At 38.1% G+C, this 72,089-nt stretch overlaps 2 protein-coding genes across 3 annotated transcripts in view; both read left to right on the top strand.

The window, feature by feature from the left end:
* Window positions 1-3,108, top strand: part of LOC140786629 (NADH dehydrogenase [ubiquinone] iron-sulfur protein 4, mitochondrial) — a 12,552-nt gene extending 9,444 nt beyond the window's left edge. Inside the window, exon 5 of the mRNA XM_073135209.1 lies at window positions 2,795-3,108. Coding sequence (XP_072991310.1) covers window positions 2,795-2,851 — 57 coding nt within the window. The 3' untranslated portion in view covers window positions 2,852-3,108. The remainder of the gene's footprint in view (window positions 1-2,794) is intronic.
* Window positions 3,109-16,597: 13,489 nt separating this feature from the next.
* Window positions 16,598-64,771, top strand: LOC140786262 (probable amino-acid acetyltransferase NAGS2, chloroplastic). Of its 2 annotated transcripts, XR_012108588.1 has the most exons (11): window positions 16,608-17,047; window positions 17,651-17,738; window positions 21,053-21,261; window positions 36,836-36,987; window positions 42,288-42,711; window positions 43,300-43,397; window positions 47,850-47,961; window positions 48,080-48,239; window positions 63,400-63,472; window positions 64,019-64,077; window positions 64,409-64,550. XR_012108588.1 is itself a non-coding variant. In XM_073134559.1 (10 exons), exons 1-10 carry the CDS (start codon window positions 16,733-16,735, stop codon window positions 64,560-64,562), a joined length of 1,785 nt encoding a protein of 594 aa, XP_072990660.1. In that variant the 5' UTR covers window positions 16,598-16,732; the 3' UTR covers window positions 64,563-64,771. The 2 variants fall into 2 exon arrangements, 1 of the variants encoding a protein (XP_072990660.1); XM_073134559.1 differs by lacking the exon at window positions 64,019-64,077 and having other exon boundaries at window positions 16,598-17,047; window positions 64,409-64,771.
* The last annotated feature ends 7,318 nt before the right edge of the window (window positions 64,772-72,089 follow it).

Raw genomic sequence — 72,089 nt, 5'->3', positions numbered from 1 at the left:
GTGACAGAAAGTGAATATATTTTTCTTGTGTTTTAAGGTGTCAAAGTTGTGGAAATGTAGAAATCCACTTTTGGTCTTCACTTCGTAGGCACTAGCAGATTGTAACCTGAGATAAGAGCTTTATTTTGTTGGCAAAGCAATTGAAACCAATGGTGAATCACTGCTTTACTTTTACGTGAATTACAGAAGAAATTAACATTTTTTGACCTCCATGATAAAAATTATATATGGAAGTTTCTAATAATTTGCTTATTGGCTGAGATTGCCAAACTATGATAAGCTATCTTAGATTGGAATGCCAACTCCAAAGAGGAAGCTGACTTATAGAATTGGACAAGAAAATTGAGCATAAATATCCTTTGTCTCACTTTATACATGATGACTGATATTGTTGTGAAAGTTCTTTTATGTAAATTATTTAGAAAAAAGGGTTGTTCTGTTTCGCTGTGTTCAAGACACTTTGTGGAAGTTGGATGGCTTCAAGATGAGTGTTTTAATCCAACTCTTTCAGTGATAGTTGTGTGCATGTTTAACTAACAAGGGTACATTAAATTTATCATCTTCGGATTCATCTTGGCTGCATTAAATTTGAATGGAAAATGATTTAATTGCATTTACCAATATGGCAGCTTAGCTCTTCTTTGTCTGGCTAAAGATTTAGTGTTAATTTCTATATCGTTGGAATTGCAGAAGAGGCCTAGTTACCAAATTTGATGAATAAATACTGTTACACCAGAATGAAGGTCCTCAATTAGTCTTTGATGACAAACTATGACTCACAAAGCCATCATTCTTTTTAAAAAATATAGTTCCACTAGGTTGGAGTGTTTTTTCAGTCTTTGTAACATAACAAGACTATGTATGTAATATTAGAGTATAAAGCTGGCAAGGGCTGCAATTTGGCATTTGCCTGATGACTGACATGAAGTTAGTATCTTTAGAATTGTTGGACAATAACTCATTCAGATTCAGTAGACGGAGGCCAACTTTTATAATCTTATTCTCTTTTGTTTCTTGAGCTGGATAATTTCAACTGCAAGCTACAGTCATCATTGGAAACTACATGTGCTCTCTTAATACAAGATAAGAATTTGAGATTGTTTCTATGTCAACAAATTATGTGAAATTGTGAAGGAAAGTGGTTTCTATTTGTACATCTTTTTGGCAGAGTCCAATCTAAATAAGGACCTTGTTGTTCTGCTAATATTATGGGGATGGTAGACTAGGATGGAATATCTCCCACATTCTATGAATAAATAGGGCTCTAGGCCATCAAATGCTGTATGGAGAAATGAGATAGTAGATATTCTTAAGCCACCATTCTGTAAATTAGGTGATCATGTCATCTGCTTCACTTGCATTTTTTTCTAAGTCGCTTATGACAAGCAGTCTAGCATTGCTTATGTACATATGAAGTTGTTAATTTGGGAGTTGCTAGATCAGTGCTGAGGTGACACATAGCAGTTCTATATTGTGGAACTCCCATTTGGTACAAGCACTGGCTGCCAGAACAAGATGGGACTGAGAATTGTGCAAACCAATGAGGTCATAGCGAACTAGTACTTCATCTTCTCCTTGGGGAGTTCTCAGGTCTAGAAGAAGACATTACTTTGATTGGAGCTCACGAACCTATTTAAGTTTGTTATCTTGTATCAGTTTGGATGCAGATAGAGTGTCTTTGTGCTCAAACCTAACATTGTTGGGAGTTGGCAATACACTCAGGAAGTAGCGAATCATGACAGTAATGTTTGACGTCACCTGCATTAAATATGTATATGTACTTGATGTTATTTCATAAGCTACTATAGCTTCAATTTTCAACAGTAAGATGAAGTAAAGAAGTCTGTTTGCTGGCTTTCTTAGTTATTTTCTTCTGGCTCTCAGCTTTCTTCTAATTTATACATTGTATTTGGCTCTGTTCACCTGAACCATTATGTGCCAGATTGCATTTTTCATATTTCTTGTACTTGGCCAACTGATCTCTTTTTCCTCCCTTGAAGCTGGCTCATTTTGTAAAATCTGGTTAACAATTTGGTTAACAGAAGTAATCACAGTTCCCTTCTCTCTGCTGTGCAATTAATTCTTTATTGGGCATCATATCGAGTCCTTCCGTCACTCCTTGTTACCCTGGCTGAGACAAGTCTATATTGCTTAAAGATTATATTGTTAGTTTGTACATCTTGACAAATTGGCTATCAAATCCAGGCTGATATGTTACAGTGGTAACGGCTTCGATTATGTAGATATCACTTTTACTTTCTTGGATGTTTTAAATTTGTGGCCACAAAATAATAGGCAAGATGTTTGTTAAGGTATTTTACCATTTCAAGAAGAAGATATTAGGATATTTCTTTATATGTCTCAAAATCCTGTTGAGGTGGTCTTTGGATCATGTATGAATAGGCTCAGATTGAGAACAGTCTCCGAGAATCTCAAGGCTAATCAGTTGTGATGGTTCACAAAAAGCCCAAGATTTACACTCATTATCTTGAATTGTAAACTTTTGAGCTCAATCCTGGATGGTGGAAAACTTTTTGCCTTCAATTTGTAAATTTCTGCCAAATTCAATTGCTTTTTATCATTAGTTATGTTTATTTCTAAATACATATTTAGACATTGTGTCAGAATATGCAGTGACTTAACCGCAGCTATATGGTGGTAGTTAGTATGTTTATCATGCACTAATTATAACTTTTGGTGCCAGTACTGGGTATCTTCTTTTTCTGTTCTACTGCTGTTATATACATTTTAGTCTCTCCCGTCCTTTTAACTTTTATAATACAAACTTTTGCAGGTCAAGTCGTATTCTGACAATTTCAAGTGGAAGGGATTTCCAAAGAATGAAGATTGAGCCATCTTCCCTTTTAACTTAATGTTGTGAAGAGATATAACAAGGGATCTGGTTGTGTTTTTTCTCCAATTTGTTATCATCTGATTTCCCTATTTGTCAAACTAAACACGTACAGGATAGACGCACATTTCTGTGGAATATGTAATAAGATATAATTGAACACTCTTTTCATTCAAAATTCGGCTCAGGCAGCTGAAGTCCTTTCTATCTTCAAAGAAAGACTTTGCTTTTGGAAAGAAATGTCGTACATTTTCACATTTTGTGATGTTAGAGATGCCAGTGTTTTGACTTTTTTTTTTCCTTCATGTAGGTGCTCCATCAATTGAACAGCTCCTTTTATTGTTTAGAGTGGGGATATCCCAGTTGAATTATCATTTGATCTATCTAAATAACAAGTTTTGCTATATTTTTGGTTAAGAAGATAAGCCAAATGGCTAGGAATACAGTGGGAACTGAATCAAAAGGTACATCACGAATCAACTATCACTGAACAAAATGTACTCCATCTCTTTTGCAGAACTATGAGCATGATCATTTCATCCCCTCCAAATAAATGCAAATGTCCTACGGTGCTCAGTAGAAGACTTTTTCACGGGATTTATTTTTTCACTAACTAATTCATGTCTCTTTGGCCAAACCAATCTCCTATTCAACATATCCATCACATTCTTTGCATTTAATTATATGGTAGAAGAACGTAAATTCAAATGTCTCACAGTACTCAGTTGAAAACTTTTTCACTAGATTTAATTTTCCACTAACTAATCCAAGTCTATGTGGCCAAATCAATCTCCTATTCAACGTATCCATCACATTCTTTGCATTTGATTATATGGTAGAAAAACGTAAATCTAAATGTCTGACACTGCTCAGTTGAAGACTTTTCCACCAGATTTATTTCTTCACTAACTAATCCAAGTCTTTATGGCCAAACCAATCTCCCATCCAACATATCCATCACATTCTTTGCATTTAATTATGTGGTAGAAGAACGTAAATCCAAATGTTTCACAGTGCTCAGTTGAAGACTTTTCCAACAAATTTATTTCTCCACTAACTAATCCAAGTCTCTATGGCCAAACCAATCTCCTATTCAACATATCCATCACATTCTTTGCATTTGATTATATGGTAGAAGAACGTAAAGATTAGAATTGGCCACCACTCCATCTAGACGAAACGACTTTAGTTCCCCTGAACATGAGAATGCCAAAAAACCAATTCGGCTAATCCTGTCCTAATGCATATATGGGGCATCCACCTGTATGTTAATGTGCTCATCCTCCACACTTCTTTTCCTTAGCGCGTCAGCTCTATCGTGTATCTCGGTATCCCATATGAAACTAAGCTCTTGACCTGCCAATTAATTAACTTGGCCAGCTCCATTGCTGCTAAAGGCCGCTCCCACTGGACAGTGAAGTTGTAGTTTCTCCTTTGCCTAGCAAATATTTGGAAAGAAGACAAAGAGAGAAAATTCCATTGTTTAGATGTAACACTCACCTCCAAATATATGTTCACTTTATATTGGTGAAATCCATGTAGTTCACATGACCCGTCGATAAATATTTCCACATAGTACCCAAAATATGTCTAAATATAATAAAACAATCCAAGCAAACAAATCCAAAAAATATTACCACAGGCTGCATCAAGCCTCCTGAGATACATATTCATATATAATAGTCAAAACATAAAACCCACGTAAGGCTATAATATGACTAGACAATAAAATAAATAAAACTACATCATGATACAATCAACTACTCCTAAGATTTCCATATCATCCTTCTCTAAATTTGAAACATTTTCACCAAAAGATGTGATACAACTAGAGTTGGATTAAGTTGTATCAAGAAAAATAAATTTGTTTTGGAAGAAAATAAAGCTTTTTGTCGAGGGACGTTCGAATGCAAAGGGCCACGTTCTAACGCACTATGCAAATGCTGCGCAGACGTTCACAAATACAGAGAATGAGATTTGTGCATTCGAACGGCCTCGAGCCCATTCGAACGCGTCCATTCAAACGGCCTCGAGCAAGTTCAAATGCGTCCATTCGAACGCCTACATGCATTTGCAAAGATAGAGAATAGGAAATTCATGTTTGAATGACCTCGAGTGCGTTCAAACGCACCATAGTGAGAACACTTTATTTTTAGGGTTTTATTTCTATTATTTGAGTCCAAAGAGTAGCCTCTAAGTATTGTAGAATGCACCCTAGTTGAGTTATGTTATGAAATCATATTTTCTTCTCCTATATCTCTCTCTCTTTCTCTTATTCTTTCTTCTTGCCCTAACTTCTCATCGTCCCCTAACCTTCATTGGTTAGATATTCCTCCTTATCTGTTGCGGTCCTACTTCTTCTAGAAGCGACCTCTTCTTTCTCCTCATCCTATTCTCTTCTCTAATCATAAAAACCCCTTCCATCACTATCAAGAACTCCCTTCAATCCAAATACCCATCCTATCCCTCATCAGTCCAGTTAGTAATAAGATGTTAAGCACACAGCCCAATAAGTATAGTCCAAGATAATCCAATAATAATAATAATAATAATAATAATAATACATGACGAATAATTATAATGTATGCTCACAAATAGTACCATAAAATAAAATATCAGTGATATGATATTTAGTAAATTCTTACTTAGTTCTAGGATCAATAAAATTCATATGTTAAGCTCACCAAGAGTTACAAGGGCATATCACTTTATTCTCACTCAAAGTCGTGAATTTTATAGGCTCTCATGGAATCTTATATATCAAGGAGAGATAGACATCTAGCGGTAACATCGTCCATAAATGTCTGACAATACTGCATATAACTGATTGTTTGTGACTATCAGACTAAGGATTCTAATCGTAAGCCCATATCCCATCTTCATCATCATCAATTAAGTAAATCATGGAACAAAATAAGATTACCACACAGAACAGAATTATCAAACACAGAATATAGCTCAATGGACGTCTTAACCTTGCATCATTAGATACCTCTAGAGTTATGGACCTACCTCGCAATCATTTTTTGTTATCACTAAGTGTTTAGTCTTTATACAAAGCAATGTGATCGCTTAAATATCACATAAGCTAAATCAACCTCAGAGATAGATCACAAATAATATAAGTATTATATAATTTGCTATACCATTAACCTTGGGCTGAATAAAGAGCATTGCCTAGACATCACTCGACAACTTAATGATACATGCAAGTGGTAGAATGTATTCTATCATATTATATAGTGTGATCATCAAAATTCATAAACTATAATTATACATATGATTTCTAACTGGAATTTAAAATGATAAACAATAAATATCCAGCAATAAAGTAAATAATGTACATGCATGCAAATAAGACATAACAATCATCATCAAGCATTTATACTACTAAAAGAGCAACGTAGGAACTAAACTCGTCTAAAATGTATATGTAAATACGCTACCTCTCCTCAACTATCAAGTTTCTCCTATGTCTTAATATTCTCCTCGCATAGAAACAGGTCGAACAATTTATGAAAGTAAATAGTACACAGTAAGATGACTTTTATAAAACTAACTCATAAGCCATGTTTTGTCACTCTAGGTCAGGATGGGTTCAACTTGGGTCTTACATTTTTCAAGCAACTATGTATTAATTTATATTGATCTAATGAGTTATCAAGAGTAAAATTCTAATCATACCTTGTTATAATTTGTCAATGTCATTAATATCAAATTACATAAATTAACATGATTTATAATTTTAATAGTTATATTTTGTATTGTCCAATATTCAACACTAATAAAATAATAGGATAAAAAACAAAATAATAAATAAAAGATAAAATCTACTTTTTTGGCCAACTTATGGCCTAAGGGTCTAGGCTAGATTGTTACCTAGATGCAAATAGCAGGCTAAAAATGTGGACTAAGCTCAAGGGCCCAGTCTGCAACTGATTAAGGAAGTGGGCTGTAGGCCTACTCGCAACCCACTAAACTAAAGAGGTGGATTGAGCTCAAAGGCTTAGTCCATAGACCGCAACCCAAAAAAGTTAGGCTAGAGTGGGCTGCGGTCCAACCCACACGAAATGAGCTATAGAGAAGAAGTAAAGGAAAATTGATATGAACCATGAGTCTGCTACCCGATCAAGGTCGAATGTAGGAAAGCAGCCTACGCAGCTGGAGGAAAATAATCACCAAATATTCTACCATAGGCAAAAAATTATGAAACCATGGTTGGTCAATCCGTAGCTTCCTGATTGGTATTTATGCCATTTGCAGATTCTGACTGAAACTGGGACAAAAATATGTAAAAGTGGGGGTGAGGGTGAGGGTGACGGATGATGGTGATGATAGGGAGAGCGATGATAATGATGATGGATGGATGGATTGTGGTGTGAAGGGGATAAGGATGAGGGGGAAGGGAGGACTCGGCACACAAGGAAGATTAGAGGATCACTGGCGTCGAGATGGCGTACGGCTAGGGCTTGAATGAAGAGGAAGGAAGATTAGAGTAGAGAGGAAGGGAAGGGATAGAAATCAATATTCATTCATAATAATCCTTTTGGTTGTTATCCACACCTTAAGAGGCTAACCAAAAAAAGATAAAAATAACAAATAATAACCCTAGAAATAATGAATTCTCACCGATCGCATTCGAATAGAATTCACATTCTCTGCCTATGCGAACATATGTAGGCATTCGCACGCGAGCGTTTGAACGGGGTCAAGTGCGTTCGAACGCACAAATTGCGTTCTTTATCTATACGAACCCCTATAGGCGTTCGCAAGGGGCGTTTGACTCTCCCGCGTTCGAATGCGGCATACAGAATCCTTATTTTTTTTTGAAGAAAATAACTAAAATAATAATAAGAGTAGACTATCATAGGGTGTATCCATGCTCGAGACGACTCAGTGAGTCCGAATCATATAATTCTACTATGCTTCCGCTCGCTTTGTCCTCAAAGTGCAAATTCAGGATGTCACTCCATCAAGATTGCCTCGGGTTCCCATGTGGCTTGCTCCTATATCTGTCCGATCTAGCTAACCAACACCTTTGTGACTAGTCGTCCTTCACGTCTGACCCTCCTTTGTGCTATGACCTTCTCTAGAGCGGGCTCAATTGCCTCTAATTTGAGCTCAGGTAGTCGTGCTGCAACTTGCTCAACTGGACCAACTTGGGCTCTCAAGTTGGATACATGGAAAACTGGGTGAACTCGGGATGACTCGGGTAGGTCTAGCCTATATGCAACCGCTCCCATCTTCTCTAGGATCTAGAATGGACCAAAGAAGCAATGTGTCAGCTTTTAGTTCTGAATAGTTTGTACCGAGATTTGTCAGTAAGGTTGGAGTCGAACAAAGACCCAGTCACCAACTTCATAGCTTCTTTCCTAGTGTTTGCGATCATACACTTGCTTCATTCGGTTTTGTGCCGCTGCTAGATGAAGGCATGAGACGTTTCAGTACTTCATTCTATTCCAGTAGCACCTCATCTATGTCGGTACAGTCAGGTGCGCTTGGCTGGTCATATGATCATAATATTGGGGGCATGCGCGCATAGACAGCCTCAAAGGGGGTCATCCCGATAGTGGTGTGATGAGCTGTGTTGTATGAGTGCTCCGCCTAGGGTAGGTAGCTAGCCATCTCTTCGGTCGCTCCCCGGCAAAGCATTACAAATATTGTTTGAGGCAGCGATTAATGACTTCAAATTGTCCATCGATTTGTGGATGATACGTCGAGCTCATTTTTAGTTCAGTACCTTGCTGTTTGAAGTACTCTTGCCAAAAGTGACTCATAAAGATCAAATCACCGTCTAAAACTATTGACCTTGGCATTCCATACGACCAGGCTGTTTGAAGTACTCTTGCCAAAAGTGCACACTCTTCGTCAACTAGTTGACCATTACCATTACCACCATAGGTCCTCTGACTTGGGGTGGTCCTTCAATGAAGTCCATTGTCGCATCTTTCTAAATTTGCTCCAGAACAACTCTTCAAAGGCCTTCGTTGTTGCCTCAGTGCAATAAAACTCTCCCTTCTTCAGTAGTGATGTCAAGGGGCGGCGATCTTGCCGTAGTTGGCAAGAAATCGATGGTAGTAGCGCTTCAATCCAAGGAAGCTCCGTAATTATTTCAGTGTCTTTGGGATCTGCCATTGGATCATGTTTTGCACCTTGGCGGGATCGGTTTCCACTCCTGCCGTTGAAATAATATGGCCGAGATACTCCACTCTCAGCTGACCCTATAAACATTTGGACTCCTTCACCTTTAGCTCATTGTCCTTCAAAATCTACAATACTTTACGAAGGTGAACAAGATGCTCCCTCCACGAGCGATTGTACACAAGGATGTCATCAAAGAAGACAAGCACAAACTGCCTCAATAACACCCTAAAGACATCATTCAACCCTAGAAGGTGGAGGGGGCATCAGTGAGTCCAAAAGACATGACCTTAAACTCACAATGCCTATCATGTGTGCGAAATGCAGTCTTATGCACATCCTCGGGGCTCACACGGATTTGGTGGTAGCCGGCTCGCAAGTCTAACTTGCTGAAGTAAGCCTCGAGAGCTCATCCAAGAGTTCTTCAATGATAGATATGGGATACCTATCCTAAACTGTAATGGCATTGAGTGCATGGTAATCCACGTAAAATCGCCATATTCCGTCCTTCTTCCGCACTAGGAGCACCGGTGATGAGTACAAGCCTCGTTTCGATTGGATGATTACATTGTTCAGCATCGCCTTGACAAGTCTTATGATCTCCTCCTTTTGCACAAATGGGTACCGATAGGGCCGCACATTAGCTGGTTTCGTTTCAGGAGTAATCTCAATGCGGTGGTCTTGGGGTCGAGTTGGCAGCATGCCGCGCGACTTCTCAAACACCTCGATGAATTCCTTTAGTAAGGGAGACAAATAAGCGGGTATTTCTTCTTCCTTTGCATGGTCTACTTGACTCTGGATTAATTGCATTAAATGTCTATGGCATCTGGCCTTTGGCAGTCCCACCATTAGTTGAAGTTGGGCTCCAAGCCACGGTCGAATTTTGTCTAACCGCACTCTTTTGCCACTTCGTTTAAAATCCATCCATATTTTTGAGTCCCCAATATAATGTCAGCCTCTCATAAGGCCAATGGGTGAAGATCCAAGGTGAAGGAATTGCTCTGAATCTTCAAACGAACCCCTTAATAAATGTCGCTCGCCTGGAGCGTCATGCCATCTCCCAAAGCTACATCGAATCCCGAAGTAGCATCTATAGCGATCCCTATTTTCTTGACCACACGCTCATTCATGAAGTTTTGAGTGCTCTCGATGTCGATGAGGATCCTCGCTATTGATTCTTTACTGTACTATTAACCCGCAACGTCCTAGGTGCATTAGCGCCGGTGTAGGCATACATGAATATCTCGGCATGAACCTTCTCGCTGCTCTCCAATGCTTCTTAGTCTTCCGCTAAATCCTCTAGTTCTTTTCCCACCATTTCCTCTTCCTTCACATCCTCTGCTTCATCTAACACCATTATCGTGGCCACCAGTCGGGCACATTTGTGCCTACGGGTGAATCGCTCATCACAATTAAAACATAGCCCTTTAGCTTTTCTTTCTTTAACTTGGGCCGGGGTAAGTCTCCTCATGGTAGTTCGGAGAGGTCCCCTCACCTCTAGTTGTGGCCATGGAGGCAATCTTGCACCTGTTGTCCTCGATGGAGGTGCTGACATATGATGTGTGGCTGTGGTTTGTCGAGGCACTCCTCTAAATTCTGCGGTACTCTAGCCCCCTTTTCCCGCTATTCGAAGCTTTCGAAGCTTCTCTTCCATCAATTGAGCTATTGCAAAAGCCTCCAGCAATATTGTTGGTCGAGCAGCCTTTACTTTAGCTTGAATGTCCCGCCTAAGACCACTAATGAATGTGCTCTTGAGTTGGAAATCTGGCCAGCCCTATACTCGATTGCTAACATGCTCGAACTCCGCTTGATATTCTCTCACCGTAGTCCTTTGGGTTAACTTGGTAAGAGCAGCCTGAAAATCTTCATAACTGCTGGGTCCAAATCGGACGCAAATAGCATCCACAAACTCCTCTCATGTTCGATAGGGCTGAGCTCGATTCGTAACCTAGTACCGTTGGATGGAGATGTCTTTGAGTTGTGCATTAGGTGTTTTTGGTATTCGAAGAATTGGTCCACTCGATAAACCCAATCGAGTGGGTCTCTTCCATTGAAGGGTGGGAAGTTGAGGCGAATAGTCCCTGCACGGACGCCTCGTTCTTCTTCTTCATATCGGTTAGGCCTTCTTTCCCTTGGGTTGAATCCAGCATCCCTATGATGGTGTCGTGGGGTCGCTGGTTCTTCATAATCCGCCCACTTGTCATCGTCATCGTGGAGTGGTGAATCCGGTGATCGGTCGCGGTGAATTACTAGCGGTGAAAGACCGGTGGTGGTATGTTGCGCCTTTCGGCTGGCATGGGCAGCAAGGGCCTCCTAGCGTGACCACTTATGGGGTCTTCATGATCTTCCTTCCGCCTGGTATGGAATGGTGGAGGCAGTGTCCCGTAGCGAAAATGTGGTTCCATTGGTGGTGCAGGCCGGGCTTGAGTAGGGAACTCGATTACCGTAATACCCCTTTGTGTGCCTAAAAGGTCTTGAGTCATGGATTCCATTGATGCTTGCATGACTCATTTTGCCTCCACCATATCTACAAACATCTTGATCAGATCTGAGTTGACCGTAGAAGTTATTGGAGACGTTCCGATCAATGAGTTAGGGTTGGCCTCCGATTTGATAATCTCTATGGCCACTCCTTCAGCGGACATTGGGTCTCGATGCCATAGATCTGGTGCTCGCATGGCGGCTAAAGAACGATGGGTCTGATACCACTTGATATGAACTGTGTGTCCGCTACCCGACCAAGGTCGAATGCAGGAAAGCTGCCTGCACAGTTGGAGAAAAATAATCACCAAATATTCTATCATAGACAAAAAATTACAAAACAAGAGATGCTCGATCCATAACTTCCTGATCTATGATTTTGGTATTTATTCCCTTTATAGATTGTGATTGAAACGAGGACAAAGATACGCAAAAATGGTGGGTGATGGTGAGGGTGACGGGTGGTAGTGATGATGGAGAGATGGATGATAACGGTGATGAGATGGATGAATTGTGATGTTAAGGGGATGAGAATGAGGGGGGAGAAGCGGCCAAGATCCCAAGAAGGAGGGAGGACTCGACAGATAAGGGAGATTAGAGGATCACCAGCGTCGAGATGGCGCACGACTAGGGCTTAAATGAAGAGGAAGGAAGATTATGGTAGAGAAGAAGGGAAATGATAGAAATCAATATTCATTCATAATAATCCTTTTGGTTGCCATCCACGTAATAAGAGGCTAACCAAAAAAGTCAAAAATGACAAATAATAACAGTAGAAATAATGAATTCTTGCTGATCGCGTTGGAACGGGGTTGAACACGAAATTCGCGTTCTCTGCCGATGCGAACGTATGCAGGCATTTGCACGCGAACGTTCTAACGGGGTCAAGTACGTTCGAACGCACAAATTGCTTTTTTTTGTCGATGCGAACGGCTGTAGGCATTCACAAGGGGCGTTCGAATGTGACACTTTTGCGTTCGAACGCGGCATACATAATTTTTATTTTTTGAAGGAAATAACTAAAACAACAATAAGAGTTGACTCCCATTAGGTGTATCTATGTTCGAGATGACTCGGTGGGGTCTGAATCACATCAAAAATGAGAGCTCTTTCGCCTCTCATGAGCTGGGAAGAAAACACTCAACAAAGGTAGAATGGACCCAATATGCCAAGGGAGTCGAGGGAGTAATTCAATATGGGTCTTGACAACGTAAAAACCTTCCTCACGAAGAGGCAAAAGTGTTGAGATAAGAGGACGTGGCAAATCAGCAGTGAAGGCCTCACATGAGTCGACAAATCGATAGTCAGAGGTGACATGGCACAGCCTCTCACGCACACCATGGGTACCTAAACATGGTACCTACAATAAGAGGGTTATGAGGCAAAGATTCCTGAACTAGTGGGGGGTCGACTTGAGGTCGTTGGCTGATGAATTTCTTTGATGAAGTTGAAAAGTAAACCAAAGATAACCTCATCGGCTAAAGGCAAAAATAGAGAGAGAGACGTGAAGAAGGAGAAGAGAAGAGAGTGGCAGCAGGTCGAGTTTTTAAGCCGAGTTTTCAAGTCAGGCTGGGCGAGCAAAAGCCTAGCCCATGTTATGCATTACCATCTTGGGCTTAAGTTGGGCCATTTTTTGCCTGATTAAAATTGCGCAGGTTTGAGCTAGGCCTAGGCGGATGGGACCCAACGATCATCGCTAAGAGAACTTAGGTTTTCAAAGTGTAGGGCGATGACATGGGGATGGCGGGGTCCTCAATCTTCTCTAGTGAAGGCAAGTAATAAACCCGCTTCTCATAATCGATTACGAGAGATGGGGGAAAGGGTAACGCAAGCACATTTTGAATGCACTTGGTTGGCTGGCTACAACTAATTGTGGCCAATCAATCATATGTTATTATTATTATTATTATTATTATAGTATTATAGTATCTATGTTTGAATAGAATCCCAACGGGTAACCCAATTTATGAATTTTCTCTCAAATATTACTAAGAAATAAACTCCCAAACAATAAGTGCTCTAGTATCATCATATGAGTAGAATACCACACGCTACTACATCTTGATCAATCACCATCGTATATTATCTTTGCATCTTGAAGTACCACATCAATCATCACTTTCCCATGGCGTGGTTTTTAGAGGAAATGGTTAATTTTAGGCCACAAGGTGCTCGACAAATGGTTTAAGTTTTAAGCTAGCTATTGTGATATTAGTTCTTATTTATGCAAAAGCCACATAAAAGTAGACATGGAAGTTGGGTACCCTGACATTCAAAAAATTTAGTTCTCATTCCCATTACTGTGAGTTACTTCTACCTACATTATTTGTTGTACTAAATTATTATGACACAATTTCCTCGATTCATTCTTCTTCTACGTGCCATTCTCCTGCATACAATCATGCGCTCATAGCATCTCCATTTGCGACAATGCAATAATATAACTATGTAACTTATTAGAAGAAATGTACATAGCTCCTATCTTTTTCTTTACTATAGTTCATCTCATAACTCCAAACAACCATACATATCCTTTGCTATATCTTAGAGCTCCCCCGACGTGCTTATCTAATTAATCGAAAAGATTCCCTCTCTCTCAGAATTTTAATCCAAATAGTATCATTTTCTAATTAGTTCAAAAACTCTCTTATTCAGTTTGTGAAACCTTGGTCCATGCTAATCTTTTATAGGCATATCTTCTCACTTGACCGTGGATACCCCTCCTTCCAAAAGAATTTTCTTATAATTTGCTTCACTTAATTAATTCAATATTAACCCTATAGAAGATGTACCGAGTCCATTTAGAAGTGTCGAGTATCAACCGGAACAAACAAATTACCTAACCCTAGCCATAAAATTCACCTTACTCGGTAAGTATAAAGAAGCCATAAAATTTTATGATTTTTATAAAAAAAAAGAAAAATCTGACATATACCTACTAATTTCTACTAGGATCATGATAAGATTGAAAGATAGTCTGAGCTGAATAAATTCTGAGGTAATCTAAACCTCTCCATAATAATAAAAATATAGCCATTGGAGATAAAATAGTTCCATTTGATAAGAAGAGAATCTTTCCACTAGCTCTCAATTATTGTACAGTTTGACAAATATAGTTACTTACTTTAGTCCCTTAGTTTGGTTTGTGGGCTCCAATCTATCCAACCATAATGGTTGGTGGACCTTTCGGTCGATAATGTCACACATCGGGAGTACAACTCTACCCTACGCAAGCTCACACACATATATATCGTTGATCGCAAATAGAATAAACGGTTTAGGGAGGAGAGGTGGTCTAATCTATGTACGTTAAAAAAAATTTTATTAGGTATATTATAAATAACCGATCTTTGGTTCTGCTCAAAATTTATATTGTCTTTTTTTTTATGTCACTTAATCTCTCTCGTTTAAGAAAGAATATGCATAAAATTTGCAAAACAGTACTCTTCGTGGAGTGATCCTACCCACCAGTATATCTCTAAATATCTCTAAAAATAATATTTGCTTATTATTTTTCAGCTTTCAAACTAGTGATCAACTGCTGTCATTTCTCTTTTAGTACTCAAATCTTATTTTAATATCTCTCTATTGCTATGCACCTCCCTTAAAATGTATGGCATCTATCACAAATTTTGGGTGGAAGATTTATAGTCCTATGGAATAATTAATCACAAGGGTAGTACAGTAATTTGATAGCTCTATTAATAGAGGCTTTTTTTACCAAACTACCCCTTTTTTAATATTTTTTTTAATCCAAATAGATTATACATCAAACTTAATACAAAAATAGGTCTGTACGCTAATATAGCACTAAATAAAAGTTTAGCATTTTACTTTTAGATTGAAATGCCGAAAAGTTTATTCTAATGAAATACTTAACTGTTTAGCATTTTATATTTAAAAAAATAAAATAAATAAAAATAAATTTGAAGTAGCTACAATCTTTTTTTTTTCTTTTTAACAATTATGGTGCAATTGGTTGCATGAAATTATTAAGTCATTCCAACTAATAAGTATTTTCCATATCTTTGTAACGATATATTTTATGACTAAAATAGGTAACACAAATTTATGATGCTATACATTTTTTCTTTATATTTTTATTTATATTTCTCTCATTTGAGGTTTGATGAAGCTTCAATAAGAATAATTACATTTATTTTACTTTTATCTTGGTAATATCATATTATGTCTAAAATTTACTATTAGTTAGAAAAGTTATAATCGATCCTCAACGAAAAAAGTATGTCAGCATCTTAATAAGTGGTTGAATAGTTTAATATTTTTAACAATAAATTATTTACTATTCAATATTTTATGTGTATTATTTTATAATAAAGTGTCAAGTTTTTAACTCTTTTTTCTTTCAATACAAACACCGATCATATTAGCATTTTACTTGAAAAATGCTGATCATATCAAGGTTCTACTTTTAACTGGGTAAATCGCTTAATAATTCTAGTGTTTTATGTAGAGCTACCGCAAAATAAATTTATTTTAGTATTAAATTTAAGAAATAATATATTTTGATAAATAAAATTTAAAAATAGGTATAGTTTGATTTTGGCCAAACAACAAATCGGTTATACTATAATTTACCCTATTTTATATGATATGTGATAATATATATATATATATATATATATATATATATATATATATAAGATACTACAAAATGAGAGTATTATGATAAAAATATGCATGTTTAGAAACTTATTTATTGTAATGTTGTATCTTCCAAACATAATATATGAATGACTATAATTAAAACAATGCTAAAAATGTTTTCTAAGCTGTTGAACATATCAATATTTTATATCAAGGTGCTGTAAATTTTAAGGTGATTTTTTGAGCTCTTGTTTATGTCAACAATAAACAATAGAGATAGAATTACCAATCTTTGATTTCCTTTTTATTTTATTTTTTTTTCTAAAAATAAAGAATGAAAAAAAAATTTGGGACGAGAATAGTATAAGACTCGAGAATTTCAGCTACTGTTACGATAGTAACGAGCAAGTGGCATTTTGATATTAAAAAATAACGTCCTTTCAGAATTTTTCCTCGTACGCTGTGCTTGTTCGAAAGCCAAATGTCATGTGTCTTTTCCGCGCGTCACTTCTCCTTGCGCGCCAAATAGTCCTCCCTCTCCTCTCCGTCTTTATCTCGCCTCGCCGCGTCACTCCCATCTCTTCTTCGTCTTCTCTGCTTCCTCCCCTTCGTCTCTAGGGGCTCTTCTTTCTCCACATTTACCTACGCTCCATGGCCGCTTCGTGCACGAAGCCTTCTATGATCTCGAATCCGGGGAGAGTCCCTCGTGTTCCGGCGATGTGGCGGCGGTATTTGAGGCCGGGATGGGGTTCTCTTCACCTTAGGGGTGTTTCCCTTAGTTGTAGTTCCGATGGACACGCTAATGGCCGCGCCGGTGGGATCTCCGGCGGCGGCGGGGAGGACGAGCGGTTTGTCAGGTGGTTTCGGGAGGCGTGGCCGTATATAAGGGGGCACAGGGGAAGCACGTTCGTGTTGGTGATCACTGCCGAGATCGTCTCCAGCCCTTATTTGAATACCATTCTCCAGGTATTTTGTCTTTTGTTCTGTTTCCTTTGTTGTTTTCGAGAATTTGGTTCATTTGATGGTGCTATGGATGGTGTAGGTAGGACTGTACCTGAATATTTTTATCCCAGTAAAAGAGAGTATTTTTGAGTTGGTTGAGAGGAATTGTTTAGGCAAGATGGCTTTCTTTTATATGTATATGGGCTTTTGTTTATATCAAGGTGATCCGGCACTGAACCCTGCTTGATGTCAGAGATGCTTTTTGATCTAAAAGTTGGACCACTTACTGTTGAATATGTTCTGTGCGGCTTGCCGATTGCTTGCTTACAAGCAAAACCTTCCTGCTTGACTCACACCCTTCCTGCCTTACAGCTCCCACTTGCTGGTCAATCCAAAGACCGAAATCAACTCGATCAATGAGGAAACAAAATGGCCAAGTTCAATGGTACAAAAAGATCTATAGTGGTCACCTTGAAAGTTGGAAGTTGGAAATAGAATGGATTATATCATAAACTATTTTCACTAGACCATTCTATGCTGCCATTGTGAGCAAAGAGTAATACAATGAGATGTATCTGTTCTGGTTTTTCATTTCTTAATTAACATTGTGTATGTATTTACTTGCAGGATATTTCACTCCTCCATGGTCTGGGGATTAGATTCGTCCTTGTTCCTGGAACCCACGTCCAAATTGATAGACTCTTGGAAGAGAAAGGTGAGTGGAGCTATCATGTTTTATTTATTGTAAATCCCAAATTTGCAATTTCATGCTTCTGTGATGGTTCATGAGTTTGAGCTTGTTGTATTATCCTTTCTTATTGGTAGCAAATTTTACTTACCAGTGTCGTCTACAGACCCCTTAGAAGACTCAACCTTATATGTTATCTGCAAAGATACTAAAAATCGTTTCCTTTTGTAATAAGAATTGGAAATGAACATTCTAGTGAGATTATCTTTTATGTATCATAGTTGCCTTTGTTCAGATAATTGAGGAGTATACAGATAGTGGAAAATCTCTTTTCCTTTTTGTTATCTTTTAGTTCTTAAATCTGTTCCTTTTTCATGCAGCTAATCTGTGTCTCATCTGCTTCTGCAGAATGCTTCTGTCAATTGAATTCTCCATTGCTATAGTAGGCATGCATACTTAGATTGAATCCAATTCTTTGCCCTTTAGATCATGATGAGAAAAAATCAGACTGCCCTAGAAGTCAGAACCTTAACTGTGGCTTTAGAGATGTAGAAAATTTAAGTCAGTGCTTTGGTTAGCATAAGCTTTCGCATTCATCGTTTAGCTCATGTCTGTGCAGATGAATAAAATTGCAAGCTCCCAGATAAGTTGTTAGATTCCAAATGGCTTTAGAAGAATGTGAAAAACCCCTAGACACAAGTATGTATCTAAATACTAGGCAATGATATTACTCGTTCACTTAAGTAAAAGTCCGAATATATATTAAGAACGAAAGCATAGATGAACGCCAAGATTTTAACGTGGAAAAATCTAAACGGAAAAAAACCACGGATCCAAATTCGGATCAAAATCAATCACTATGATAGTAGCAGTTACAAGACTGACTCACAAAACAACCTGTCGATCCAAATGACTTTGTTCCTCTCAGTCTTGCTCGCTAGAACCCACGATTCATTGCTTCTCGTGATTGAAGTCCAACCTCAGTAGCCCTCGAGATTGATCTTTCGTCTAGATAGCCCTTAAGACGAAAGATTAAGTTTTGTAGATGAGTAGAACCTTGTTAGTTGAAGAACCTCAGTAGCCCTCTCTCTTTAGCTGCTACTGTCAGCAGCAGCTGATAGCTGCAGCTGCAGGCACCTGTATGTTTTGGCCCGGATCGGGATCGGCCGAAACTGGAAACTATGAATCAAATTACTTTGGATTCAGCGATCAAGGCAAGTTCCCACTCATATTTTTTAAAATTTTTATTATATAAAAATAGAATTGATGAATTATAAATATCTCTTTATGTTTATTCTTATCATGTTTAATTTTATAAGATAAGAAACTTTACAATATGATGATGTCAATTATGCGAGAAGTTAAGAAAATCGTTATTTTAAGGATTTTCAATAAAGAATTAGAAATATTAAGATTTTGTATTTTATAGAAAATTCATATTTGTCATTCTTGAAAAAAAGGGATTTTATTGTTTATTATTTTTCAGATTTCAAAGTATTTATTTTTATTTCTAGAAAATAAGATATAAGTTGGAATTACTTTAATTTAAAGGAATTTCGGATTTGTAAAAAAAAATTATTATATTTTATTTTCAGAAAATAATAGAGGAAATCTTTATGCTAATATATTTTATTTTCTATAAATAAAATATAAGAGATCTTTATTTTTAGAATATGATCAAAAATAAAACATTATTTTTGAGATGTGAAATTTTGCAAGATTAAATATTAGATTATTATTTATTTGTGTTTTCTAACTTATTAAGAATGATTTATATTATATATATATTGGAGAAAATAATAGTATTTGAATTCATGGATTATTCGTTTATATATTGTATTTGAAAAATTGAGAATTTTGGTGATTGAGGAATTTGATACTTGAGATTTAGAATGAATCAGTATAGTTGAATACTAATAAAAGTGAGATTTGGAACCCAATTTGTTTTTAAAAAGATAAGTCCTAGAAAAAGATTCTTGGAATGTAATGTTGCGACGTGCTATCAAGTGACTCTAGCGGGATTAGGGAAAAGATTCTTGGATTTTTGTCCTGGTGACTCTAATCTTACTCAACGGCTAGTGGAAAAGCTAGTAGGGCACTACAGAGTATTTACTGTGAACCTAGACGGATCGACTATCTAAAAAAGTCCCGGGCGCCATCTCGATGGTGACTAGGTAGTGCGATGTGGTCATAGGTCAGAGTATCCATTAATGAGACAATATGATATTTTATCAGTTTTGGCGGGTTTTCATGATAGTACACTTTTGGCAGAGATCGATTGCTTTTATATTGATTTATTCAAATTGAGATATTATGAATGATTTATGATTCGATTTCCATGATAGTACATTTTCAGTAGAGATTGATTTGTTTTATATTTTTATTTAAATTAAGATATTATAAGTGATTTATAATTCGATTTCCATGATAATACACTTTAGTGGAGATTCATTTTATGCTGATTTATTCAGATTGTGTTAATATAAGTGATTTATAATTCGATTTCCATGAAAATACACTTTTAGTGGAGATTAATTCATTTTATATTGATTTATTCAAAATGAGTTAATATGAATAATTTATTCTAATTTAGTATATATGGATGTAAAAATTCAATATAAGAGACAAGAAAATTATTTATTTTTCAAGACGACTTATATATTATTATTATGATTTTTTTTCTGCTACTATATGTATCACATGTTGATTTTTGTCGTTAGACATATTATTAGTAGAGTGGGTTACTTGCTGGGCATCTAGCTCATCAGGACTTATTATTTTGCAAGAATTTAAGAAGCCGCTTAGTGAGGACTTTGAAGGCTGAGTACCGTTTTCGCTGTGTCAATCTATTTTAGGATTTGATTACTATTTGGGCTTTCGTGTTTTCTCCGGGTTTTATCCTAGAGATTCACGACCATTATGTTCCCGGATCGGGGCGTGACAGTTTGGCTTAAGCTAGGTTACATCCTGAAGATTGTTTGCATCCTGATCACCTGCATATACTATCAAATAAGGAAGTATAACTAAAAGGAGAGAAGGGCCTATGCGGCCGATGATAACTAATTGGAACATAGGGCTGTTCTTTTTTTTTTATTCTTCTGTTGGAACATAGTTTTATGGCAGCCATTAAATGTAGTGATTTATGTTTTACTTGTGTATTTTTCAACTTTTGGTCTTTTAATTTTCCTTCCGAGAAATCCACATTGAAACCTTTTTTCTTGATATTTAATTTTCCGCATTGTGGAACATTTGTTGATTTCTAAAGTATTATATGGTGGATATTTTTTAATGCTTTATCCTTCTTTGGCCATGCGAGTCTTCATAATGGACTTGTCCCACAGGAAGGAAGGGCCAGTATGTTGGTCGGTATCGAATCACTGATGATGAATCCTTAGAGGCCGCAATGGAAGCAGCTGGGATGATACGGCTTACAATAGAAGCAAAGCTTTCTCCTGGACCCCCTATATTAAATCTTCGTCGACATGGTGATAACAGTCGCTGGCATGAGCTTGGCGTCAATGTTTCAAGTGGCAACTTCCTTGCTGCTAAGGTGAACTTACACATTACTTGAATTGTCCTATTTACGTTGCTACTGAAGTAGCAAATATTATCTTTTTGAAAGCATGAAGCTGATTCTTTTAGTATCTAAAATGAGAAGGATATTTTCCAATACAGAGTTGTAAATTCAAAAGAGATCAGTTGTGTGATGTCACATGAAAAACAAGCAAATGAAACATACAGATAGAGATTTTCTGTGTAGCCTTTCTTATGGTGTCCAGCACCATCACAATTTCCAACTCCTTGGATTAGGAAATTACATGCCTTTCTAGTGTGGTCAATGTATTATATATTCTCTTTGGTAATTGTTAGAATTGGAAGATTCAATCTTATTTCTCTCACTAGGAGATGAATATATACATCTTACATGATATGTTGTACCTTAGACATGATATAAGATACATGGACACATATATACATTAACACCCCTCTCAAACTCAAGATGGATCAAACACCAAGAATTTGTCGACAAGATTGCTTGTAGGTAGTATTGGCACACCCATGTCATCCAATAGACATTTAAGGTGAGTAATCTCTTTGGTGGTTGTGGACATGACCCTACAGTTTGCTTCAGTGCTAGAGAGAGACAATATTTTGCTTCCCGCTGCATTAAGAGATAAGAGACTCTTTAAGAAACAAACAGAACCCAATGGTAGAGCAGCAAGTGGTAGGATCTCTAGCCAAGTCAACATTAGAATAAGCACGAACCACATACATCAAAAGGGAGGGACTAATAATCCCTTGCACATATCTGAGAATTCGACGAAGTGCTACATAATGAATGGATCTAGAAGCTGCCACAAATTGACTATGTTGACCACATGCGAAATATCTAGTCTGGTGATACATAAGTACAAGAGTTGACCGACGATGTGCCTACATCTAGTCGGATCTAACAATGCCACACCATTCATAGGAAAAGATTTACATGAAGCTCAAGGGGTGTATCAAATGTCCTTTCATCAAATATGGCAGCTTGACTAATCAGATCAGAGACATACTTTTGTTAAGATATAAGCATATCTCTCTTGTCTTGAGCAATATCAAAACCTAGAAAATAATGTTAGAAGTCTTAGATCTTTCATTTTAAATGTCGAGACGAGTGCTTATGTAGAGATTTGAAAGAAACCAATCATCACCAGTAATAATCATGTCTTCTACATAGAGTAAGAGAATAACTCGCCTATAGAGTGATGACAGTACAAACATATAGGGGTCATGAGCACTTTTAACATAACCATCTTGGTGATTGCACAACGGAATTGCTCAAACCAAGCACAAGGTGCTTGTTTGAGTCCATAAATAGCTCGACAGATGTGACAAATATAAGATAAAGGAACAGATAAGCCAAATAGAGGTTGCATATAAACTATCTTAAACAAATCACCATGAAGAAGTGCATTTGTCACATCCATCTAAAATAAAGGCCAAGTGACAAATTGCAGCAACCGCAATAAGAGTAATAACAATAGTCATTTGAGCAAAAAGGGCAAAGGTCTTCTTGCTATACGACAAGCTTTGTAGCACTCAATAGATCCATCAGGTTATCGTTTGATCTGATAAATCCATTTGTAGTTAATTTGATCAATACCACATGATAGAGGAGCGAAGTCCCAAATCTAGATATACTTAAAAGCCTGTGTCACGATCTGAAATCAAAATCATGATCAACTATGTATTTCGATACACTTAAGATACATGAAGCCTTATTAATACTTTTTAAGTACACAATAATAAGAATTAATGAGAAAATCTGAGTTCAATAATTTAATTTAATAACAATGAAAATAATCAATGTCATTACTAATGTGTCTGTAAGCAAATTTAATTAATAGATAGTTTGAAACATAAAGACAAAGAATCGAAAGGTAAAAATGGTAGATCCTAAATGGAGGTGGGTCTCAGTGCATTTTGTTCAGTTGCCACGCTGACTATTATCTAAAATATTAGAAGGAAAAATTTATGAGCCAACAATTATAGTTCAACGAGTGGAATCCACTCAAAAGCCAAATAAATTCAAAATTTATAACTTTAAATAAAATCTAAATCTAGCGATATAAAATGGTAATTCACTAAGCATATTTTGAAAGTAACAGTAATAATGACAATAATAGTAACAAAGTCTTAACTCATAACATGCTCAGCTCTAACATATTAAAATTTCTCAATAATGATAATGCTATTTGTATCAATTGGGTCTATACCTTATGGATCCACATCAACTAGAAGTAATATCGAAATGACACTTGGAGTCTTTTCCTCATAGTTGATCTGGTTAGGGTCACCAGGAGGTGTTATTATGTGATAAAAGTACCTTCTCTTTCACTAACCATTGAGGGAGATTAGAGAAAGTTTTCGATCTAATCTGGGACTGTTCACTAACTCCGTCAGTCACCTAAGAAAGTCACCGCAATGTTTTAAAATAGGATATTCCCTTAGATTTTCAAGTAGATTTGAGTCACAATGGAAAGTTGTAAGCAATTTATACCGGACTGTTCTTCCCGGGTTAAACCCGAGCCTTACCTAATTCCTTTTCTTCCCGCGATCGACGCGAAGAAGAGAAGAGTTGAGGGAGAAATACTGGACTGTTCTTCTCGGGTTAAACCCGAGCCCTACCCAATTCCTTTTCTTCCTGCGATCGACGCGAGGAAGAGAAGAGTTGAGGGAGAGAGTGACTGCCGGCGACCCCGCCGGCGGCGGTTCACGACAACCCTCAAGCCTCTCGACTCTCTCTTTCTCGCGACTTCGTTGTCCTCACGAGATGGAGGCGAACTGTCACGACCCAAAATAGAAATCATGAACGGCCATGCATCTCAATATGCTTGGGATACACAAAGCCTTATTAATACTCTCTACGTGTATGATGGCAAAATAAATAAATAAAATAAAAATGTGCTTTATTAAATTTTAAAATTAATTGCAATGAAGATAAAACAATGTTAATGTTTTTGAGTCTCTAAACTAAATAAATAAAACTTCTAATCTAAAACATAAAATCTAAAAGAGCGAAAAAGTAAATATGTGAATCCTTAAGTGGAGGTGGAATCCGGGTACATCTCGCTTAGTCGCACCGCTGACTATTACCTGAAATAGATAAACAAATACAAAAAAAAAGAATCCATGAGCCAACAACTAAGCTTAGTGAGTGGAATCCACTCGAAAACTAAATAAATTTTAAATCATATTAATGCTGAATAAATTAAACTAGGAGCAACAATATCCATAACAATATGCAATAGGCATGCTCTCTAAATAATAACAATGATAACAATAGAGAGATGTCACAACTTGCAACCTTGCACGTTTTCAACATATTAATATCTTTTAATATTTTTATTGTCATATGTCTCAATGGGTCAAAACCCTGTGAATCCACATCAACTAGAAGTCACCTCGAGATGACGCTCAGGATGGTATCACCCTGTGATCAACACACTGTCTTTTTCTCTAACCGTTGAGAGAAGTTAGAGTCACTTAGGAAATTCTCATTCATTCTAGGAATATTTCCTAACCCCGCTAGAGTCACCTAAGAAAGTCACCGCAGTGATCTAATTTAGGACTTTCCCCTGGACTTCCAGATAAACTTGAGTCACCAAGGAAAATCACAAGCGATTTATACGGAGACTGTTCTCTAAGTCGTACTAATACTAGTCTTATTTTTATTTTCACAAATTTTAATATTTGCACGAAGTATGGTGATGCACTGAATATAATAATTAAATGCAGACAGAAAATATAACAATTAAATTTTCGCATGTACGGATGAAATAAATAGATTTGCACACAGAAATTGCAATAATTTAATTTTTTACACGTAAGGGTGAAATAAATAATTTGCACACAGAAAATTAATATGGTCTGACAAAAATACGAAACACAGTAAAATAAACATGTGAGTGAACTCACTCACCTAAGTCTAGGTAAGACAATCGAAATCTCAAATCTCTAGCTCACGAACTAAAAATCACCACCTTAAATAATAAATAATAATCAAAATTTTAATTTGAATAATAACAATATTTCTAAGATTTAAAAAAAAAAACTAAAAGAAAAACTAAAATGGGTTTAACCCACCCATTGGATTGGGCTGGGCTGCTGTTGGCCCGAGGCCTAGCCAAATTAATTGAATTGGGCTCGGGCTAACCCGCAGCCCACCAAATAAGTGGTTTGGTTCGGGTCGGGTTTGTGGATCCGAAATCCAAACCCGAACCGAACCCGACTTAAAAGGAAAAAGGGGTTGGCTCGGGTTTAACCCGAGCCCAGCCAACCCCTTTCTTCCCTCTCGTGATCGACGCGAGAAGAGAACTGAGGGAGAGGGTGACCGCCGGCGACCCATTCTCGACCACTTTCAACCTCTCCTCTCCCTCTCTCTTCATCGTCCTCATGAGGTGGAGGAAAACCCACCACCGATGCCGAGGTCGGCGTCGATTGGAGCCACGAGGGCTCCGTAGAAAACATCTCTGACACCGGCTTGGAGCACGAAGCCTCCGGTGACGATGCGATTGCGACCCGAAGCCGCCGGCCGGCCTGATATGCCGACGAGGCTGAATTCCTCGAATTAAGTATTTCTAATCTATCTCTTTAAATTTAAATAAAACTAGAGGGATGAGAGAGGGCTCACCGGGGAGGAGTGTGGTGGTCCTAATTTTGTCCGGCGATGCTCCGGCGATCCGATTCCACAGCAACAACTCCGACGGTGAGAGCAAATAAGAAAACGAAGGAGGGGAAGGAGGCTGGGGGGTTTGAGGGGAGAGAGAGGATTAGGGTTTAATTTATAGATTAGAAGGGAAATCCAGACCTAATCCAATCCGGATTAGGCGCGATTTCTTTCTGCGCCTAGTCGCTTGCCGGAGAGGGAGAGGGGAGGGGCTGCACGTGCGGAGCATGTGCACCCTCTTCTCTCAACCCCAATTTTTTTTTTATAGTTCTGACAACTATTCTCAACAAAAAGAAATTTCGTCTTCGAAATTAAGATTAGTGTAATAAAAGGATAAGGTAATACTGTAATAGACGCTATGAAGATTGGGAAAATAGCTCTGGATGCTTTTCCCTTATTTCATCTTCACGCTCCCAAGTTGCTTCTTCTGGCTTATGGTTTTGCCATAAAACTTCACGAAAGAGATTACCCTATTTCGAAGAGTTCTTTACTGAGTCTCTAGAATTTCCACGGGTTGCTCTTCATAAGATAAATTTTCTCGAATTTTTAAAGGCTCGAAGTCGATCACATGGTCTGCACTAGGCACATACTTTCTCAACATAGATATATTGAAAACATTATGCACTTTAGATAACCTAGGTGGCAGTGCTATCTGATATGCCACCTCTCCAATGCGCTCTAACACCTCAAAAGGTCCAATAAAGCGAGGACTCAACTTGGCTTTCTTACTAAACCTGATTAAGCCTTTCCAAGGTGACACCTTTAGGAAAACCATGTCACCCACTTGAAACTCAAGGTTTCTTCTTCGGTTATCAGCATAGCTCTTTTGACGGCTTTGAGTTGCAAGAAGCTTTTCCTTGATTTTAACAATTTTCTGCGTGGCATCTTGTACTATATCAGGTCCCAATAATTGTCTTTCACCAACCTCAAACCAACAAAGTGGAGATCTGCATTTTCTACCATACAAAGCCTCGTAAGGTGCTAGCCCTAAACTCGAATGGTAGCTATTATTGTATGAGAACTCCATGAGTGGAAGATGATCATCCCAATTTCCCTTCCACTCTAAAAAACATGCTCGCAACATATCCTTAAGGGTTTGAATAGTCCTCTCGGATTCTCCATCAGTTTGCGGGTGATAAGCTGAACTGAATCTCAAACGTGTGCCCATAGCTGAATGAAGGCTCCGCCAGAATTTAGAAACAAAACGAGGATCTCGATCAGATACGATAGACAAAGGTGCACCATGGAGTCGAATAATCTCTCTAATATAAAGTTGTGCAAGACGATCTAAAGAGTAAATCATACGAATGGCCAAAAAATGAGCCAAAAAATGAGCGGACTTAGTTAGTCTGTCCACGATCACCCAAATTGCATCATGATTCGATCTAGTGCGGGGGAGTCCCGAGACAAAGACCATAGTCACATCCTCCCACTTCCATTCCGATAAAGGCAAAGGTTGTAACATCCCTGCAGGCTTTTGGTGCTCAACTTTGACTTGCTGACAAATGAGACATCTGGCCACAAAGTTAGCTATGTCCTTTTTCATGCCATTCCACCAGAAGTTTTCTCGCAAATCTCTATACATTTTTGTGCTGCCTGGGTGGATACTGAATCCTGAACTGTGCGCCTCTGACATAATTTCATTATTTAATTCCTCACTGGCTGGGACACAGACTCGATTTTGGTACTTGATTAGTCCTTCATCTGATCTTGAATAGCCATGAGCTTCTCCTTTTTCTAATCCTTCCAAAATCTTCTTAAGGTTGGCATCCTCTAACTGAGCAGCCTGGATACGATCTAAAAGTGTAGGTTTGACCACTAGCCGGCTACAAATAGCTACTCACTCTGGATTTGATGTTACTTCAATCTTCAGGCGTCTAAATTCTTCAATAATGCATTGCTGACAAGTAAGTGCTGATAAGTGCCCCTCTGATGATTTTCTGCTCAAAGCAGCGACTACCACATTTGCCTTCCTAGGATGGTAATTGATACTAACATCATAATCCTTGATTAATTCTAGCCACCTACGCTGCCTCAAATTAAGTTCTTTCTGAGTGAAAATATATTTGAGGCTTTTATGATCAGTGAAAATTTCGCAAGATTCTCCATAAAGGTAGTGACGCCAAATCTTTAGTGCAAAAACCATCGCATCCAACTCAAGATCATGAGTAGGATAGTTCTTCTCATGAATCTTAAGTTGTCTAGATGCATAAGCTATCACCTTTCCATGCTGCATCAAAACACAACCGAGCCCTATCGGGATGCATCACTATAAATTACAAAGTTATCGCTCTCCGTCGGAAGTGAAAGGATAGGAGCTGAAATCAATTTCTGCTTGAGCTCTTGGAGGCTGTTTTCACAATCATCTGACCACTCAAATCTCACCCCCTTTTTGGTGAGGTGAGTAAGTAGCAAGGCAATTCGTGAAAATCCCTCCACAAACCTTCTATAGTAGCCTGCCAATCCAAGGAAACTGCGTACTTCAAATACTGAAGTAGGCTTCGGCCATTTGCTAATAGCCTCGATCTTCTTTTTATCCACCTTGATTCCATCCTTGCTGATTATATGCCCTAAGAACGCCACCTCATCCAACCAAAACTCACACTTAAACTTAGCATAAAGCTTTTCCTCAGGAAGAGTTTGCAGTATTGTCCTCAGATGTTTCTCATGCTTTTTTTTGCTCTTGGAATAGATCATTATATCGTCAATGAATATCACAACAAACTGGTCGAAAAAGGTTTTGAAGATCCGGTTCATTAAGTCCATAAAAGCTACAGATGCATTTGTAAGATCGAAAGGCATCGAAAGGCATCACTAAGAACTCATAATGGCCATAGCGAATCCTAAATGCTGTTTTTTGCAATATCTTCATTCTTGATCTTCAATTGGTGATAACCAGACCTCAAATCGATTTTTGAGAAGACCTGAGAACCTTGCAGTTGATCAAAAAGATCATCAATCCGGGGTAGTGGATACCTGTTCTTCACAGTGACTTTATTTAACTCTCGATAATCAATGCAAAGACGCATCGATCCATCTTTCTTCTTTACAAATAAAATTGGTGCTCCCTAAGGTGATACACTCGGATGAATAAAATCCAAATCTAGCAACTCTTGAAGTTGGGTCTGCAACTCTCTAAGTTTTGCTGGTGCCATCCTGTAGGGTGCCTTTGATATTGGTTCAGTGCTAGGGAGCAGATCTATGATGAAGTCTATCTCTCTATCGGGTGGAAGGCCAGGTAGATCTTCAGGAAAAACATCTGGAAATTCATGAATCTCCTGCTATGCACGCTCCACGCCCACTACCGATGCTAAAAAGGCTAGGCATCCTTTCTTCATTAATCGATCTGCTTGAAATGCTGAGATAATATTGGTCGTAGGAATCTTTCGCTCACCCTGGAAGAAAAATTCTGGCTTCTCTGGGATAGAAAATGTAACCCTTTTCATTCTACAATCCACTATAGCATGATGTGCAGATAGCCAATCCATACCCAGTATAAGATCAAAATCATGCATGTCTAGACAAATAAGATCTACTGGAAGTTTCGACTTGTCTATCTCTACTAAACAAGATCTGCAGATAAGATTTAAAAGTATGGTCCTCCTTATGGGTGTAGTCACTGCTAAATATGATTCCATAATCTCAGGTGCAATAGTTAATAAGGAAAGAAAATCAAGTGAACCAAAAGAATGAGAGGCTTCAGAGTCAAAAAGGACTTTAGCTGGTATGGAAGAAATAGATAATGTACCTTGCACCACGGATGGTGAGTGCTCATCCTCTTCCTGGGTCAAGGTATAAATTCTTCCTTTATTCTCTGGCCTCACTCCTGGATTTTCGCTATTTGCTGGAGGCTTATTGTTCACTGTGCCTGACTGGGATGGTCGATGTTGTTGATCCTGCTGAGAAGTCGGACGCCATCCCCCACGTGGTGCTCTGCAATCTCTCGCTAAGTGGCCAGGTCTTCCACAGTTGTACCAGCTTCGTGGTACTCCATTGCACCCAACCTTAGACGAATGTGAGCGTCCACACCTCGTACAATTTTTTGGCTGACTCTATTTGAGACCTCCCCCAGAAGGGTTTGGTCCACTCCCGGCCCTTAAGGGCTGTCCAGACGACTGACCACCTCCTCTGTTTTGCTCCTGGTACCTCCTCGGCTTTTTCTGTGGATGCTGCTGTTCTCGTTCTTGGCGAAGCTCTCCAATATTTCTCTTGGCGAGGAGTGCCTTAGACACCATTTCTGGAAGTGTCTGACACTGGAATAATGATATCCTATCTCTGATGGCTGGCCGCAACTTACCCTCGAAGAAGCTAACTTTCTCTTCCTCGCTTGGTGCTATATGTGGAACAAATCGCAATAGCTCGGTGAACCTCGCCTCAAAGTCCACCACTGACATGCCTCCCTGTCTCAGCTCAAAAACTCATCATGCTTCTTCTTCTTTAAGGCCCGAGGGTAGTACTTCTCGAAGAAAATCTTCTTAAAGTTTCCCGAAGTCAATCATCCGCCACCAATGTTCTGCCCGATCCTCAAACATATAGGTCGTCAAAGCAATCTTTTGATCCTCTGAACAATCCAATACTCGTAATATCTTCTCGATTCGCAGCAGCCATGCCTGTGCTTCTATCGGATCAGTGGTCCCTCTAAAGGTAGGTGGAGTTGTCTTCAAAATTTTTTCAAACACTATACCCCTATCTAGACTAAGGGGCCTTGACTCTGATGTAGCCGGAGTCTGCGATGGCTGTCCTCCAACAGCCTGAAGAAGGGTCTGAAACACCGACACCACTGTATGAGTAGCAGGAACTGGGATGGGATGGTTTAGCAGGGGAAGTAATTTTTAGGGTTTTAATTTATAGATTATAAGAAGAGCAACTCTAATCCGATTCGGATTAGAGAAAATCTTCTCTGCGTCTCGTCGCGTGCCGGAGAGGGAGAGGGCAACCCTAATTTTTTTTCTTCTGATTTTGACAAGAACCCATCGCAGACAGAGCCACGAGGCCTCTCCCAGCAGGCAACCATGGCGTAAGGCCAACAACTTGGAGCTCATGAGCATGAGCAGCAGCAGCCCGAAGCCGCCAATCAGCTTGGTTTGTCGATGGAGTCGCAAAACCCAATTTAGGTATTTTCATTTTACCTTATTAAACTTTAATTAAAATTGAAGGGTGGGAGAGGGCTTACCAAGGAGTCACGTGGTGGTCTCAGATGGCTCCGGCGGCATTCCGGCAAGCTGATTCCTCGGCATGACTCCGACGGTGAGAAAGAAGAAAACGAATGAGAGAGGAAGAAGAAAAGGGAAACGGCTCGGGGAAAAGGGTTGAGGAGAGAGAAAAATTAGGGTTTAATCTATAGTGCAAAATCAAAATCTAAATTAGTTTGAATTCAGCGAAATTTCGGCGACTGCCTTGTCGCCTGTTGGAGAGGGAGAGGGGAGGGTGCACCCTTCTCTCTCAACCCCTTTTTTTTCGGTTCTTACAAAGCAGATATGTTGCAGAAAATAGCTGAGAAGTTGACTTTGTTGCTCATTTATCTGTTTAATTTGCTGAAGATGATCATGAGGCACATTTGTCACGACCCAAAATAGGAATCATGACCAGCCATGCATCTCAATATGCTTGAGATGCACAAAGCCTTATTAATACTCTCTACGTGCACGATGGAAAAAATAAATAAATAAATAAGAATGTGCTATATTAAATTTTATAACTAATTGCAATAAAAATATAATACAATATTAATGTTTTTGAGTCTCTAAACTAAATAAATAAAATGTCTAATCTAAAGCATAAAATCAAAAGTGCGGAAAGGTAAATAGGTGAATCCTAAGTGGAGGTGGAGTTCGGGTACATCTCGCTCAGTCGCCCCGCTGACTATTACCTGAAATAATAAACAAATACAAAAAAAAAAGAACCCGTGAGCTTACAACTATAGCTCAGTGATTGGAATCCACTCACTAACCTAATAAATTTTAATTCATATTAATGCTGAATAAATTAAACTAAAAGCAACAATATCAATCACAATATGCAATAGGCATGCTCTCTGAATAATAACAATGATAACAATAGAGAGAGATGTTACAACTTGTAACCTTGCACGTTTTCAACATATTAACATCTTTTAATATTTATACTGTCATATGTCTTAATGGGTCTAAACCTTGTGGATCCACATCAATTAGAAGTCACCTCGAGATGACACTCGGGACTTTTCTTCATAGCTGATCCGGTTAGGGTCATCAGATGGTATCACCCTATGATCAACACGCTCTGTCTTTTCCTCTAACCGTTGAGAGAAGTTAGAGTCACCTAGGAAATTTTCTCATTTTTTTCCTAGGATTATTCCCTAACCTCGCCAGAGTCACCTAAGAAAGTCACTGCAGTGATCTAATTTAGGACCTTTCTCTGGACTTCTAGATAGACTTGAGTCACCACGAAAAATCGCAAACGATTTATACCGGGACTGTTCTCTAAGTCATATCAATACTAGTTTCATTTTTTCTTTTCACAAATTTCAATATTAGCTCGAAGTATGGTGATGCACTGAATTTAATAATTAAATGCACACAGAAAATAAAACAATTAAATTTTCGCACGTACAGATGAAATAAATAGACTTTCACATAGAAATTGCAACAATTTAATTTTTACACATGAGGGTGAAATAAATAATTTGCACACAGAAAATTTATATAGTCTGACAAAAATACGAAATATAATAAAATAAACACGTGAGTGAATCCACTCACCTGAGTTTAGGCAAGCCAACCGAAACCTCAAATCTCTAGCTCACGTACTAGAATTCACCACCTTAAATAATAAATAATATTCAAATTTTTAATTTGAATAATAACAATATTTTTAAAATTTAAAAACCAAAAATAACTAAAATGGGTTTAAAAAATTACCCATTGGATTGGGCTGGGCTGCTGGCCCGGCCCAATCCAAAAGACATCAACTAAATCGGATTGGGCCGAGGCCCAGCCGAATTAATTGAATTGGGCTCGGGCTAACCCGCAGCCCACCAACTTAAGTGGTTCGGTTCGGGTTTGTGGATCCGAAATCCAAACCCGAACCGAACCCGACTTAAAAAGGAAAAGGTGGTTGGCTCGGGTTTCACCCGAGCCCAGCCAACCATTTTCTTCCCCCCTCGCGACCGACGCGAGAAGATGATTGAGGGAGAGGGTGACCGCCGACGACCTCTCGCCGGCGACCCCTTCACGACCACCTTCAACCTCTCCTCTCCCTCTCACCCTTCCTCTGTCGTCCTCACAAGGTGGAAGAGGACTCATCACGACGGCCGACGCGGAATCCAACGCCGATCAGAGCCACAAGGGCCTCGTAGAAGACATCTCTGACACCAGGCTCGGAGCACGGATCCTCCGGTGACGATGCGGTTGCGACTCGAAGCCGTCGGCCGGCCAGATTTGCCGACGAGGCCGAATTTCGCAAATTAGGTATTTCGGATTTATCTATTTATTTTTAAATTAAACTAGAGGGATGAGAGAGGGCTCACCGGGGAGGAGTGTGGTGGTTCCAATTTCCTCCGGCGACGCTCCGGCTGGTCGATTCCACGGCGACGACTCTGACGGTGAGGAAAAAGCGAAAGAAGGGAGAAAAAAGAGAGAAGAGGGCTGGGGGTTGAAGAGAGAGAGGATTAGGGCTAATTTATAGATTAGAAGAGGATTAAATCTAATCCGATTCGGATTAGATGAAATCCCCCCTTATCAGCCTCGACGCGTGCTGGAGAGGGAGAGGGGAGGGGCTGCACGTGCAGAGCACGTGCACCCTCCTCTCTCAACCCCTAAAATTTGACAACATTGGTGTTGCGGTTCTTGATTTAGGGGCATAGTGAAATTGCTTCAATTTGTATCAATTTTTATTTATGTTTTAGGACAATAAAATAGTTTCTGGCAGGTGCGTTTGAATGTAAATGGATGGTGTTCAAACGCCTGATTCGCGTTTGCACATACAGATGACACATTTTGGCCGTTCAAATGTCTGATCGTGCGTTCGCACATACAAAAAAACGTGTTTTGGCCATTCGAATGCGATTGGGAGGCGTTCAAACGCACGGCGGGAAAGTTGAGTTGTGATAGGACTTATTTATGGTTAAGTTGAGTTGTAATAGGATTTGTTTAGAGTTTTTAGATGTTTGGTATATATGTGGAAGAGCAGCCTTTATTGATTATTGATAATTGGAATTGGTTTTTATCTTGGCTCAATGCACGACGAGAAAGTTGAGTTGTGATAAGACTTGTTTAGGTTTAAGTTGAGTTGTAATAGGATTTGTTTAGGGTTTTTAGTCTCTATATATATGTGGAAGAGCAACCTCTATTGATTATTGATCATTGGAATTGGGCTTTACCTAGGCTTGAGTCATCTTCTCCCTTCTTCCTCCCTTTTGGTATCTACCCCAAATTCTCGTCTACGGCCGAGGTTAATCCTCCGTCGCTTCTCCTTCCTCTCTGTAGCAATCAGCCATATTTGGAAGCTCCCTTCTCCCTCCTCATCTAGTTCCACGCACTAATCCATCCACTAAACCATAATCATTTTCCATAATCCTAACCACGGCACCTATTCCACGTCTATCCCGCTATCCCCAGACCTTCAGTCATTGTTTCATACGTAACTTTCGATTTATTTATCTGATTGACACGATTTCAATTGTGTTGGATTCCTAACTGGCAGAGGAACAAATATTTAAATATCAAATCAGTCCAACGGTTAGATTGATTCCAGTTATCTTTGCAAGTTCTATACTGATTTCTGTCCAGATTGTCAAACCGGATAGAAACTTATCTTCAACAAAAGCGATCGTAACAATTGGGAACATAAGCAGCAGAGGGCACCTCAGTGGAGGCATCAATGGCCATAGTTGTTTGACTAGAGCGCTCTTTGATCTTATTGTTCTTGTGTTTTTTAGGATACAGCTCCCATAGTTCTCAATTAGATGTCAACATTTGCGACAATGGGAATTGAACAGCTTGAGAAAAACCCTTGAGGAGGTATTCGAGGACAAAGAGGATGGGAACCTTAGACGGGTTACCATGTTAGAATAAGAATGATTCAATCTTATACTCTCGTTAGGAGATGAATATATACATCTTACTTGATATGTTGTACCTCAGACATGAATAAGATACATGAACACATATGTACATTTGGTCAATTTGCAAAAATTCAGTGTCAAACTGTTGTCGTAGTATAATTACATTTAAAATATAGTCCAAATATTGTTTTAGGCTTTAGAATATTAGATTTCCTATCATATAATCCAAATATTGTTTCCAACTTATGTCTAGATAAGGGAGATACATGCAACTCATTGATTCTATGAAAAGGTTGTACATCTTGTAAAGTAAAAACAAAGTTGAAAGAAGTTAATAAGGAGGTTGAATTAGCATGGTGCAGGAGTAGTTCTGGCTTTTACCAGCCGTTCACAGGGGGCGTTTATACAGGGTTGAAATGTGCACTTTGGGGCCATTCAAACGCACACTGCAGCCGTTCGCAGGGTGTTTATACATACAAGGTTGCATATTTGAGCATTCGCAGTACGTTCACATTTCAAGTCATCGAGTTCAAAAGTACTCGGGCCATGTTCAAAAGCCCCCACGTAACTTGCAATTTTTAGAGCTTCGTGAGACCTGATTTGACTTTGATTTGATCTTGTTTCTAAGATATATTTATCTTATCTTAAAGAAATATTTACTTTATCTCTAAGAGTTATTTATCCTATTTTTAAGAGAAATATATCTTATCTCTAAGAGGTGAGTTTAATCTAACCCAAACATATGTTGTCGATCAATATTTTGAGATCATCTTTTAAAGGCCATTAAAGATCAATTTTTAGCTTTAGCTAGAATGTGGTCAAATGTTCTCATCTCAATGCATTTACATCATATTTAGAAAAATTACGTCTCGAGAGTCGTTGAGGCGGAAAGAATAATCTCGAGGGTCACTGAGTTTTTAAAACCTATAACAGAAAGCATTGTGTCACGGGGTCTAGACGAGCAAGGTTGATATATATTGAGTCGTGAGAATTGGCAGGTGATTTATAAGTTTTTTGTTAATTGTTATAGGTTTTAGTGATTTGTTTTGATTCGAGATTGGATCCATGGTTTTTTTACTCGTTTGGGGTTTTTCCATGTAAAAACTTTTGTGTTTGTAATTGTTTTTTTTTACGCTTTATTTTTTGCATATTGCTAGCGATAGCATGTGATAGGTCTTATCCCGTAGGGCGTTTCTTATGTTTTGCAATTGGTATTAGAGCACACCTAAGGATTTTGACGTAAATTCATTTTTTCAAAGTTTATTTACATTTGTTTTCCACTTTCATATTGCTTTAAATGCCAGGGAATTTCTTTTTGCATACCTACTGCATTCTGAAGTATAAGGGCTGCAATTGGTTGAGTCAACCTTCCCTACATAGGCTATGTGGACCATCTGAACCTGATTGGACCTGATACCCATCATTGGTAAGAATTCGGTTGGTAATCTTGATCATAGAAGTGTTGGGCCAATCAGCTTAAACTGATCAGGCATGTTAATCCATGATCTGAACCTGCTATTCTGGTTGGTCAATAATGACTCAATATTTCATGATCATAGATGATCTAATAGCTGTCAAGTAGAACCTGTTGGTTAAGCTGAGCATAGTTAAATACTTGAATTTGCCACCCTTAACAAAGAGGAATAGCCAATTTAATAGACAGAGTATTTTGCGATCAATTACTTGAGAATGTTATCACTATCTGGTAGGTGAATGGTTTAACCAACATCTGAAGATCTGCTTCCTGAGTTGCAAAGTTCTTTATTCTTTTTTTGTGTTCTCTCTATCATGTGGTTGAGTTTTCTTGTTCATATGTTTAAACATCAGAATAAATTTAGTATATACATCTTTCCTTTCTTTTGGCAGAGAAGAGGGGTAGTTGATGGGATTGATTATGGGTTCACTGGTGAAGTTAAAAAGATAGATGTTTCACAAATAAAAGAAAGGCTTGACAGAGAATGTATAGTTGTTGTGAGCAATATGGGATATTCCAGTGCTGGAGAACTTTTAAATTGCAAGTAAGCTACATGCTTTGCATTTTCTTTCCATTCTTTATAACTCAGCTGTCTATATGCATATGCAATTTTTCTGTTCTTCCTATAAATGCAGGGGGGAAATTTCTCTATATTATTCATCCATTAGTATCTCCATGAAGTAGTTTACACCATATTAGTGGCTAGTATCATTCAAAGTTATCTTGTTGTTTAAATTTTGCTATCTTATGTTTACTTTTTATGATTTGTCCTATAAACTCAGTTATTTTCATGTTTCTCAAGGGGCGAATATTTTCAAAGATTGTTTGGTGTTTGAGAAATATGTCAATCCATTTTGTGACTTCCATAAGTGAGAATTAGACCATGCACTTTGAGATATCTTGTCACAGTACAAGTACAACCTAAAACCCTCACCTACAGGGGCATCATCTCAAGGATAAGTTCATGCAATGAGCATTCATCAAGAGTTATAATAAGGGTTAATTATGTTCACACCTCTTGAACTATACTCGGTTTTCATGGGGACCTCTTAAACTTTTTTAGGTTACAATATCCCTAAATTTTTGAAAATTTTTAATGTTACCCTTCTGTTAGTGCACTGTTAGAAGGTTAGACGAGTCAAGTTACGTGGCAGTCATATTAGATCTCATTGATCCCAAAATGACCTAAATGTCCCTGTACCCAATATATGGCCCTTTAATTAAATTAGGATAAAAAGATATATATGATATAATTTAATTTTCCAACCATATATAATCTTCAATTGTCTTCCTCCCCTTCACTATCATCGCCTTCTCATTAGAAGTCGGGGGTATGTTGCGGTTGAAGCTCGGCTCTAGCCGATAGGCTAGCAGTAAGCTTGGCTACAGCGAAGTGCTTACCAAGCGCGAAGGAAAGGGCCTTCGCCACTTGCGCTGTATACGGAGGAACTCGCACAACAGATATTTAATTTTAATTTTAGCAAATAAAATAATTCAATAGATATTTAATCATAATTTCAGCAAATTAAATAATTCAGCAAATATTTAATTATAATTTTAGTAAATTCAGCAAAGAACAACTTGTATTTTAGAGTTATTAAGTGGAAACAAATCAGTAAATAAAAGAAAAAGGAGAGATTAGAGAGAAGAACATCAAAAGAAAAAAAAGTTCCTCTGACTTTCATTGAAAAGAAGAGATTAGAAAGGGAGAAAGAAAACCAAGAAAAAAATATGGTGCAATGGAGAAGAAGAAAGATAGAAGAAAAAAGAAGAGAAAAAATTAAAAAATTTGGAGAAATCTTTTTTAATAAAATTACTAGTGTTTGTCGGAGTTCGTCAGAACTTAGATCTGCGTCATCGGAGTTCGTCGGAGCTAGATCTCTCCTTTGGAACTTAGAAAGAGAGAGAGAAGAAAAACGAGAAAGAATGAGTGAATGAGGGAACGAGAGAGAGTGAGAAGAAAAAGTAAAGAGAAAAAAACCAAAAAAGTGGTCTAGCTTGGGTACATCAATAATTGATATCCCCGGGTCCGATCTGGGTAATGGATCTGACCCGGTTTAATGAAAACCAGCCAATCTCGATCCGAATTAGCCGATCCTGACTGATCGCAGCCATTTGATAGGGATCGGGCCTGGATGGGGATTGGGTTTGCCGGATCGGGATCGGCCGATCCAATGAAGCTTGGTTCAGGGGGTATAGATTTAATTAACCCTTATAATAACAATTGTATCATAAAAACTAACCCGGTGGAATTGATATTTCTCTTAGCTTTCTAGTTTATAATTTTGTCAAAAATAGTTCTCCATCTCATGGGAAGCAACTTCGTCTTTGAACTTTTAGGATCTATTTTAAAAAAGAGAAAAAGTTTTTAATTAGAGGGAAGGAGGTATTAGTTTTATGGTTAAATGTGCATTGTCTATTTCACATTATCTATTGTCCCACTCCCAAGACCTCACAATTTGTTGTATCTTTCAATTATTTAGGAAGAGATGAAGGAAATCACCTGTCCACGCTTCTTCCAGTATGGTCTTGTCTTTGACTTACAATTCTTTCCACATCTTTTATCTATGATTTACATTCCTTCCCATCATTATTTCATTTCTTCCTTTCTTTATTTCTGGTAGATATTCTGTGATATCCCATTTTTTTTGCATTCTATACTTTTTTGTACTTTACATTATATGGCATATATTAGCTAAGATGGAAAGCTCATCTGAAGCTTGTTTAAGGAAGTACATGGTTCAGTTGGACATTTGTTGTTGTCAGTTCTCACCATAGTTGGGAAATGAATATTTGATCATCTATTTGTCGTGTCGTTCAGCACGAGATTGGCATTTGCTGTGCTAGTGAGATATTGGCATCTCACATGATATTTGTCGTTGGCACAGCCCCATGTCGTGCCATGTTGATTGACATGGGTAGAGTATCGGGCAACATACAGTGGGTGCCACCTGAAACCCATTAAGGCAAATCAAAGAGGCAATCACTTTCCCAAATGGAAAGTTGAAGTTAGAGAAGAAGAAAGAGAGGAGAAATAGAGGAGATCTAGGAGAGATTTGAGATTCCTATTCAAATCCCATCAAAAGGTAAAGTTTTCTTTCACTCCCTTAACTCTTGAAGTAGTTTCTTTGTTTTACACTTTAAAAACTAAGTTGGGGTGTAAAAATGCACAAATCTCTCCTTTGATTCCCCCAGATTTTGCCCTACATTTTATTAAAAAATGGAAATTAGTATGTCAAATTTATTTAAATTGGAGCAAAATTGGTATATGAACATATTAGATTAACTCCATATAAGTTGATTTGAACGCAAGTTTTTTTTTAGCTAAAATTTCAGCATAGTTAAGAAATTATTTGATAATATTGTTTTCCCCCAAATATTTTTGCTCACAATATATGAAATCCAGTTAATTCGAAAAGATTATGAAAATTATAAAGAAAAAGATTACGTTCAACTAGGTATTCATTCTAGTTTGGGTTTTGATTATTGAACTATTATCAATTAATAAATATATTGAATAATATTATGTGTTGAATCATGTTTCTATTTTATTATTGCTATATCTTTAATAAAATAGGTCATTTACAACATTGTCTAAGGATAAAAGACTCTAATGTAGACTTTAATGCATATATTTAACAAAAAATATGTATAGAAAATCTTAAAAATATATTAGAAGCATGCCAATGGGAGTACTAGTAGGCTTGCAGTGTGCCACCGGCACGCTCCATGCCGACAAGGTATTAGCACATGCCACTGCACGGCAATACTTGACTTGATGTTTATCATTGCTCTAAATTATGTCTTTTAACAGTTTAACTTTACCATTTCCACTCACCTTTCTACTTATATAATTGCAATCGTCTTCAATACAAGTCAATTATGTGATTATCTTCATTATTTCTGCACTTATTTCTACACAATGTCCATCTTTAGCGATTACCAATCATATATATTACCTTATGAAGTTAGAATACCTTTTTAGATTCTATCTCTATATTTTTGTCAGTTCCATATGCAAGAAGATGCAACTCTTTGTACCTTCCTTTCCAGAAATTGACTATTTTGAAGAACCTATTTAACATTTTGTCAATTTATCTTTCTTTATTCAACCTAATGACTTGGTGCAATTTCATATGTCCAATATGTCATTTTCCTGGAACATGATGTGATATGTCAGACTACCTCATGGGACATAGGACTTTTTGGGTCGCGTCACTTATCTTAGTTAGCCTATTATTTATTTCAGCATTAGTCTTTTTCTATTTTAGCCTATATAACTTAAGTGGTTTAATTGGTTGATTGGACCTTATATAATTATTTGTTTAGGTTAAGCTGATTAGCCTCCAATACATATTGTGGATTGCAATCAGATTAGATCATGCTAGAGTTAATTGAAAGTATCCTCTCTAATCTCTCCTCTCCTTCCTTCTTTGACCTGCCCTTACCCTAGCCGTCGCACCAGCTTTCTCGGCCACCTGCAATCCCTCCTCGTCCGTCGATCCCCTTTCTCTTTTAGGGCCAACGACTTCTTTCCCCTCCTTCCTATCTAAGTATCAAATCTACCCCTACCACCATCTCCATCCACACCGTCATCATCATCTACAAGCTAATCCACAATTGTGGGCCTCTAACCTGAAATCATCTCCACCGGCCACCAACACCATCGTTAGAATCTTGTCCAGATTTGACCTATGTAGAGTGCGAATCTAAGGAGGGGCTGAATACAAAAGCCGTAGATCAGAAAGTCATGAAGCCACTCCAATTGGTTTCATAATTTTAAGACATTGGAAGAATATTTTTCCAGATTTCTCAGATTAAGATTTTCTACGGCGAACCCACCATCAACCTCCAAGGCTTTCCTCTTTCACCAACACCTCCAACAGCCACATCACCTCCATCTGGGCCTCCCTTCTTTATTCCAGATAAACCACAATCATCACCACCACGTTCTTCCACGATTGCTAACCTGCAACATCACCACATTCGCAAAACCCCACCCACCACAGCCGCTACAAACCCTATCGCAGGTTTCCATCTTTCTTTCTCACCATCACCATCACCATCACCTCTATCGACTCCATATCCACCATCCTAACTCACCTCCCTATGTCCAAAACAGCCCTAGCCACCTTCACCATGTCCCTGCCCCACCATATACTCCCTCCAATCCGCCACCAACTTCTTGGCTGCAACAGCACCCGTTAAACCTAGCTGGCATCTGAGATCGATTCATACCACATCTCTTAATTAAGCTATTTGGCAAACTAATCCTTCCACAATTCTCAAAATCACCAACGGTGCTTTACCTTGAATCATGATATATTGTTCATAGTGGCTCTATCAAATAGATGACAATGTACCTGTCATTTTGTTGTCTTTATTTGCTTTTTTCTTAAACTAGTTCTTTATGATCAGGTAAGTGTACCTGGAAGATACACTAGCATCTCAGTGCCTGTCTGGCTCCAAAAGACTCATGCAGTGTGCTAACTCATATTGATAATCTGATATCCAAAGTCTGTAATATTCCTATTAGCATAATTGCATACTGTCTCTTTGTTTTTTTTAATTGTTAGCCTTTTATCATCTTGCAAGGTTGTGGTCCGAGTTTTTATACACTGATATGTCTGACTACTACTAATTTGAACATTAAGTAGGCTTTTGACAAGTTAATGCTATTTTTTCAGTTAATGCAATCCTTTACTCTGTCCAGCTTTCTTTTTGTCCCCTTCCAGTTGGTTAGTTGTTTTTTAATATAGCATTGGACCTCACTCTAACTTCTATATCTGTTTATGCTTTTCCCTAATCCAATTCTAACATCAACCCCTCATTGGAACTTTTCAGCACTTATGAAGTTGCTACAGCTTGTGCATTAGCTATTGAGGCGCATAAACTGATTTGTGTTACAGATGGTCAGATTTTTGATGAGCAAGGACGACTCATTCATTTTATGTCTCTCAAGGATGCAGATATGTTGATCAGAAAACGAGCTAAACAGAGTGAAATTGCTGCAAACTATGTCGAGATTTTCAGTGAAGAAGATATTAGTTCTTCATGTTCCATTGGTTTTACTAAGGACGGTCACCCACCTTGGAATGGAAGAGGCAGCGATAACAATTACAATGCATCTTTCCAGAATGGAGTTGGGTTTTATAATGGTAATGGATTGTGGTCTGGTGAACAAGGGTTTGCTATTGGAGGTGAAGAGCAATTGAGCAGATTAAATGGCTACCTTTCAGAATTGGCTGCTGCAGCATATGTGTGCCGTGTAAGTATGCACTTCTAACATGGTTTTCTTCATTGATGATGAAAGTAGGTGCATTTTTATCCTTCCTAATCTTTATCCATGTACACAATGTTGTGATTTCATTCTTCTAATTTCTATATAGTTAATTATAGAACAGTTTTGGCGAAGGAGCTTATAGGAGCATATTCACCCCTAAATGGCAAAATTTAAACATAAATATGCGTAACCCAAATTGCTGTGGCTAAAACTACTGGATTTTCGGAAATAGTAGTAAATGCCAGCATATTAGCTGTTGTGTCACAATAGTCTTGAATTTGGTCAATTCGTGATTGGTATCCCAACAATTCTAATAGTAGAGACCATATCATGTGGCATTATTCTTGATTCTATGAACAGGGTTTGCTTTGAAGTTCTTGTAGGATGGGTATCTTGATTGTTAGTGATGATCATATGATGGCTGGATCTGCTTAAATGTACTGACTGGCTGCTATCATGCATGGAAAAAAAACATATAACATTCTTTTATTACTCAGAATGCTCGTCATTAGTCTCTTGCAATCTTATTTGCGGTCACTGTGGAAACTGATTTTCTTTTCCCCGACTTGTCAGGGTGGTATTCAACGAGTTCATATAGTAGATGGTACTCTTGGTGGAGCCTTGCTTTTAGAATTATTTACAAGAGATGGTGTGGGGACAATGGTAGCTAGGTATGCAAAAAGTCTATTTCGGTACATCTAGGTTGTGCTCGTTGATATCTTTTTTGAATCTTAAGCATTCTGATCTGTATTTTGAGGATTGATTTGTGAAATCTTTTTTGTCGTCATCTAAATGTGCTCTTAACAAATGAAGTTCATTAGTTCTATCTAAGGATTGTTGTGTCAGTCGCACATACCATGTTGATACACTGTTGACGTGCTCCATGTTGACTCAGCACACATCATTGTGTCACTCACACACTCGCACATATACTGATATGCCTCTAATATGCCTTTTAGAATTTATATATATACATATATTTTAAGTTTTAATATATATATTAAAGCCTACATTAGAGCCTTTTATCCCTAGATATGTTGTAAATAACTTATTTTGTTAAAGATATACTAATAGTCAAGTAGAAATATAACTTAGCAAATAATATGATTGAACACATTTATTAATTGACAATAGTTTAGTAACTGAAAACCAAAGTTAGAGTGAATGCCTAATTGTACGTAGATTGACAGGGAGGATAAAAGTGAGTGAGAAATTTGGGAAGAGACGTATTATCAAATAATTTATAATTCTTCTTAAGCCTGGACTACACTTTCTATTAGGATATCTGCAAGTGACATGCAGCCATGTTGATGATACCTTCTGTGCCATATGCATCGAGCTTAAGTGAAAAAATGAGGTCTAGAATGATAAGCTCATATTTTAGTAGGTTGTTGATGCATTGAATAGAAGGTTTGGGGTACTCATTCATGATGGGCTTATCTCTTACCTATAGATTTAGCTACTTCTTAGAGGTTAAAATCAAGGTTCCTAGTATCAGGATCGGGATTGGTATCGGCCGTCCAGAAAAACGATACGTATCGGCCGTTCGTATCGGATCGGACTATTTTTTAATTATATAAAATTCTAAATATTATTTAAAAATGCAGAAAAATTTAGAAAAAATGACAAAAAATAAGAAAACAAAAATTACTCACATATGAAGTCTAAAAACTTAAAAAAATGTATTAACTTACTCAAAATTTAAAACTTTATTGAATACCGAGCTGGTTCTCGTAAATTTCTATAGTCTTCATCATCATAATCACCATAAGTTTGTAAATATTGATGTCCGGGACCTGATGCTCCAAAAAGTGATTCCATCATACTAGTCATATTGTATGGATCTTATTGTGTGACTTACGTTTGAGGAGGATAATAACCAGCATTTGAATCTTGTGCCTGAGAATACTGAGGATAATAACTAACATATGGATCTTCTGATGGCTCTAAACAATAAATACTCAATGTACCATAATCATAGGAACCAAAATGCATCTTATGACGACGTCGCTGATATGTATATATATTCTCAGTTTCTCTGTCTTCACTCCTTATGCCTCCTTGACTTTCCTAAACAAATGTAGATGGAACGATCTCACCACCATATGTATCATCAGGACTATGACTAGTACTAGTAGGTATACTATCTCTCGCTGCTGAATGACTCGTACCAGTCTCTGCCCTCGTCGTGGTCTCTCCCAATATTTCATCTAACCATGGGTTATCTCTGTCATCTAATAACCTGTTCTCTATTTCTCTGATCCATGGAGTCAATGGGTCTTCTTCATCAAAAACATGATTTAAATCAATCAGTTGTTTATTTTCTGCCTTTCTTCTTAAATTTCTCTCCCTCAATCTCATATTATAATGATAAAAAACTAACTTCTTCAATTTTTCCATTGTCAATCGGTTGCGTGTTTTTGTGTGGATTAAGAAAAAAGTAGTCCAATTTTTTTCACACTGTGATGAAGATACAGTTTGACTTAAAATCTTCTTTGCTATTGGCGTCAAATTTGGTGCCTCCTCCTATCCATAAATAGACCACCATTCAGCTGGAGTGTTATGAGATATAGCTGCAACAACTTTAGCAGTACTGAATTGCCCAGCTCTCAATCTATATCTCTTCATCTGAAATCAGAAATATATTATTAGCTTATTGATTATATTGAAAGTTAAAACTTGAAACAAATAATAATAAAATTATTTAATTGAATTATAACTCACTTCTTTATCGCACAAGATTTGTTTATGAATATCGGGCTCAAGCTTGCTGATTACCTTTCTAACCCCTAACAAGACTTCACTATCATTATTGACATTTTTAGATAATTGAAATCTTGGATTAAGAAAATACCCTGTAGAAATTTAAAATTTGTAAGCATTCAAATTTTTAAATATTCATAAATAAAAGTAATTAAAACTTAAAACTTAAAAACATGCTTACCAGCAGCGTGTATATTTCTATGTAGTTGTTTGTTCCATCTAGAATCAATCATCTTCCACCACTTCCTATAACTTTGGCCCACATTTTTTTTTATTAATTGTTTAGCTTTGTCCATTGCCTCATATAATAAACCCATTTCAGACTTGTCATCACTGTCTACAAGTCTTAATACTTTGACAAGAGGCTCAAATACTGCGGTGGCAATTGTAATATTATCCCAAAATGTATTTCCAAGAGCCATATTTTTCAAAGTTTCACCTAAAGATTTATCTTTAGGTTTCATATTCTTAATTTTTATAGACCACTCCTGTGATGTAAACATCTGCATAGTATCATCCTTGTAGCGCATGATGCTCTCCAAGGCTAAAAAGTGAGTGGTAAATCTAGTAACGCCGGGTCTGATGATCTCCCTACCATTAGTCATCTGCATGAGTAAATTAAGAACCCAACCATTGTTATATATAAAATTTGTTAACCTCTGACCTTCACATATGACCATGTCAATTTCAGGCTCTTTTGCAATATCCTTTAACATCAGATCAATACAATGTGCAGCACATGGCGTCCAATATAAATGAGGTCTTTTAATCATCAGTAAATTTTCAGCAGCTTTATAATTTGCCCCATTATCAGTAACCACTTGGACTACTCTTTTTTGACCGATTTCTTGCACCACCTTATCCATCAACTGACAAATATAATCTGCATTTTTGAAATGAGCAGTAGCATCCACAGACTTCAAAAATATTGCCCCCATGCCAGAGTACACTAAGAAATTAATTATAGTTCTTCTGTTTTGTGTACTCCACCTATCACACATCAGTGTACAACCAAATTCATCCCAATACCGTTTAAATGTCCCAATATAAGTATGAAGTTCATCTACCTCTAAGTTAAGATATTTAGTAGCAATATCATTTGAACTAGGAGGGGGAACTCCAGGCCCTACTAATTGTATAGCATCCACCATAGTGTGATAGTAAGGGCTATCAGCTACATTGAAAGGAATATGGTTGTAGAAGAAAAATTTAGAAATAGCTTTACCAATGTGTTTCTTTGCATTTTTAATTCTTTTGAGAGCTGTCTTGATTGAAGTCTGTATATGACCCTTTTTTTTCTAAAAATATGTATCCATTGGTTCAATATTTTCAGACTCTGCTGTAACACCAGAAGTCCTATAGGTAGAACTGCTGTCCCCATATTATCTCTCTCCTCGTATATTAACTGATCTAGATCTCTGAAAGTTACCACCAGTGCTTCTTCTCATCTCTTCCTCTTCTTTATGCATATTTCTGCTCTCTTTCATTGCCCTCCTCATCCTCATTTTGCTCACTGCTATCATCATCAATGTGAACAGGATAATGCATCAATTCTTCACGAATTATTGACTCTCTTTGTTATCTTTGGGCTGGTCTTTTTGCGGCAAGCCATTGCGGCATGGCTGCGGCGAAGAGCGATCTTTGCAGCTTGCCGCAACAATGGCAAAGATGCTTGCTGCTGCAGCAGCACCTGCTGCAGGTGCAGGTGCAGCTGCTGCACAATGGGAAAAAAAACTGAAAAAAAAACTTACCGAAGGTCGCCGGAGATCGAGGTCGTCGGAGAACGTCGCCGGAGGTCGAGATCACCGGAGAGATGGAGATCTACTCACTATTCAGTCACCGGTGAGAAAGAGAGTAAGAAATCCGTGAGAAAGAGAGAAAGAAATCCGTGAGAAAGAGAGAAAGAAAGAAAAGAGAGAAAGAGAGGAAAAGAGAGAAAGAGAGAGAGAGAAAAGGGAGAGAGGCAGGTGGGGGGTGGGGACATCAATTATTGATGTCCCTCGGGTCGGATCCGACCCGTTCCCACCCGTTTCGGTCGGGATCGGCCGTCTCGGTCGATCCCGAGCAAAATGGAACGGGTTTCGGCCGAAAGCGCAGCCGAAACCAGTCATCGGGATCGGCTAGGGCCGATCTCGATCCGTTTCAAACTGGGAACCTTGGTTAAAATGATTTCCTTCATACTTTTTAATTTCTTTTTCTTTATAATGTTAAAATTTTGAGCTATAAGACATCATCTGTCGCTGTTTTGATGCACTGCTCACATTTGTTAAATAGTTGTAAAGTATGTCACTTCTTAAGATGAAAATCTAAGCAACGCATGTGAACTCTCAAGTGTAATTTTCTCCCACAATATTTTTCAGGGATGTTTATGAGGGGACTCGAATTGCTAGAGTGACAGATCTCTCTTGTATTAGAAGACTTGTTCATCCATTAGAAGAATCTGGCATTTTTGTTCGAAGAACTGATAAAGAGGTTTATTATCTAACCATGTATTTAATAACATGTGAAATATTAGTTGAAAGCTAGATATTTCATATAGTTATTTTTCTCTATAAGTACCAAGCTAGTCTAACATGATCGTGGTATTCAGCTTCTTGATTCATTGGAGTCATTTATAGTTGTGGAAAGAGAAGGCTCGGTCATTGCTTGTGCTGTCCTTTTTCCCTTCTTTGAGGAGAAATGTGGAGAGGTTGCTGCTATTTCCGTGTCTCCAGAATGTCGAGGACGTGGACTAGGGGACAAGTTGATTGGTATGTTTCTTATATATATATATGTATAAGTTAGTATTTCCTGTAATCATAATGCAAATTAGATATGGCATTCACCAATATTGGGAATTTGAATTTGGAAAATCTCCGGTTTGAAATCTCTTCCAATTCTATTTTCTAGTTAATGTAAAACTTGCATCTGAAAAATTGCAAGAATGATCATGCCATAGGCACGGCTTGTGCCGACCACTAGCTAGCACGACACGGCATGACACGTGCCGCAAGAGAGAGAGAGAGAAAAAGAGGTTACTCACCTTCATTCTTCGACCTCGTCGTTGCCGGAGCTCATCGGTGAAGGCACCGCTTGACCGACGTGGATGCCCTAGCTCGAGAAGGAAGAAGACCTCGGGCAGATTGAGGCGGGTGAATAAAAACTAAAGTTGCAAATGCCTAGCCCGAGGAGGAAGAAGACCTCATCGTTGTTGGATTTGCAACTTAAGTTTTTATTCACCCGCCCCAACCCACTCGATGTCTTCTTCCTCCTCGAGCTAGAGTATCTCCTTCTGTCGAGCGACGCCTTCATTGACAAGCTTCTGCAACATGAATGATGAGGTCTACAACGATGGAAAGCTCGATGGCGAGCGGATTGCTGCTAGGAGGGGTGCCGTGTGGCACCCTTTGTGCCATGTGCCGGTATGCCGGTATGCCGCCGGCACGGTAAGTACAGACCAGGATAGCCATTGTTGAAAAATTGAGACGTTCCAAATTCTTGAGTTAAGAACTAATACAGACCAGCTACAACCATCCTCTATCAGTTTTGGACATCTGTTCTATCTAATTTAATGAGATGCAATCAAATTATTCTGCTGATTCGTCATAACTGGCGGCCATTCATTAGAAAATTGTTACCGTAAGTACTTTCCTTTTATACTAAAGGGAACATCACTTTCTTATTCGCGACTGCCCATATTTGGGTAGTGAGTGGACTAGAATGTCCAATATGAAGGCATGGTCATCTTCTTCGATACTACCACGATTAAGTCAATCATTTGACCACAAACTAGCCGTCCACATGGGAAGACTTACCTGGCTTACTGACATGTTAGTTGGGTGGCTCACTCCTTACATGATATTACTTTACAGACCTAGCTCTGGTCTTGCCAGTTTTTCTTCTAGCAAAAGGATCACCTTTCAGATCCTTATGATGAATACCGAGGTTCAAGTTTGGACTCCCTCTGTAAGATCTGTCTGGATCTTTGAACTGCAGAACAGATCGAAGACAATTTACAGATAGAATGCATGTCCTTTATCCAATTGAAAGGCTATACACCAATTGCTCCTGTGGATTTTAAGGATAAGGTACTTTTACATGGTTTTTGACAGTTATCTTCTTCTATTGAGAGACACGTGCTACGAGAAGATAAAGCTTTTGTTTCTCTGATTTGAACTTTTGATGCCTCATGATTAGAAGGTCAAGTTTCAGTACCCTATTTGGTCCATGACAATAAACCTACGTTCATCGGAAGATCATGACAGTTTAAGATCCTCTTGTAGTCTAGAAGTTTTTGTGATTTAAATGTCCTTAATCATGTCTATCTCCTATAGATGTCTTCAGTATTCCATGGACTATCATTTTACATGTTAGTGATGCCCTTGCTATTTAAGTTATTTTCATTGGTATATTTTGGTCAAGTTGGGTCCTTGTTCTCAATTGTGATCTATGTATTCTCTTATATAACTGATTATTCTCTTGCATCTCTTTCAATATATAGGACCAACACATATAGGATTGCAGGTACTTATACAAGCCTTGTTAGATAATTGATCGACTCAAAAATTTAAGCTATTAGGTAACCGATCGATAACATATTTCATATCTTTAATATGTTATCTCATATGCGGCCCCTATATAATGCACATGAATAGATGAAAGGTGATAAAGTGCACGACCCGCCTCACCATACAAGAATAGATAATAGAAAATAGAGATTAAATAGGGCTAAATAGGGTTTCAACTCTTCTTTTTTTTTTTTGAGAGAATGCCCGTAGGCGAAAGTAATTCAATAACTTCTAGAGATTACAATGATAAGGTTTGATACACAAAGAGCAGGGAGAGATAGAACGACGGCTCTTTGACACAAGCCCCATATTAGCCTATAATGGACAATACGACGGTTTAATATAGAGGATCAAGCCTGAGGGCATAAATACAATAATGAAAAAAAGAACAGCTCAAGAGATTCCTAGGAGCAAAGAGTCTCGCATTCAACATTCATAACCTAATAACTATAGGTTTTGTCAGTCTAGTAGCCCAAGACACGGCCCTGAGAATCTATTAAGGCAGGAGAATCAAAGATCACCAATTTGTAACATAAACTAAAGAAAAGAGAGAAAAACAACACCCTAATTCTGCCACAAAGCAAAATAAAAGAAAACAGCCAGAGATCATTAAAAAGCACTACATTTGTATCCTAGCAACACAGATGCCGGTGAGCACAGACAACTATGTGAACAGGCCCCACCTTTCCCATTTGACATGGCAGAGAACACACTAAGCGTGGGTGGTCCCTCAGCAGTGGAGCTGCAGTGCTAATCACAGAACGGGCGACTGCCAAGCATGGATCCGATGAGGTTAAGGAGGTCGGCGGCAGCAGTGAGGTGCGGCTTAAGGGAGCGAGAGCTACAAGGGGGGTTTAGGATGACGTCCAAGTCCAGCGGTGGAAGGCGTAAGGGATCACTAGCAGAAGGGAGTGCAGCTCCAAGACACGAGCACAATAGTTCTTATACAAAAATATCATGTTCGTGGTTTCAAATCTTTGTCACAGATATCCTTAGCTACATCCACTCATAACATAAGCTCACACTTCTTAGTTCAATGTGTACACTCAACAAAATTAAGTTCTCATCAACTGTTGAAGTAGCTATAAGTTATGGTTCCTTTCTTAGCTACATCTGCTCATAACGTAAGCTCATACTATGGTTTCGACATAAGTGCATTCGTCAATCAAAAAATTTGAGTTCACTAATTCAGATCAAATGAGAGTCGATCTCTCACCCTGGAACACTTCCAATAAATCAGGGATTTGAAAAGAACCAATAATTGCAGAATTTCTTGAATTTTGGCCGAGAGTTGCTTAATCACAACTTAAGCTAGTCAGATCACTACTGTGAAATCCTTAAATGGCTCTATATCTTCTTTAGCTTCAAATTAAAGGGTTTGAGATAACAAGGGTTCTCTTTAAAGCCTCCTATTAAGGGCAAAGCCACAAATGACCATCAATGATTGGACAATATTCATGAATAGCCTCCCTAAAAGGATATATAAGTTGACTTTCTCTGGAAAGAGAATTGTCATCCCTTGATTGTGTCCACCATCAAAATCATAAGTTCAGAATGCTTTACCCAGACAAACTAAACTTTGAACTACAGTCCAAAGGGCAGCAGAATTATGCACGTGAACAGGGGTGATCAATGGGTTACAAAGTACCAATGCAGTAGGCAAGTACACACCTGGTCTGTGTGTTTTATATACAAAGATGGTTATCACTTATCACATACAAAATATGTAGGTACTAAGTAAATTTAAAATATCAAAAATGATACTTTCAGAGACATTTACGATAGTAAGATCATAAGCATATAGGACAGGTTTTAACTGAAAATGTAATTATTTAAGCTTGTTAAAATATATTATACATTGTTGGTAGATTACCAAATAACTTAAGTTTCTAGCTCGGTTAGTTATCTAATTTAGTATCATTGCTAGGTTTTTCAGAGATCTAAACTGGCAAGGCTTCCCTCTCCCTTCCCCTAGCCCGCGGCTAGGGGAGGGGAGCACTTGCTCTTTCTCATTCCCCCTCTTTCTTCCTCCTCCCTAAAGTCAGATCCCTCGTGCCTCCTTGCTACCATTTCTCCCTCCTCTCGATGTATGCACGCCACTGGCGCTCAACTCTACGCCCCCGCAGCTGCTATTCCACGCCACTTTCGCTCCCATCCAATGCTTCTCACTGCCTTCGTCGTTCTCCTTCTTCCCTTGTTGGATCCATGCTTGGATGCAATCTTTCACTACCGCCATTTTCTTTTCTCTCCCCCTTCCTTTTCTTTTCTTTCCTCCCTCACTTCACAGTCGCCACTCTCTCCATTTTCTCTTCTCATGCTCTAGAGCATCGTCGGTGAGTCCTCCCCCATCTTGTGTAGTTAATTCCTAGGAGCATTTCCCCTACTCCATCCTCCTTGCGATCCCATTGGGAAATTGGCCAATCGACGACCTCATGTTGGTGCCGCGCTGATCTAGGGAGCATCCTCTTGTTGTCCCCTTGCCATAGGTACCCTCAATGGGTGGTTGGTTCTCTCGGTTGAGGCTACGCATGGTATCCTCTACTCGTCGGTTTGCGAACCTTCTTTTGGCCATTCTCGCCGATGTCTCCCTTCCCCAACTGGAGGGAAAGTTTTCTCTTTGCGAGGCGAAGCTTTTGGTACCGTCTATTGTGGCTCTTGTGGCTTGGTGGGTTCTAGTGGCAACCTCCATGACCGCCGGCCTTGGAGGGGGTTTTTCGTCGCCGTCAGCCACCCTAGCCGACCAACCTTGGGTTGTGCGCATTCTCGTTGACCTCCCTATTTTTTTGACTTCATCTTTTCCTCCGTTGTCCCCCCGGCATTCTGTTGGCCTGCTCCTCCTTGCCATCAGTAGCCACCCCTCTATTTTGATTGTTTGTGTTGGGTTAGGTAACATCTATAGCTCGTTTAGAGGTGCTATAGCCATCTTATTCATAGTGTAAGACAGCAAGACTCATCTGGTCTTATCAACTTCTTGGACTTCTTTATCAAATAGGTAAGACATTTAGTGGTTTCATTGGAAAGGTATGTGGAAGATATTGAAGTTGTTGAATTGGAGGATCACTATATCTATCAATTTATGATAGTTGTGCCAATGGCATGTGCCATGCCAATCCTTGGTTGGCACTGGGTATGCCAGTTGGACACATTTCTATTCCTAAGGTATTTAGAGATGTTTTTGGTGTTTTCGACACGTCAATCCCTAGTTTTTTGTTTAAATATATGTATTAAAGTTTACATATTTTTATCCTTAGATAATATTGTAAATGACGTATTTTATTAAAGATAATAATAGTTAAGTAGAAATATGATTCAATTCATAATATGATTGATACATTCATTAATTAACGATAGTTTAATAGTTAAAACTAAAACTTAGCTGAATGTAATCAATTTAACATGTTTCTATATCGATTTTGACCTAATTTGACATTAATTTCGGATTCTTTGAATTTTGGGAAAATTTTGGGAGAATTTAATTATGCTGAAATTTTAGCTAAATTTTGTAAAATTTGGTTCAAATCAACTCATATGGAATTAATGTAACATGTGTCTATACTAATTTTGATTCAATTTAAATGAATGCGACATTAATTTGATTTTCTTGAAATTTGGGGAAAATTTTGAGGGAAATCAAAATTTCCTTTTAATTCCTGCATTTTAAAGAGTTTTTCATAAATCTGGTATCAAAAGGCTGTATCTAGATAGAAAACATCCCAAATTATTTTTTAAATATAAACATTAAAGTACATATATAAAACTCGTGCTGACCATTACATGTCGATTGGCATGGCCATCATTGCACTATATATCCGTTGGTAAGTCTACTAGAAAGGAATGATTTATTCTAATATTATGGATGTCTGGCTATTGAGGGACCATTTTGTTTTTATAGGCTGTTCCTCTGTCTTGCTCTTTCCCTTCTGTTTATGCCATATTCTAGGAGCCCAAAATTTGTGATGGAATTAATTATCCTCCTATTGTTCCTGGTTGACTGTTTCTCCTATGCTCCTATTGACTACCCAGAAGAAAAGATTTACAAATCATCACAAACTTCCCATTTTCTTTTCTATTGCTATTTCTCAAGTATTTTATATGATGATTTCTACCTTCATAACAGGTTAACTACAAATGACACCTCTTATGTCAGTAAGGCTATATTAAATGAATGAAATTGGGATTATAATGGAACATAAGGAAATAAAGCCATCTTTTGGTTCCTAATATAAAGTGAAAAATACTTACAATGTGATTACTCCCCTTTTAATCTAGTGAAGTTAAAGATGGAACCAATTATTGTAAATCAACAACTTTATATGTTCAACATCCTGAACAATTGATGCTACTTGTCCTAATAAGACAAAGTATATTAAAATTAGTAAACAACTATTTTATAAAATGCTATTAAATATTATAATCATTATCTTTTCTTGTAGATCTTATCCAATCTTAAGTGTATACTAAAGCTTCCACCGATTCGGGATTCAACTTGCTACGATAAGCATCAACTACTCGGCCACCTGTACTACATGCAAATTCAGATGCAATTGTGGCGATTGGAATTGCTAATATATCACGGCAACTCGTGACCGTATATGATACTTTCCACTACTTTCTGTCTTCTACCAAGATAATAAATAAAATTTACTTTCATTACGTTGCCATAAAAGTGAGGCATCCTCAATATATTGATCCAAATCTGTCTTAATAAATTGTTGTTGACAATCTTCATCAACATCAAGATCAACTGTACCATTCTGCAACACTTGGCTATTATTTATATTCACACTTGGATTGGACGGAGAAGAAAATTTGGATACATATTCATTATACAAATTTCTTATGACTTCACAAACTTTCTCAAGTTCCTTATCACCACCAAGAGGATAAATTTTAGAAAAGTAATACACCATAAGTTTCATCTTGTATCGAGAATCCAAAAATGAAGCCACTGCTAGTATAAGATTGCATTCCTTCCAATACTTATCAAATTTATCTTGCATTGATGTTGTCATAAAAAAAACAAGTTCATCAAAACTTTTGCACCATTCTTTAATTTGCAACCTAATAGCATAGAATTCTTTGAAAAACAAGTTAACGGCTGGATATGAAGTTCCTGAAAGAAATTCAGTTATAGTATGGAAGGTTTTCAAACATTTGCATAAAACTGTCGCTTTCTCCCATTGATTATTTGTTAGACATGCTACAAATTTAATTGGATCAGCACAATAAAGTCTCTTAAATGCATTGCTATAATATATAACATCTTTAATCATCAAATAGGTAGAATTCTATCTTGTAGATACATCAATTGAAAGAGACTTATTTGTATCTAAATTGCATTCTCTTGATTTTTTGATAAACTCCTATTGCAAAGGTGAATTTTTAAGAATTATAATGATATGAAGAATATTCTCTACTGCATCTTTTATTTTCTTCAAACCATCTTACACAACTAAATTAATAATATGTGGCACATTTAACATGAAAAAATATGCCATCACAAATTAGAGCTTGTTGTCCATTCAACCGAGTAACCACATCTCTAACACAAACATCATTAGCCTGATCATTATCTAAAGTTAATAAAAAGAGTTTCATGTCAATATTCTAATCAATTATATTCTTTAGAAATACTTGACATAGATTCAATCATGTATGTCTTCCTTCTAAATGCATAAAATTTATGATTCTTTTCTAAATACTCCAATAATCATTAATGAAATATATTGTAACACACAAATACCCTTTATTTTATTTAGAAGTCTAGAGATCTAAGGTAGCACTCATACGATATGAAAGTGAAGCAAACATATTATATAAAATTTTCTTTTGCTCAACATATAATTTTAAGATCTCTTTTTTTAATAGTAATCCATGACTTTATTGGAAAAATAGGCCATAGAGATTTTATAAAGTCAATAAAATATTCATGCTCTACAATAGATATTCATGCATTACTATTGTCATGATAAGTTTCCTTTGACTTATTTCTTCATCATATTTGTATGACTCTAAAATTTCATCTTCTCTAACTTTTGTGAGATTGAGTACCATTTGCATTCTATCTCAACTATGTTTATTTTTATAATAGTTCCTCAAGTGTGATGTTCCCATAGAACTTTCCCTCTAAATTGTTTTCGACAAGATTTACATATTACCTTATACTTGCGAACTGTTTTTTCGTCAATTACTTCTATCTCTTCAATTTTTTCAAAATTATTCTAGACATCTGATGTCAATTTTTTCATCTTTGTTCTATCATTATTAAAAACACTACTTGAGGTGTCACCTTGAACTAATGCACTTGTAGATGCCATTGATTCCTAAACATGAATATTAAAAATAATTACAGCTAAAACATTAAAGGTCAAAGCATAAAAGTGAGAATACATTAAATATAAAAACATTCTTACTAGTCTAACAATTTTTTAAAACTAATTATTCTTCCAAGTTGCAAAAAATATCAAACGAGGAGAGAAAAAAACTAGCTGCAAAATGTACAAATAGAGGCAATTAGTATGTGAAGAGCTAGCTGATGTTGTAAACCAAGCAATAGCTGAAGACATGTTAGATGATGATGCTAAAACATGTTGTGATAAGCTTGAAAGCATGCTTAAGAAAAGGTACGAGTCAAACTACATTAAATCTTGTTCTCTTGGTGAAGGCACTACCTGAATTTTAAAATTATTAGAGAACTATCAATTCATTAGTCTTAAAAGACCATTTAGCAAATATATATTTACTCTCACTAGCTACTCTAAAGCGTTAAGTTATTAGAGAACAATAAATTTTACACTTTATATTCTGTCACTTTTCGTCACTCTTGAATTTGAGATATTTTGACAGACTGAAATACTAAGTTAACTAGTCTTAAAATTTATGCTATTAAGAATAGTTCTTTTTACATTTTGTACTCTTAACAATAAAGGTTTACAAATTTGACATGCTCACCTGGCCTTAATTGTAATGTAGCACCTCGATGGAGTTGCTTTGCAGAGAACAAACAAAGTTGATCTAAAATGCTACTTAATATTCAAATGTCCAACCTCTATCTTTCTTACTTTAGATTTCATACTGTCGAATGAGGGTGAGCTGGTGAGGGCATTTTGTCTTCAGAAAGTCACATATAAATGGCTGGGTTTTATCATATACTATTAGTATATCTACTTACTTTCCTATTTTAATTTTGTAGTTGAGGGGCCATTTGTGTGAGAATAAAGCCTAAGTGTCCATTGTTAAAAAAGAAAAAGCATAAGAAAGCTGGAAGAATATATAAGAGTATATGTTAATTTAGTAGCTAGGCTGAGAAGAACCAATCACCACAATCTATCTCCCTGATGAATTGCTTACAAGGAGATGAAAAGCATGGTGATGCTGGAGACTTGGCGAAGCTTGGTGACGCTTAGCTCGAAGAGGATGGACAGGAGGAGGTAGAGGTTGGTGATGCTTAACTCGAGGAGGGAGGACTGAAGGAGATGGAGCTTGGTGTTGCCGAGCTCGAAAAGGGACCGGAGGAGGTGGAGCTTTGTATGTCACCGAGCTCGAGAGAGGACAAGAGGAGGTGACGTTGCGACGCCACGACCGGGAAGGTGATCGGTGAAGGCAAGGAGGGTTAGAGTTGGAGGCGGCTACGAATTTCACATTTGGGGATTTGGGGGAGATCTTAGTCAATATAGAGAGTAGGGTTATTGAGTTGGGTATTTATTAGGCGAATAAACGAATAATTGTTATTTGAATATGTATTCGATAAAATTAGCTCTACCCTGATACGATTCGGGCTTCACCGAAGTCGTCTCGAGCATGGATACAGTTTAGGGGCATCTTTTATTCTTGTTTTAGTGTTTAATTCATAGAAAAATAAGTTTTATGTATGTCGCGTTCGAACGCGGGCGGGTGGAATGTGTTCGAACACGTTTGTGAACGCCTGCATCAAGTTCACACATACAGAGTGTGAATTGTGCATTTGAACGCGCTTGCATCGCGTTCACACATACAGAGAACGCAAAATGTGCGGTCGGACGCGTTCGAATGTGGTTGGCGAAAATCTACTGTTTTAGGTTTAATAATTGTCATTTTTGAATTGTTTGGTTGGCCTCTAAAGGTGTGGATGGCAACCATGGAATTATTATTGAGTGAATTGAGTTTTGCCCTAGCCTCTTTCATCTTCTCTCGTTCCCCGGTGTCGCCACTTCTAGCCTCCCTCGACCGGCCAATCACCCTAGTCTATTAGGGGCAGCCCACTCCTTCCCCTTTTTTAAATTTATCTATCACCTTGCCCTAACCCCTACCATCACTCATAAACCTTCCACCTCCACGTATTTACTGGTGGCACCCCATTACCGTCGGTCCACCACCATCCATCATCACCTAGGATCTCGTGCCTCCATCCACGGATTCAAAAGATTTCCTGACGTCTGGCTACTAATCGGATGATATTTAGAGATTCCACCGTCCAATTCATCTGCAACTAGATTTGTTGGAAAGCCCGTTTCCAGGGTTCCAACATATCAAAATTTCACGTCGATTCGACGGTTGCATCTTTCGGGATCTATTTTCAAAGTTTCGTGTCAGATCTTGTCCAGATCTGAAAATCGGGATAGATCGAGCTTTGGCATACGGGGAGATCGTATCAATTTGGTATCAGAGCCATCGTTCTTTGGACACGCGATTCCTATGACGACAACCAGAGCCATGGCTGCACGGCAAGATGAGGAAGACGAGATTTTCCCAATTGAAAAGGGGGAAACGGTTGCGGGAACTTCCGCCCGCTGAACCGCCTGACCAAAACTAAATATGGAAGAGCTTAGCATTCAAGCCATGCTTGAGTCTCTTTCTGAACAAATGGCCATCAACAACCAGATGATGATGGAGATGATGCGAGAATTACGAGCGACAAGGGAAGCCATGGCGAATGGAAATGCATCATCGACCCCACGATGCGAGTCCATCCCTATGAAACCGTCGCCACCGGTTCAGAATTCGCAATCACAAGAGCCTCTCCTGCCACCACCCTATGGGCAGAGACAAGCTAGGATGGTTCCACCAGGCTCAGTTGCAAGTGAGCCCATTCGACGAGTGAACCACTATAGAGATTGTCTTGGAGATCTAGATCCTTGGGCGGGGCAATACAAACCGGAGCCGCGTCGAGTTAACCAAAATCGAAAGAGGGATCATCAACCATACATGGTGCATCCTCCTCCGGTTAGGCAAGGATTGGGATATGATCCGGATCGAGACAACAGTATCCGTGCGGAAATCATGTGTCTCAAATTTCCCAAGTTCAAAGGTGGTGATCTGATCGATTGGTTGTATAGAGCGGAACAATTCTTCGCGTACCAGGGTCAGCGGAAGAATATAAGGTGACATTTGCGAGCTTCCACCTTTAAGATGCGGCTCTTCATTAGTTTCGAGCAGACAATGCCCATGTGACGATTGAAACTTGGGTCGACTTTTGCGTCGATATCACGTGGTGATTTGGAGCGTTGGGGTATGAAGACATTAATGCTCTCCTCTCAAAGACAGTGCAAAGGACCACGGTTGGGGCATACGAAGAAGAATTTGAGAGGGTAAGTAGCCGATGCCAACCTCCATGGACGGATCAACAACTTTGCAGCACCTTCATCTCCGGGCTACGGGGAGACATACAAGCCGACGTGAGGGCTTTAAAGCCTAGAGCCTTAAAGGAGGCCTTCGAAGATGCAGTACTCATGGAAGACAAACATCGAGCCATGAAGTTGCACCTCAAACAAAACTGGACGAGCCAAGGAAGTCGCAATCCCGCTTATCCAACCATAACGGTAGGAAATGTTATCGGCGTACCAAGAGTCGTTGCTGCAATGGTGCCTGCTCGAGCACCCCTGAAGCCCTCCCACGATGTGAAGTATGCACCTAGTGGTTCAAGTCGAGCACTCACACCAGCTCAAGTGGAGCGAAGAGCCAAAGGCTTATGTTCTTCCTCCACGCCTATTCAGGGATAGCCGCGCCAAAGACTTTGCGGGTGAACAGTGTAATCAAGATAACCACAGTGAGTATCTTGATCGACACCGGGTCCACCCACAACTTCATGAACAAGAGGCTTATTAGGAAGATTGGGCTCGAGTCGGAACCCACAGACGTGTTTAATGTGACAATTGGAGATGGCACCATATTGCGGGCAGATTTCATTTGTGGAGGTGTGGAATTGAAGGTGCAAGGCCAAACTTTCACATTGGATTTTTATCTGTTGGCCTTGCGAGGTGCCGATATTATCTTGGTGACCCAATGGCTTCAAAGCTTGGGGCCCATAACATTTGATTTTTCAAACCTCACACTTACATTTCGAAGGAATGGTCAAAAAATGCTGCTCGATGGAAACCAACCGCGGCAAGGGCCGACGTTGGAACCATTATTTTGACTTTCATGTGCAGGGGACCAAGCTCTACTCTTGCAAATGGCTGTTATGAACCAGAACGTCCACCATCAAGGGACATCCGCTGACATGCAAGAGTTGTTGCAGGAATTCAAGGATCTCTTCGAGGAGCCCCGAGGATTGTCGCTGACCTGTCGGCACGACCATCGTATTCAGATCATTCCAGGGACTGAACCGACAAATGTTTAGCCATATCGGTACCCACATGTCTAGAAGGAGTTTAGCAAATTGGTGATGGAAATGCTGGAGCAATGGATTATTCAACCGAATAGAAGTGCTTACTCATTGCCAGTGCTACTGGTTCGGAAGAAAGACGGAAGTTGGCGGTTTTGCGTTGACTATCAAGCCTTGAATGCGATCACCGTCAAAGACCGGTACCCAATACCGGTAATCGAGCAGTTACTGGATGAACTTACAGGGTCGGCTTACTTTAGCAAACTAGACTTAAGAGCGGGGTACCATCTAATCCGCGTCAACCCGAAAGATGTGCACAAAACGATGTTTCGAACTCACGATGGCCACTATGAGTTTCGAGTCATGTCGTTTGGGCTCACCAATGTACCGGCTAGCTTCCAAGGGTTGATGAATGATCTTTTTCGCCCGCTCTTGCGTCGGTACATGCTCGGCTCCTTTGATGATATTCTAGTGTATAACAGGAATTGGAGCGAGCACTTGCGGCATGTGCGTGAGGTGTTGAATATCTTGAGATAAAACTAGTTAAAAGTCAAGATGAGCAAGTGTCTATGGGGTAAGCCACGAGTGGAGTACTTGGGTCATATAATCTTAGCGAGAGGAGTGGAAGCCGATCCTAGCAAGATCAAAAATATGGTGGACTGGCCGACTTCCAATAATCAGCGGGAATTGAGGGGATTCTTTGGGTTGACGGGGTGCTATCGATGATTCGTTGCCAACTACAGCAAGATTGCTGCCTCGCTGACCTCCTTATTCAGAAAAGGAGGGTTTCAATGGACGGGCAAGGTGACGGAGGCTTTTGAAGCATTGAAAATAGTCATGTCTACCGCACCAACCCTTCCTCTATTTTTAGATATGTAGGGAACCAATGCAGAGGATAAAGTCATGGAGGAGCTTGAGTTAGAGTTCAATGATTGCTTCCCTAATTCTACACCTTGAGGACAAGGTTGCGAAAGCGTGGTGGATTGATACGATTCGGACTTCACTGAAGTCGTCTCGAGCATGGATACACTTTAGGGGTGTCTTTTATTCTTGTTTTAGTGTTTAATTCATAGAAAAATAAGCTTTCTGTATGTCGCGTTCGAACACGGGTGGAGTGCGTTCGAACGCGTTTGTGAATGCCTGCATTAGGTTCGCACATACAGAGAGTGGAATGTGCGTTCGAACGCGCCTGCAAATGCCTGCATCGCGTTCACACATAAAGAGAATGCAAAATGTGTGTTCGAATGCGATCGAGTGTGTTCGAACGCGATCGGCGAAAATCTATTGTTTTAGGGCTAATAATTGTCAATTTTGAATTGTTTGGTTAGCCTCTAAAGGTGTGGATGGCAACCATGAAATCATTATTGAATGAATTGAGTTTTGCCCTAGCCTCCTTCATTTTCTCTCGTTCCTCGGCGTCGCCGCTTCTAGCCTCCCTCGACTGGCCAATCACCCTAGTCTCTTAGGGCAGCCCACTCCTGCCCCTTCTTCCAATTTATCACCTTGCCCTAACCCCTACCATCACTCATAACCCTTCCACCTCCATGTATTCACCGGTGCCACCCCATTATCGTCGGTCCACCACCATCCATCATCACCTAGGATCTCGTGCCTCCATCCGAGGATCCAAAGGACTTCCTGACATTCGGCTACTAATCGAACGATATTTAGAGATTCCACCGTTCGATTCGCTGAAACTAGATTTTTTGTAAATCTCATATCCAGGGCTTCAATATATCAAAATTTCACGTCGATCGGACGGCTGCATCTTTCGGAATCTATTTTCATAGTTCCGTATCAGATCCTATCAAGATCTAAAAATCAGGATAGATCGAGCCTTGGCCTAAGGGGAGATCGTATCATACTCATTCGGATCCGGATTTTTTTCTAAAAGACTATCAGTTAGAGGGAAAGAGAGAAAGATAAAAAGAGTGTGAGAAAGAATGGATACTTTATACTTAACAGTTAGAGGGATAGGAAAGAAGAGAGGGAGGAAGAGAGATTTTTACTTTTTAGGCTTTATATGTGAGTAATTATTATATCTTAATTTCTTATAATTTTTTCTAAATTTTTAGAAATTTGTCAACATTTTTAAATAATATTTAGAATTTTATTTTAAAATAGTATGATCCGATACAGGCAGCCGATACGGCCAATATGGTCAATGCGGCTAATACGTATCGTTTATTCGGACGGTCAATCTCGATCCCAATATCGATTTTTGGAATTTTAAGCATTTAAGCATTGAAATATTATTGAGTTTAGCCAATTTATTATTATTGCATTTACCATTTTATTGTAGCCGTTATATTGTTTTTTATTTTCATAGGAGTAGATTATAATCGTAAAATCTTTTTGAGCTTCTAAATCTTAGTCATCATCTTTCTCCAAAAGTTATCCTGGCAAAATTCAAAATCGGAATCATGACCGGCCATGCACCTCAATACGTTTGAGATACACGAAGCCTTACTAATACTTCTTAATTGTACAATGGAAAGAATAAATAAACGGAGAGATTTTTGTCCTGACATTCGATTCACATCAAGCTAAATCTATTAGAATCCTAACTTTTGAGGCTACCACCCATAAAAATATCACAATTTTGTTACGTTCATATGGTCCCTGTTTTAATAATTACTATTTTTTAATTTTTTGTCTTGGTAATTTTGTTAGATGCAAGTTTTAACAAGAAAGTCTAGATAATGCGCTAATATTGTTGGTATATACAAGTGAATATTTTCATCACTTTATTTTAAAACCTGATTTTTCATATATCTGCAGATTATGTTGAGAAAAAGGCATCATCTCTTGGACTAGATAAACTTTTTCTGCTTACAACTCGTTCTGTGGACTGGTATGTATCATTCCGTTAGAAATTAAATATATTACTGTTTAGATTTTCCTGTGAGACTCAATACTACAGTCAACTAATTAATCTGTACGTCAGTGTTTTATAGTCCAATGATGTTTACATAGCTCAATTATTGTGCAATTTCCATATCTCTTTTGTTAATCATTGGCTTTTACATCCACTTGAAAATTTTCTATGCAAGTGAGTTGGAGTATATGCTTTTTTGTTCCTCCTTAAGTCTTATTTCATTTTTCAGCTTATAATTCCTAATAGGATGTTAGCGTGGACTATAATAGTAAACCATTCTCATGTGGCTTGAATGTGTAAGAACCTGCAATATGGGACTCACATATGTTGTGATATTTAATGTCCATCAAAGAAGAGAGATTTAGAGTGAAGCTTCTGAGAAACTCAGTTGAAGGCTATTTAAACCTTACAAATACTTACTCCTTAGCTTTATGCATCTCATTAGTTAAGACGGGGCAGACCAGAAATTAGATGAGAATACCACGTAATTATCTCCAGTGTTTTGCAAATAAATATCTGCAGATTTTGCAATGAACAACAGAAGCTTGTATTCACTGTGTTTCCATAGTGGGCATCTTCAAGTAAGGATTTCATACTCTTTCTGTTACATTTTTTTACTTTTATTATTTTTTTTCTTTTAAAGTGTATAGAGCTTTGCAAGTGCACTAGCATGAAACACTGGAGAAAATATAAAAACATTTTGCATTAAATAAGCACAAGCATTTCAGAACTAAACCTGAAGAGAGCACCATCTTTTTACTGATCCTTGTACATCCAGAATGGATTATCACTTGTGATGCAGAATGGAGTAATAAATCCCTATGGTAGTTCGGAGAATGGAAAGTCATCAACTGTTTAAGGAGAAAAAACCACATATCAAGCATGCTGTTGATTGTAGCTTTTATGTTACAGGTTTGTGAGGCGTGGCTTCTCAGAGTGTTCAATCGAGTCCGTCCCATTGGAAAGAAGAAAAATAATAAATCTTTCACATGGGTCAAAATGTTATGTCAAGAAGCTGCAACCCGAGCATGGTGGTAGTCCTGTCAACGACTTTGCCATTAGATAAGAGTACACCATATTTGACTGTTATATCCGTTCGGTTTACAATGCCCAATTGCATCTTAGAGTTAAATGTAAATATATAGCGGTATTGTATCGTCCATAGAACAATCTTTCTGCATTATGTAAATCTTCATTGTTAGTAAACCGGCATATTAGCATTGAAGAAAAATAACATTTTGAAATGAGTTGAATTCTTCTTTCCCAGCAAGGCAATATGAGATTTCACTATTTAAGCTTGTTCTGCAGAGAGAATCTAGTAGTTCAAGGTCATTATCATTCTTAAGCCATAAGTTGAAGTGGTTCACCCTGATTAATTCAAAAGGTTCCTAAATATAAATGTGGTTGATGATAAATGAGAAATTTCTACCGAGAATTTGGCACCGATGGAGCTTTATCCGATGAATTTTAAGTATCTATTAAACTAAAGATTATGTAACATCAAGGGATTGTTAAACCTTCAATCAGCCATGAATCCCAGAAAGTAAGTAGCCTAACTAAAGATTCGGAGCGCTACTGATGGTTGGAAGTATAGAAATATCTCCAACCATTATTGCTACAGCCTATGCACACTCTGTAACACCTCCATTAGAACAAGTCCGAACTACTAACTCCAAATCCTAACGCCAGCTCGGCAATCAATTACTTTTCCAACCAAGTTGCAACGTGCATGAACATGAACAAGAAACAAACGGTACCCACTGCTTGAAATATTCCCAACCAACTATCAATTAGAGAACATACCGAGATTCCAAGCACCAGTCTGGAACCGAACAAGTACATCATCCATTTCAAGATTCTTTCCAGAATAAAAGTCAAGCAAGACAAAAGAGAGAAATTAAAAGGAGAATGGAATCGCACTAAAACCAAGCTGAGGAATCCACAAACACAATGAGATCATTTTCCAACCAAAGCATATGCGCGTGCACGTGAGATGTGATGATGCTCTCCTCATCTCAGAAGCACGCCTCCAACACGCAGCAGCAGCAAAGGGCAGCTAAGCTGTGAATTATAGAAGCATAGAAAGTAAAAACATCTATGAGAAAATTACAAAGGAAAATCACATACTCGACTCAGAATCCTAAGTAGGTGCAAAACGTGAGTATATTTCTAAGGATAAATTCACTTACACCTACTAACTATATCTCTTTTAGTTTAGAGATCTGCACAATTACATTTTTCTTAAGTTCAAGAGAGTATATATAAATATTTTTCTTACTTTAGGAGTTAATAATATAGGGTGGATCTAAATAGAATTATCCTTTTATTATGATAATAATAATAATAATAATAAGTTTAAGTTATAGATAAACCAAATAAGTAAGCACTAGTCAACAATTAGGCCTAAATAAAATATAGCGCAATAATTGACTAAAAGAGAATATATTGGGAATATGAGAAGGGGTATATATTTTTTTTCCTGGTAATGAATGAAGTGGTAGTTGCCATGTCAGAAATCGGGCTGTCGTCCAACGAAATGATTGGCGGATCTCACGTCCAAAGAGCCGTCCAGCGCACGATAAGAGGAAATATCCCAGCGTTGAGTTACCGTGCGCCGGCGACGCCAACGAGGCGATCCAGCCACGAGACGACGGCGCGAATGCCGCCGAGGCGCAGCGGGGAGGCCGAGGAGTCTCCCAACCCCAAGGCGGAGCGCACGATAGGCTATCGCGCGCATCCTAAAACTAGAGAGAGAGAGAGAGAGAGAGAGAGAGAGAGAGAGAGAGAGATGGATTACCATCCCTCCATGAAGGACGGGCCATTGTTTTTCTGCGGCGGCGGCTGCTGGGCGTACGGCGGAGGGTAACCCTGCTGCGGATACGCCTGCGGAGGAGGGTATCCCGGCTGCGGTGCGTAGCCCTGAGGCGGGTAGCCCTGTGGCGGGTATCCCGGGGGCGGATAACTGTCCTTCGCGTATCCCTCAGAAGGATAACCTAATCCGTATAACACGAACAAAAAAACTACATCAGAAACCCTAGAAACAACCATCGCCTCAGATCTAAAACTTCCACAGAACCTTAGGAGGGATAGAGAGAGAGAGAGAGAGAGAGAGAGAGAGAGAGAGAGAATGGAGTGGATGTCTCCTGTATGCATACCTTGGGGAGGCGGTACGCCGACAGGGGGCTGGTTATAGTAGCTCATCTTGTAATCGCCGGCGAGAGAGAGAGAGAGAGAGAGAGAGAGAGAGAGAGAGAGAGAGAGAAGGGTATGGATTTGGGAAGATCTTATAGGAGAGGAGGATGGGATAAGAGGGCGGAAGTTTCCATCGGAACGAAGCTTAGCGGGTCGGGGTTATTATTGATATATACCAAAACGCGTTGATACCGTTTACTGACGTATCCCCGAGAGCGAAAAGAAAAGAAGAAAATTAAATATGAAATTCGAATAGCGACCCAAATGGCTCCCTTTATTTTATTGCTTTTCTTTCTAGAAAAAAAGAAAGTTTTGGTATAAAAAAAAGGGTTAATTGCATTATACCTTGATTTTTCTTTGGTACTATGTTTAAGTTTTAAGTAAATTAAGAGAAATTAAATTAGTATAACATCATTTAAAGACAAAAATGTTTTTATCTCACTAAATTATTTAGGTTTAATCTATAATTGTCAAAATTAAGCTCACCCAAGATTTAATATGGAGTAATAGTTTTTTTTTTTTTTTTTATGTTGAGGAAGAAAAGAAGAAGAAGTAATATCATGTGTAAAAGACCGATTACCCCGTGACTAGGTGAGTTTAAAATTTATTGAACAACAATTTATATAAAAATTTAAAAAACATTTAAAAAATAGTTTAAATGAGAGTTGCTAAACCAAACAATTACTTTTAAACTCATTTAATTTTATATTTAAAATTTGAAATATATATTAAGACGGAAGTTTGAGAGGAGGAGCAGTTTAGTCAAACTCTCTCCTGCCATAGACATTTGACGTTGGATGGGAAAAAGATTTTAGTCTTCCGAGATGACCGCAATAACTAAAACATCTCAGGACCTTCGCGTATGATTACCATTGAAAGATTCATACGATGTTAACTGCCAAATAAAAGTACAAAAATATGAGGACCGTTATTTTTTCCTCGAGTAAAAGGAGATGCAAACTCAGCTATGGATTAATTAGAGTTTTTTTGACCAAACTAGCACGTTTAAAATTTAATTTATTAAAATAGACAATTGCTAAAACTTATTACTAAAAGGGATCAAATTAATTGTAGCATTTTACCTTTTAAAAAAATGCTAACTAGATAAACGTATTCCTTGAAAAGTGAAACGCTAAACATCTCAACGTTTTTCTTTAGTCACTTTAGTTAACGATGTTTTTAGTGTTTATAGTTAGTTATTTAAAACACTGAAGAGTTCAGCGTTTTACGGTATAAAAATACTGAACTACTCAGCGCTTTACAAGTTCATCGATTTACAATATGAACTCTATCTGTTGGAATAGTTAAATTAATTTATATTTTGGCACAATGTAGTGTTTCAGAATATATGATACACTACACCTAAGCACAAATTATCAATTCTCATGAGTAGCCAAAAAAACACTATATCTTGCTCAACTCTTAGAGTAGACAAACCGACTAGAGTTTACCACAGTAGTGATCGAAGGAGTAAAATCTTGATGGTTGGCCATTGCTTCATCTCTTAATTTCTGTTTGGTATATAAGAAACCTACTACAAGATAAAAAGACATTTCGACCAACGGTTTTATTGGCAAACTGTGTGCACCTTTTATTACTTTATTAAATATCGATAACTACCATCATAAGCTAAAGACTACTTTTCCAGCGAAATATTATCAAGCCATTTCTTTTACATCTACATTACATTGAGCTATCCAGCCCGCGTGAAAGTTAAACTTTAGAATCTTATTTTACAAAGCAGTCATATAATATAGTTGTTTAGGCCTCTATCTCGGAATTCCTTGTTAAAGTTACTAACCATATGTTAGAGACAAAAACGGTGAAAGGCTAAAGGCTTAGTCCATCTAATTCTTTTATCATTAATTGCTGCTATTATTTCGGCGTGACGATTTAAAATTAGACATATGTTTTTCCTCTGAAGTACAACGAACACAAGCAAGCAAGAAACCAACCCCAACTATCAGCAGTCTCACTCTCGACAATAGTATATGCGAGAGGAAACACATCACCATTTGTGCCAGTGGCGACTACAATAAGCAAAGTCTATTTATATTTTTTATAGAGATGTGTGCCATTAATGCGTAAATCTCTTAATAGAAAAACCAAATAACCAAAACATACGTTTAAATAACTCTATATTTGGTTCAGATGAATGAACTTTCTTCCACAACACAAATGTACCTGGATTCTTATGTTGTAATTCACGCACGAATGATAGCAATTGTTATAAGAATTGGCCCAACCACCAAATATATCTTTAATAGCTTTTTGTTTACCTTCCTAACCTTTCAATGTAAAATTTGATAGCAATACTTTTCAAGAATGTGAGTTTTTAGCTGAGCAATACTAATGGATGTGTCATTACTGACAAATCTTTTATATCCAACTAACGATGGTTTTTATTTAAAAAAAGATTGAGGCAAGTATGTGAACCATTATATTTAGTAATTTCTCACATTCTATAGCTCTTACTTAATGTTGCTTGTAAGCTTTATTGACATGCATCCTCTTGTTTGCACTTAATATATAAACTAGTAGATTTAGAAGGCTTAACTTTGAATAAATGATGTGTGCTAATAGTATTTCTCTTTAGATATATTTGCAATTCTTTCTTATTGATAAATATCATTCCACCTCTAGTATACCTCTCTATATTATACAATTGCCACATCATGTCAAAACTACTGATTGGATCGACTACAATTTCATTAGACTCACCATCAATTGAATCACCCTCTAACAATGCATCAATATCATTTTCATCAAATGTTTCAAACGGTTCATTATCCTGTAATATATTGTAAAACATACCATCATTTTGTTCACCTTTAATAATGCGTGCAATAGTTGTATTAACAGATTAATCATCCAAACATATATGTGATGGTTGACTACAGCCTTACTTATATCAGTATCTTCATTAATTCTAGCAGCTCCAAGTGATTCACTAGTGCTTTCATGGCTTGGTTGAGTAGAACCTCCATTAATTGGTTGACCGAGTCCTTCGTTATATAGTGGAGCTTCAATTGGTGTATTAGTATGATTGTTTTCTTCGTCAGCAATTGTTGTATCTTCAATATAGACCTCCAACATACCTCGGTGTTGTTCTATAATATTAAGCATAGCATCAACATCATCATCATCATCAATTCTAATGAACTGAAGTTTTCCTCATTGGAAAACTTTACTGCATACTAATTTTAGTCGCTTTTGATACTTTTTCGACCAGTTGATTATAACTATAATTTCTATCCACTTTAACAAGTTTTTTTTGACTCACCCTAGTAGTTTACTATATCATCTTGCAACTGTATAATATTGCCACCATAAATACATGTAATTGTTATAAACATCTGAGACAATTTCTAAAAATAAATTCATATAAGTGATGTGATTCGGATTTTACCAAGTTGTCTTGAGCATGGATACACCCTATGAGAGTCTTTTCTTATTGTGTTTAGTTATTTATTTTAGAAAAATAAGGATTTTATAAATCGCGTTCGAACGCGGGAGGGGGTGCGTTCGAATGCCTACAGGCGTTCATATCGATAGATAACGCAATTTGTGTGTTTGAATGCGCATACCCAATTCAAATGCCCATGTGCGAACGCCTACATACGTTCTCATCGACAGAGAATGCAGAATACGTATTCGAACGACCCCTTTGAATGTGATAGGCAAGAATTCACTATTTTTAGGGTTAATAATTGTCATTTTTGGCTTGTTTGGTTAGCCTCTTAAGGTGTGAACGATAATAAAAAAGATTATGATGAATGAATATTGAGTTTTATCCTTTCTCTTGTCTCTCTACCCTATTCTCCCTTCCCATTCGTTCAAACCCTAGCCATGCGCTATCTCGATATCGGTAATCTTTTAACCTCCCTCGTCTGTCAAGTCCTCCCTTCTCCTTGGGATCTCGACCCTTTCTCCCCTTTTATCCTTATCGCCGTTATTATCCCTAACCTTATTATCACCACCACCCGTCACTTCCACCATCACCCCTCATTTTTACGTATTTTTACCCCAATTGCAGTCATAATCTGTGAAGGGCGTAAATACCAAAATCGTAGATCCGAAAGCTATGGATCGACCATCCCTGGTTTCGTAATATTCCAATTACAGTAGAATTGTGAATATTTTCCCTCGACTGCGCGGGCTGCTATTGGCATCTCTTCTATTTGACAAGTTATAGGTGGTACTGTAATTTTTCCTACTACATTATAAAATTGTCTTAAAAAAATTCTCAACTACATAAAATTATAATGTATTATCCAAATATAGTGTAAATGCCAATAGAAATCAGTTAGCTCATGTTACAATTGGTATAAGGATAATAATAATTGTGTCAGTTGATTATTGAAATTACCATGATACTATACACTACAAGAATTCCTACAATGTCCACAACTTCACATGGCCCAAAGTTGCCCTTGCTATCATAGTGAATTTAGCAGTTCATCGTTAGAGTTAACACTACATTGCTTTTAACAGCAACCAGCGGATGAATGATAGTGACACCAGTTTAAGTAATAAGATCAATGGTAGTAGTGTAGTACTATCAAAGTCTAGTTTCACTGAATGGTAACATATGACATTGCACATGTTATGCAGATATTGCAACAATTGTATAACTAGTACTAGTAGTAGTATATGACTATTTATGGTCTAGGAGAAACAGAAATTCTACCAAACTAATTAAATGCTAAGCTGTTCCATCCAAATGAGTTAGCTGATGGCACAGTTACTTCATCCGCCAAACTAAGACAATCTACACACTATTCATTTGCCCAATATAACATGATGCTTCAAATTATTCAACAATGGTCATAGATCTCAGTTAATCTGATAAAATTAGAGTAAGCAAATCCAAGTTTCAACTCATATATAAGGTGAACAAACACCTATTTAGAAACTATTACCTTGAAACGGATCGCCAGAGAGAGTGAGGCGAGGCCGCGGTCGTCGATGGATCGCTGGAGAGAGTGGGGTGGGGGTGGGAGTTGATGGATCATCGAGCGAACGGGCCCGTGGGAGTCAATGGATCGCCGAAAAGAGTGAGCAGGCCCATGGGAGTCGATGGATCGCTGGAGAGAGTGAGGCGGGGCTCGCAAAAGTCGATGGATTGCCGGAGAGAGTGAGGGAGAGAAAATGGAGTGCGGTGGCTTGATGGTGAAGAGATGAGGAGTGTTGACTAGAGACCCCTTAGGGTATGGGTTAAAGTCACATAAGACGCTGAAGGGTTCAGCATCTCACTTTAACGAAAATATGAATTCAACGTTTCATTATTGTGAGACGTTGATGAGTTTAGTATTTTCTTTTTTAAGATGCTTACCACTAGTGCTTATTTTGCAACTGTCTTCATGTGTCAAAAAACAAGCTCTCAGGTTTTGAAAACCTT

This window comes from Typha latifolia, chromosome 4, assembly GCF_019914945.1.
Source record: "Typha latifolia isolate L0001 chromosome 4, TyphaL0001v2, whole genome shotgun sequence".
Lineage (NCBI taxonomy): Eukaryota > Viridiplantae > Streptophyta > Magnoliopsida > Poales > Typhaceae > Typha > Typha latifolia.
This window is presented reverse-complemented; position numbering and strand designations above follow the sequence as displayed.

Excerpts from the sequence above, each read along its gene's own strand:
- LOC140786262 (XM_073134559.1), top strand. The coding sequence starts at position 16,733 with ATGGCCGCTTCGTGCACGAAGCCTTCTATGATCTCGAATCCGGGGAGA. Across the intron at positions 47,962-48,079 it reads TTCGAAGAACTGATAAAGAG|CTTCTTGATTCATTGGAGTC; the intron begins GTTTATTATCTA and ends CGTGGTATTCAG. Across the intron at positions 63,473-64,408 it reads ACAACTCGTTCTGTGGACTG|GTTTGTGAGGCGTGGCTTCT; the intron begins GTATGTATCATT and ends TTTATGTTACAG.